This window comes from Carya illinoinensis, chromosome 1 (assembly GCF_018687715.1).
Source record: "Carya illinoinensis cultivar Pawnee chromosome 1, C.illinoinensisPawnee_v1, whole genome shotgun sequence".
Classification (NCBI taxonomy): Eukaryota; Viridiplantae; Streptophyta; class Magnoliopsida; order Fagales; family Juglandaceae; genus Carya; species Carya illinoinensis.
The window spans coordinates 27414894-27486982 of NC_056752.1; the positions used below are offsets into that span (position 1 = coordinate 27414894).

General features: G+C 36.3%; 2 protein-coding genes across 2 annotated transcripts in view; both read left to right on the plus strand.

The window, feature by feature from the left end:
• Nucleotides 1-13123: 13123 nt before the first annotated feature.
• LOC122279212 (zinc finger BED domain-containing protein RICESLEEPER 2-like) lies at nucleotides 13124-44145 on the plus strand. Its single transcript, XM_043089688.1, has 5 exons — nucleotides 13124-13268; nucleotides 41764-41857; nucleotides 41933-43361; nucleotides 43487-44018; nucleotides 44108-44145. Exons 1-5 carry the CDS (start codon nucleotides 13124-13126, stop codon nucleotides 44143-44145), a joined length of 2238 nt encoding a protein of 745 aa, XP_042945622.1.
• Nucleotides 44146-70888: 26743 nt separating this feature from the next.
• Nucleotides 70889-72089, plus strand: part of LOC122279266 — a 1640-nt gene continuing 439 nt past the window's right edge. The window contains exons 1-2 of the mRNA XM_043089819.1: nucleotides 70889-71387; nucleotides 71610-71735. Coding sequence (XP_042945753.1) covers nucleotides 70889-71387; nucleotides 71610-71735 — 625 coding nt within the window. The remainder of the gene's footprint in view (nucleotides 71388-71609; nucleotides 71736-72089) is intronic.

Below are 72089 nucleotides of genomic sequence, written 5' to 3' on the forward strand. Positions count from 1 at the left end.
ATCCAAGACACTCAAATAGTTGAAAGCCCGCACATCCCATCTAAAGTATGTGTTTAGCTTAAAAGTCCAATACAATCTCATCCAAATAGATAAATGCGCCTATAAATTTCATTCCAACAAGAAATACTAATCTACTCAAGACCCCAGTTCTAATTAGATTTTATCCTAACTGTATATAACTCAATATCATTCACCCCTAAAGTCACCCAATCCTATTCTCAAACAAACTTGATCACATTCTATACCGTCACATAAACTATCATTTCCAACACTCTGATGGACCTATATCTTTAGAATGAACAAAAATCATTTCCTAACTTTGCACAATCTATTATCCTTAAATTTGATAAGAATCGTTTCCTAAAATCTGTCAACTTTATAACCTCAAACCCAATGATAAGCATTTTCTGAACTACACACTTTCCATAACTTCATATAAGTACAATCATTTTCGAGAGTCTGCATAATCAAAACCTTCAAATCTCATAGAGAACTCCACTTCTTGTAAATCTACACTTCATTAACTTAAATTTAATCAAGACTCATGTTTTAATGGTTGTAGACAAATTAACTTCAAAATTGATCAAGCTTGCAAAGCAAGTCTGTAGAACTGAAAACTCAAATATAGGAACTTTAAATCATATAGGAATCATTTTCCAAAGTCTACAACATCAATGACCTTATATCTAATAACAAACATCTCCTAAAGCTTGTAGATTCTAAAACCCCAAATATTATCAAATTGTTTCTCAGAGTTGGCAAAATCTAAACCCTCCAAATTAATTAACTCCTCAAATGCTTGTTGAACCTACCACCTCAGATGCCAAAACTTATTTCATAAATTCTATATAATCTCAAACCTTAGATCTCTTGTGTGTTTAGAAGGACTCTCAACAGTTCATGACTTCAATCTTTGTTCTGATGAGTATGATTTGACCACATCGTTTCTCCTTCAAGCTTGATAATTCCAATACAAGCCTAAATTCTAAAAGTTCAAGCCTACTATATGAAAGGTTAATGCCTATCATGCTAAAAATTCCAGCCGACTTTGTTAAAAAATCCTAAGCTAACAACACAAATCTTCAAGCTTATCATAGTAAGATTTAAGCCTAAAATTTTGGTACTGTACCTAAGTGACTTGTGGATTTACCCAGAGCCGTAAAGGCTCTGATACCACTTGTGCCACCCTTCACCCCCACGTGTAATTTGACGACAGTCATGACGTCGGGGTGTTGGCAGCGCGAGTCAAACACCCCAAGCACATTGTGAAAGCTAGTGTGTGAAAGCATGCAATAAATAAGTGTGGAATTATAAACGCAATGAAAAAATAAAAAGGGTAGTCCGAAGTGCTAATAGCATTAGAAATCCAAATTACAATCCCAACTGAGAAAATAATCCATAAATCATTATAGTCATCCGACTAGATAAAAGAAAAGCTACATCACATTAACAACATTAAAGGGGGCATCCCCAGGTCTTCACACCTCAAGTGGGGACGATTTGTGATGCCCAAAGATTCCATTTGGGATCGGACGGACATCCAAAGTATTGGGACATGCAACACGAGGTTACCTGCCTCTGTTCATGACATATAAGATGCAATATTCCTAACATGCATCTAGCATTATGCAATATTCGTAGCGGATAATTTTTTTAAAGCAATACTATGCACCAAACTTATAATATCCCAAATAGTTAAATCGTAATCCAAACATACTTAACAAAATAAACATCCACGATTTTCGTACGAGTCTTAGAAGATTGTAATCTCAAAAACATGGAGGCCAGACTCCATATTTACATTACCAAAATACACTATTGAGTAAGTTCATCGAGTAACTCGTGTAACTCGACTAATGAAGTCAGGATACTGTCCAAAAACTAACTATGGAAGATGTAAACTCCACGTTGTGTCTGCGGTGTCTAGTCGACCTCCTCCAGTCTACACCTGTCCGCTCCCTGCTTTGATCCTGACACATCGCCTACCATTCGGGGGCAATGGTAGTTGGGACTACCACGGCGAGATTTGATTACAAATCTCAATAAGTTAACAGGAAATTCACACACATGTTAATGATGCATGCATGGCAGTAAAAGCATGAATGCAAAATTAAAGTCGTAAGTAAGCATAGCATAACTTGATATAGCATGACATAACTGACATAAACTGAACTGAAACATGAACTAAACTTAACTTGACATGACATGAACTTGATCTTCAAGCATAACATAGACTAGCAACATAACATGAACGTGAACTTGAAACATAACATGGACTTGAAATATAACATGAACATGAACATACATAACATAAACATAAACTTGAACTTAACATAAACCTGAGCATAACATGATATAAACATGAACTTGAGACATAATGTGAACGTGAACATAACATAACATGACCGTGAACTTGAACATAACATGTACGTGAACATAACATGACATGAGCATAAACTTGAACATAACATAAATATGAACATAACATGACATGAACATGAACGTGAAACCTAACGTGAAAATGAACATAATATAAAATGAACGTGAGCTTGAACATAACATAAACGTGAACATAACATGATATGAACATGAACTTAAAACTTAATGTAAATATGAACATAACAAGTACGTGAACTTGAAACATAACATGGACGTGAACTTGAAGCTTAACATGAACGTAAACTTGAACATAACGTAACTTGGAACATGACTTGAACATGAAATACATGAACTTGGAATCTTGTTCAATTGACTTAGTTAATAAAGTGACCATATGGATGCTACACGGGTCCCCTTGAGCCGTGTGTCCCTGCCGATTACCGCATCACAACACAGGTATCTACACCAGTTGTGAGTGCATTAATACGTACTCCACAGTTGTTGTGGCCTCACGTATTCTACCTGTCACAATTATTGTCTCTCACGTAGTGTATGCTCCACAGTTATTGTGGCCAATGAATTGTTTGTGCCACACTTGCTGTGAACACACGTAAAATAAAATATGGCTCCATCGACATTAGTGCCTGGCGCGCTCTGGTGACCAATTAGTTAGGCCTAATTTCCAAACTGTTGACTGTACTTCGTCAACCCAGGAAATTTCACACCTATTTAGACACTCCAGGGTGAACAAAAGAATTCCACTAGGATATTACTTCATTCTAGCACTTAGGGTCGTGATTGACATTAATAACTTAACATGAACGTGATCTAAAACTTGACTTAACATAAACTTGATCTGACTTCTTTACTTAACATGAACTTGAACTTGAATTCTGACAATCAAAATGATTCCGCCAATCATTTCGTTAGGAATAGTGAATAGTTAGAATGATTCTGCTCAACATATTCTGTTAGAGATACTCAGACAATCAGAATGATTCCATCATCAGTATATTAAATAAGATAACCTAACAATCAAAATGATTACGCCAGGAGTATCTGCATAACTGAACTTGAACTTAACTTGAAAGACATGACTTACTTGAGATGGAAACATTTCATAACATGACCTAACATGTAACAGATATCATACTTAATATGACATACTTGCAATAGTGAATATTACATGATATGACATACATGTAACATATGGCATACTTATAACATATAGCAATACGTAACAGAATAGATTGTATAACAGATAAATATTCGTGACAGAATAAATCATGCATAACATATAGACATGTAATGACGTGGCATGGCATGACATATATGATAATATACATACATAAATTGTAGTTCTTGTATTCATCATACATACATAGTAAACTAATAGTAAGTTAGAAGCTAACTTACCTCTATCATTGCGTTCTACAAGAATAAAGCACAAAACACGAGGAACTGTAAAAGGGTATTCTAAAAATTATAAATTTAATTACTAACAATTAGAAGCATGAAAACAAGCTAACTTAGAGTAAAATTACCATTTTATCCTCTACATGTGGGAAAATGATCATTTTACCTATAACTTAAGGATTTCACATCCTAACTCCAAAAATTTTCAAAATTTACATTCCTCATGTAAATTTTGTCCTAAACTCAAATATCAACTCAAAAAAATTTAAAATAAATCACAACTATGGAAAACACACTATGGCCAAAACATCCATAGGCCATGTATCTTGGTTTTTGTTGCAATTCCTTCCAATTTCAAAACTTATGTTTAAACCAAAATTTTGCAGCAAAGATCTTCCTATCATAAGTTTTAAACAATACTTAAAACATCCATTTGGAAAAAGCTAATAATCAACACTAAATTTTTGTAAAAAGATCCAAACTTGAATCACAAGCTTTGACCCTAAATCAAAACATTTCCAAGAATTTCAAAAAATCAAATCTTACTTCTAACATATTCATAACATCATCCTAAGGTCAACCATGCTTTAAATCATACCAAAATCACAAAATAACACTTCGAGTTTTTGGTTTTACACTTAGTCCAAAAACAGAAACTTTTTTCGTAACTAGCTTTGATCAATCTCTTGATTCATGGCTAAAAAAGACAAGATCTTCAAACTAAAACATCACATGGTTTAAAAATGTGTTCTAAAGAAGATCCAACCATCAAACTTAAAATCACATGGCTAAAACTCAATAAAACATGGATCTAACCCAAAAACATTAAATCTTATGCCTAACTGAAATCCTCTTGTATAGAAAAATAATATCTTTAAAACTAATACTAAATATCTTCAAAATAACATTATAACATGAAAATAAGAGACTTGGGATCATCATATAAAAATATAAAATCCTTTAGAGTAAGATCAACCCACGAAATATTCAAACTTTATCCAAACAAAACTGTTTTTCCACTTCCTGTTTTCAAGTTTCTAGATCTAACCAAAACATATCATCAAAAACTTTATTCATGCAACAAAACCTCAATTGAAACTCATAAAAATATCCTAACAACACTCCATAAAATATTTGGACCAAGATATGTCCATTAGCTTGGTCAAAACTCCGAAACATAACTTACTCTCCAGTTTTACGTCCAAAATGACCTTTCCATAGTTAAAAATATTTTTGACCAAACAAATGACCATGTAATGAGACGAATAAATACCTACGAAAACTAAACTCAAAGAAGAACAACTTGTATGAAGGAATCATTGTGTGAAAATATTTACAAAGGGTCTAAAATATCCACGCAATAAGACCCAGAAATCTGCACGACAGAGCTCTTTTGAATTTCTCTCTAAGAACGGGGCGAAGAAGTGATTAAAGGAAAAGAAGTGTGTCTTGCATGACTCTAGAATTCTGGAGGGGGAAGATATGGGCTTGAATGACCCTTGATTGGAGGTGGCTAAGTGACATAAAGTGGAGAATAGTGAGGGGCAAAGGACTGCCTACAGAATTTGTGAGGTATGGAGGTTGATGAGGTGGATTCTCCTTCACAATAAGGCACTATTGGGTGCAGCCAAGGGCAATGGATGGTCTGCAATGTGGGGGAGGAAACTTCTTCAAGAAGCTTTACCGAGGTGGCCAAATTCATGGGTCTTGTGGGCCTTAACCAAGTGGACTTCAATTCAGGGTTTAAAGGGAGTTTGGTTAGGTTTTAAGATACTATCAAGCCCAAATTCAATTTTTACTTGGCCCAATCAAATTTTCAAGGCTTAAAAGGTTGGATAATGATATCATAACAAGGATTTGATGAATTAATAGCATGTAAAAATGATTTAATCAAGTGATTAAACACAATGTTAGAAATAGGATAAAAAAGGGTTAGGAGGCCAACTTTAGGGTTTAGGGAAACCATTTAGGATTTTGGTTTCAACCAAGTTTTTGGGGTTTCAATTGGATTCCAACCATTTAGGTTTTCACTATGGTCAAAACTCTCTTTGATCTGGCTCAATTTGGTTGATTAGATGAAAAAAGTTTTGCTTAGGTGGTATGATCTCACGCTTTAATTTCCTTCACAAATCCATCTCATGGTTCCTCTTTGTGCCAAGTGTCTAATACTATTCACTATGTATGGCTAAGATCTTGCCAAGTGTTCAAATAAAACTTATCTAACCCAATTTGGACATTCCGCACTGTGATTTTGAAAACACTGCACTTAGTACACTTATCGAGGTTACTATTCACTCCAAAAAATACATAATAAACTTAGTATTAAAAAATCCTAAATATTCATATTAACCTACAGTGAAAATCATTTACCAAAACTCAATCTCGAAGTGCCCCTAAAATTAATTTCACAGTTTCGAACAGGGGTTTTGTCTAAAATTATGAAAATGAGCTATTGTGCCATAAAATCCTAAATAATCAACTGAGTCTAGTGGCACAGATCATAACGTATTTTGACACTTTTAACTACCTCAAACAATTAAAATCACATTTCTAGCACTATAGTGAGTGATAACGCTAACTATGTTGACAGACTAAAACCTTTGCGATTAATCGATTCGTGAAAACTTATGGAGTTTTCACGAGGTTCCTAAAGTCTATAGAAAATCCAACATTGAATTTCTAGCAGGCTATTACACGGTTGATGTTGGTCTAAATATATTCTTCTAAGTGTAGAAGTGCCAAGTTGTATCAAAGATAAATCCAGGATCGTATTCCATAGGGACAAAAGAGTGTTAACACAACCTTGAAAAATGCTATGTAAATTCTTCTTGAAATTTTTATGGTTTTATAAAAAGAGGGTGTATGAAAGGATTTATGCAATCTAATTACAAGAATAAGCCGTAAGCCTATCTAAATTTGAGTCCAAATCAAAATGGTGAAGTATTAAGTTCATTCCCACAATTTAACATGTAAAGAATCTTGAAAACATGAAAAATTGATTTGAAGCTTAACAAACTGGAATAGAAATAGAAAAACTATGAGACTCTCAAAGTAAATTTATGTTTAAGAAGCAAAATATGAAAAACCTAGGCTACGAGTGTCACTCTTCCTGGATTGTGTTCTAGTTTGATCTGCAAATCCTTTCCCCTTCAAATACTAAGTCTTTCAAGAAACTAGCATTTAGAAAATTCAACAAATAAATCCCAATTTCTAGTTAAAATGAAAAATACCTACTTAGTTGCAAAATAATTTCAGAATGAACATAACAACAATGGAATCAATTGATAACTCCAAGCTTCTATTGTGCCTCATTGTCAACAATAAATTAGGGATTCAAATGAGGAATCATTGTTGTTTCTAATGTAGACTGATTTGTAACTTCATAGGATGATGAAATAAAACCAAAGGAACATTAATCTAACCAACCACAATCCAATTCGAGATATTCCCGAGCTTAGTTACAGCACTACTCACTCATGGTGAATGTTCGATGCTTTTATAAAAATTAGCATGAAGAACAACAAAGGAGATAAAAAAGGAAGATGAGGAAAAAGTTTCCCTCGTTTAGCTGCAAGAATCCTTCTCAAAAACTCCTGCAAGTCATGTGGCTGCTTGTAAGTGTTAAAAATGTTTAGTTCCAATGTCAAGTTTCAAAAGCTCAACTTCAAAACACCACTTCTACAATTAATCAATGCATTGGATGTTGCAAGAAAAGGTCACCCAAGGATTACTGGTGCTTGAAAGGAAGGACTTGTCAAATGAACATCAAGCACCACAAAATCCACCGGATAAAAAATTTATCAATTTGAACTAAAACATCTTCAACAATACCTCTAGGCATCTTAATGGAAGGGTTAGCCAATTGCAAAATAATTGAGGTTGGTTTCAATTCTCCCAATCCTAGCTGTTCATATATGGTATAAGCCAACAAATTCACACTAGAACCTAATTCTAAAAGGGCTTGACCAATTTTTGAGCTACCTATTACACAAGCAATTGTGGGAGACCCCGGATCATTATACTTTGGTGGGGTATTGTTTTGTATAATGGCACTGACCCGCTCAATTAAGAAAGCCTTTTTTGGACATTTAGTTTCCTCTTAACAGTGCACAAGTCATTTAAAAACTTAGCATATGCAGGAATTTGTTAAATGGAATTTAGTAAAGGAATGTTTATCATAACTTGCTTAAAGATTTCCAAAATGTCAGAGTGATTTTTATCTTTATCCAAAGGAACAAGTCTTTGAGGGAAATGGGCTAGAACAGGGCAGGGATTCACCTCTACATCAATCTCATTTTCTCCATTAGCAACTTAAGTTGAGTTAAAAACCTTACCAACCTTATTTACCTTGTCTGCCCCTTGAGCAGAAATGTAACGCCCATCCTTATGGTGGGTCCTTTTCATATCGATTTTGATAAAATCGATGGGAATTACGATTCCTTTTAAATTTCTTTACCATTCATGCTAGGATACAAAATACTCCATGTCATAAATAAAAGTCATTTTTCTTAATTAAAGCTTTCAGCGGAAAACATTACATTTCATAATTAAAGTTTCGAATATAAAACATCTTGCCTAGGCCTTCGTGCTCTTCCCCTTGGGCTATGCCTGTCCTGACCTGTCATGCACATCTTGTGCCTAGGAAGGCACACATAAAAACTAAAATGAGTCGGTGACTCGTACGCATTACTTCATACCGTTAAAATATAATAACATAGATTTTCAGTCATGCAATTAACATTCCATACATACATATCGTACTTAGCATGCATACGTCTTTCTTTTCGTTTGAAAACGTTGCGAGGTGGGGTTTTTCTTTTAAAACATGCTTTCTTCTTTAAAATAGTTCCCCACGCATCGCTGCCTTTATTTCTTAAAGAATCTTTTCATGCATTTATCTTTTTACATACGTTTATGCATACATATATACATTCATGCATTCATTTGTTCTTACTTATGTACATCATGCATTCCGTTCATCCATACATACATGCATTCTTTCTTAACATGCATCCATTCATTCTTATCACTTTCATTGGCCATGTAGCACACTGTTACGCCCCGTGTGCTAGGGTTAGCGGTCTTTTGGACCTGATTCCGCCCGTGACCACGGGTTGGGAATCCATTCCGTCAGGGGGCAGCATTGGGTGCACTACCAATACTACTTACCCGACATTGCAATCTGCTCTGTCTAGTCCATTATATTGGTACCATTTCCATTCCAGTCCATGTGGCCCTTACGTATGTTCATACATAATGCATTCAGTCCGTTCATTCCTTTACAGTCCTTTTCTTTCCTTTAAAGTCCATTCTTTCATTTCAGTCGTTACAGTTCTTACGTTTCTTACAGTTCTTACAGTTCTTCATTTCTTTCAGTTCATAAAAGTTTTAATTTAGAAAATGGTTTTCCTTCCTTTGTTTTAAGAAAAGTTGTTCAGAAAGAGTCTGAAAAGTTATTTTAGAAAGAATCATTTTTAGGAAAGAGAGTTACTTTAAAAATTTGTTTTCTTTCTTTTTTTTTTCTTTCATTTCATTTCTGCTTCAGTTCTTACAGTCCTTAACAATTCTTACATTTCCTAAAGCTTCTTTTCGTCTCTTTTCATGAACATACATACAATACGTACTACTTATAGCATCCATTCACATGCATACACGTACATACTTTGGGTGCGTAAAAAGTGGCTGCCAAGGAAGGCAGCTACATAATTATACTTGAAAACTTACGTTTTGTTTTCCTTTTAGATAAAAGCTTTCGTCCTCTTCTTCTTCATTTGTATAAAGAAAACACTAGAAGAGTATGAACGTAATACTTACATGGACTCCATGCCATACTCAATCCATGCAGTCCATTCATGTGCGTGTCAGATGGCAACCTACATGCATACATATAACCTTACGTCATCATCTATCTAATACATACGGAACTATTCTAGAAAATAGAACTATGCCTCACTTGAAACACTCTCCATCCATCCCTGGGCTCTTACGTGCTATTTACTATGCTAAAACCTTCGGGGTCTTATTCCTTAAAGTGAACCTCTTTGATTCACCTTAGGGTTAAGACACTAAGACCTCCGCCTCGTTCTTCTATTTCCACAATCCGACGCATGATTCCTGTGACGCCCCCAAATCCCACGTACGAACATGGAGAAATCGAGACGTCGGGATGATGACAACACGGGTCACCACCCTATCGCCAAGTGCCAAGTGTGTGTATAAGCAACAAGTGTGCAAAAGAAAACACGCAGCGGATAAACAAAGTCATATAACTAAGTACCAGAATTTTTTCTATGTTTAATACAAACCCGTTCAAAACATACATAATAAAATATTACAAGCCACCAAATCGTTTTAAAATCAACTACAAGGCATAAACTCCAAATCAATACCCCGGCGGAGCCGCCTCCTCGGGCTCAGCCTCCTTCTCCTCCTCCTCAACCTCTGCATCAAAATCTACGGTACAAAAATGGTGCCGCAGGTAAGTAAAGATCCAAACGCCACAAGATAAAAATATATTAAATTCAAACAATATGCATGAAAGAATGCAAATGCACATATCCCATAAAACCACATTTTTCCACGCACGCCAAAATCCCATTTTGGCCCAAAACATATCCTTTAAACGTAACCTCGCCATTATCCCCGATAATGGCCCAAAAACCAGACCATCAGAGCACTGTAGGCGGGAATCACAGGCGGGACTCTACCACCATCCCTGCTCACCACCGTTCCTACGCGTGCACTGTAGGCTAGAATCACAGGTGGGATTCTACCACCGTCCCTACTTACCACCATCCCTACGCCGAGTGCACCGTAGGCGGGAACCTCAGGCGGGATTCTACCACCGTCCCTGCTTACCACCATCCCTACACGTGCCTCTGACTCCAACCAGTCAGTCCAACTGTTCACATATACTATAAATCATTTCTCGCTTACAAGCCCAGTTTTCATTTTACAAACACATGTACATGCATGCAACTACACGAAAATCCAGTTTTCCCTTTTTAAACATGAACATGCATGCACTATACAATGCAAACATCAAGGCACAAATATCTCCAACAAATATCAACATCAACCAACAACCCCGTCCTCAATCCATCCGACCCCTGACTCCTCGGACTCAATCCAGAATCAACCAACCAGTCAAATAATTTATTGTAAGAGAAAAAATATATTTAAATCTCAAATAGAGTTTGGAAAATACTTACAGTGCTATAAGGTATTTTTTGAAAGGTCACAACGTTGCAAACGGCAGAGAAAAAGTAACGTAACAGTGTATTTTACACTGTGGCCGTGGGTTGTAAATTACCCACTTTCGAACGGGGACAAACCAAGACTAGAAATTGATAGGGAATGGCCTAGAGATGTTTATGAAGCTAATGGAAGTGAGTTTTGGCCGTGGGTGGCGGTGGAAATGGTGGTGGAAGTGTAAAAAGGGGCAGATCGGAGTTGAGCTCGTGGGAGCTGCTCCGGCAATAGATCGGGGCTGGAAATGGATGGATTAGGATGGCAAGAGGTAGGGGATGAAGTGGTAAAAAGATGGTGGCCGGAGGTGGAGCGACGATGCCGGAAAAGGGCAAAAGCCGTGTGGCTTAAATGTGCTCTATGGGGTTAACAGCGGCACGAGCGGGGCTGGTTTTTGGTGGGGTGGTGAGCCGGCCGGAGGGGCGTTTATCGGTGGGGGTGGTGTCAGCCACGTCGGCCGGTCGGCGGTGGTCTAGGTGGGAGTGCTGGACGGCGACGGAAGAGGGAGGGAGAGAGAGATCGAGCACGCAGGAGGGGAAGAAAGAAGAAGAAAAAAGAAGAAAAAAAGAAAAAGAAAGAAAAAAGAAAGAAAAAGGAAAAAGGAAAAAAAGAAAAAGAGAAAAGAAAAGATGGAGAAAGAAAGTGAGGTCCAGTCCTCACCTCCGGAGTCTAAAAACTGGTCCGATGAAAACAATTTTAAAAACCATAAAACGACTAAAATAAATTAAACACCACATCAAACTAAAATAAAACCAATTAAAATACAATAATTTAAAATAAAAGAACCAATATATTAATTAAATTAAAAAACTCTTTTAGTGAAAATACACGTAAAAATGGGGTATCACAATTCCGACCGACAGAGTCATGCGTCCCAACCTTAGACCATGTACCCGTCACTACCTTCACGTATCCTAGCCCATATGAAATCTTCATTCCCAACCAGTCAGGCTGCATGAATTCAAGCCAACTCTAGGGCTAAAACACCATGTAACCATGATCAAGACAGATTACCCATTACATATGGTAAATTTGTTTGGTATACGTGTCTCTCCATAGACACCTGTATCTCATCCCCTTTTATCACCTAAGAGTAACTTATAGTTCCAATGAATGCCCACTTGTATAAACAAGCTTCATACTCTAATACCAACTTGCTCAGACCCGGTCGATAGAACTCTTCCTACTTCCTAGCCCTGTACAAGTTCATCCCAACACTTGATAGGAGAGGATTGCATCCACAAATGCACCTCTGTCACACTATGCAGCTCGAGAAATATTCCCTAATAACAGCATGAGGTCCATCGTGCTTTCGCTGCACTCTCTGATAGCTTTTCACTGCTTCACACTTACTTTCAGCCACAAGTCAGCCTCAAGATAACACCCGTTACCTTGGACTACAGCCACATCACCATTGCTTCGGGACACTGTTACACAGTTTCCCGATGCTACACCATATACTCCACGTTTCTCTGCTACACCATCCAACCCTTCATGACACACCATCCGGTGTATCACGACATAGTACAGAGTACACTCACGTAAATTCTCTTCCATCCACACTATGACAGACATCACTACGATACACGTCTCACGGTGCATCGCTACGCGACATGGAGTACGCGGCACGCGTACTCCTTTTGCTATCGCTACGACACTTATTATCACGACGCACATCACACGTTGCATCGCCATACAACATGAAGTACACTTCATGCGTACTCCCTTCATTCTATGCCACACATCACTACAACGCACGTCACACGGCGCGTCACTGCACTACACAGAGTACGTTCCACACGTACTCTCTTCACACTTCACGCCGTATCACAACTATGGCATCCATCTCAAGCCCACTTCATAGCACAGTCCACAATACTACAATTCAAGCCCAAAACTTCACAACTACACTTCACTTCACAACTACGCAGCGAATTCCACAAATACTAACTACACAGTCTATAGTCTACCCAATCAACTACTTTAAACGTAAATAATTAGAGATAGAGAGTTATACCATTGATGGGATAACCCGTGCGTCGCTCATTGCTCATCACGATTAAGCGTCGGAGGAGCGTACATGGCGATAACACTGCCTACGGTGGTTGTTCACCACATAAAGTGGCAGTTTGGGCTGAGAATAGCTAGGCATGGCCTTGGAAAGGCTCATGATGGCCTCGTGGTGGTCAAAGGTGGCAGAGCACGGCGACATCATGCCGTGAACAGTAAATCTGAAATGCTAGGAGTTTGCTTGAGGTGGTAGAAGACCATAGAACTTCATGGGAAGCTAGGGAAAGGTAGAGGAAGATGTGGTGGAGCTGTGGTGGTGAGGTGGTGGCCATACGGTGGCCCACGGTGGCAGATCGGCCACTTCAAGTGGATTTCAGCCTTGGAGAGTGAGGGAGAGTGAGAGCTGTACATAGCTCCTTTGGATAGGAAATTTGTTGGAGAAGATCATGGTGATGAGTGGAACAAAGTGGTTGTGGTGAAACACCGTGGGTAGCTGTGTATGGCAGCGCACGGTGGTGCAACCGAAACTATAGCTATGGAGACCCATCGGAGAAAAAGAGAGAGTTAGAGGGAAAGAAATACATGCGGAGGAAGCCCATGACGTGGTGAATCCATTGGTGGTGCTTGATCATTGTTTCAGCCGTGTATGGTGGCTCAAGGAGGAGAAAATGGGTGTAAAACCCATTTTGAGGGTGGTGCATGGAGGGAGAAGAAGGGCACGTGGGGGCTCGCCGATGGGAGGGAATGATGGCAGGAGGGTGGTGGTCATTTACTGACTGGAGGTGAGACCATAGCTGTCATGTACGGCGGCGTGGAGGTGGAGAATGTATTCTTACCCATTTTGGCTGGTGGAGCCGTGGGAAGAGAGAGAGAGAGAGAGTATGGCTTGGCCGACGGGAGGAAGTATTGGCCGGCATGTGGGAAGTAATCGGTGACTGAAGGTAAGACCATCGGTGGTCGAAGGTGGCTGGGCTGGAGGTGCAATCAGCACGGTGTAGAAGACGTAATGCACGTCGGGCATGGGGAAGAAAGAGAGGAGAGAGAAGAGGAAAAGGAAAAGAGAAAAAGTGAGGAGGAAAAGAAAGGGCCTGGGTATTTGATCTAAGTTCTTCACTTCGAGATCCTCAAAATGATCTAACGATGAGTTTAAACACTGATTTGAAAACGTGTAAGTGTTTTATTTGAAATAAAACACTTAGATAAAACACTGAGAGGAATTAAGATGGAATATTATTTTATAAAATAATATTTCTTCATCATTATTTAAAATGATAAAATATTGTAATTACTCAAAGAGGATAAAACCATTTAAATTAAATAAGAGTTTTCAACGTAAAGTTAAACCTCTTAATATTTTAGAACAACTAAAATATTAATATAAGTAATTATCCACAATTATAATATTTTTAGAGCTCATTAAAATATTATAATTGTGCTACATTAAAAACAAGCTTATCTAATAATATTGATTTTCATAATATTTAAAACATCCGTAAGCATTAAAATATCTATCTTACTTTGAAATCCGCTAGATAACTTTCGGAACACGCCATCGAGGTACAATGCTTAGGATAAAGTTCAGCACACAGATCAAAGCTCAGCACATAGGTCGAGGCTCAGCATGTAGATCGAAGTTCGGCACTTAGAAGGAGGCTTGACACATACACCGAAGTTTGACACGTAGATCGAGGCTCATAAAGAAGAAAGAAGGAGCGGATATCACAAGAAATGTCTACCATTCGGCCACTCCTTAAGGTTGTGATGGCTTTCACTGGTTTGATTTTGGAACACTTAGTTACCTCTTGAACTTGTTGAGGTTGAACTTGAGGGTTCAGTTATGTTAATGTAGAAAATTTTCCTTTCTCTTGAATGCTCAATATGGTAGTTAGCCTTGTGAGTGTGCTCCTCATGTCATTTATAGCTTGAGAATTCGAATTATTAATCGTTGCTTGTCTTTGCATGAATTGCTACACTATATTAGCCAGTTGCTGGATAGCTTTTTCAAGTCTTCTTTTTTGAACTCGGACAGGTTGGTCTGTGTATTGAGATGCCCCTTGAAATGTAGGGCCTTGAGGAGCATTTTCTTCACTCTTCCAACTGAAATTTGGATGGTTTCTCTAACCTGGATTATAAGTGTTAGAATAAAGTCCAACATATGGTTTAGAAATTAAATTTACAGCACTTGTTTGATCTAACAACACATCTTTAAAAGCAGGTATAGTAGGACATTCATTAGTGGAATGTCTTAACTATTCACAAATGCCACATTTTCAGACACTCTAGGAATAACTTGCACCTCATTAACCTTTTTCATTTCAATGGCCTTAATTTTTTTGGATAGTAAGGCTATTCCAGCACATATCATCATCCTTTTTAAAATTAAACTTGTCACCACTAGACTCAACACCCTTAGATCCGTCATAAGCATCGGCAGTATCCCAATATTGGGCATTCTCAGCCAAATAATCAAATTATTCAAATGCTTCTTGAAGGTGCAAAACTTACAGTATCGTAGTTTTATAGTAAAGTGATGAGAAGAGTATCGTTCTCAGGGATTGATAACTTACTATTGACAAATACCAAAATTAAACTACTCTTGACTTTATTTACAAAAGTCACTAAGATTTTTTGTAATTACAACTTGAAATAAAATCAATTCAAAGGAAATATTCAAATGAAAATAAAGCTATTGTTCGAAAATCTAATTAATGAGAAAAAGAACTTCTAAGAAATCGATTTCACCAAATCCTCACTCTGCTTTTCTTATCTAAGTACTTGAATTTAATTCTCTCTATTTGTTAGCAAAATCTCTAAACTCATCAAAAGGCCTATTTTGATAGTCAATTGGAAATATTCTTGTTCATTATTTTGCACAAGAGTATGAAAATTAATAAAACAAGAAAGCATTAAGACCAACGATTTTAAGACTACATTTTACCAATGCTGAAATATCTAAGTTCTATCCTACAATTCCCTCTTTTGATAGAAAATCACAAGATCAAAATCATCTAATTAATGGCTAGTTAATTATAAGCAATAAGTTTAGAATAAATCAGACAAAAATGAAAGAGAACTACTTCAAATTAGCATAGAAAAGTAAATATAGTTTGAAACTAGATTACATTGTTTTCCTATAATAAAGAAAATTTAGTTCATGCTAAAAATTAAATTCAACATCAACGAATTCACCATATTTTTTTTTTTAGAGGATTGGAAGAAAACGAACACTTAAAAAAAGTACTCCACATCCAAGTCACAATATCCTTCTTCCAAACCGTAAAGAAATGTGTTGCTCCATCTCGCGTTTGATGCCTTACTAAGTCAAAACCGAAAGAACTGCTAGTGTGTGTCTCGCACGTCCCTCAGGTTGTCGCATCATGCATCTTTATCCCAAATCAAAATAATGGCCTATATTACATGCTGATTCATAAAATCAAAAGAAGGGCCCCGCGTGAACTCCTTCTACCAAGTCAAACCACCAACCTGCTCCTCATTACATGCTGCTCCAATTGCAAATCGCAGCTTACGTCCACGTCCAAGAGCCATGCAAAAGACTCAATCTTTCGTCTTGGCTTGCGTCTCTTTTGGTGCAGCAACTCCTCTATTTAAATAAAATCTTCATTTAAATGAGGGAGAGTCTCTAGACGATAGGCTTCTAAAATTTGGATCTTCATTTTCTTCAAATCTAAAATAAAATTTAAATGACAACATTGAAGCCTAAAATCAATAAAAAAAATAAAATTAGACAAAAGTTTAAAGTTAAGAAGTGATTAAATATACTAAATCATGAAAGTCATCAAATACCCCTAAACTTAAAACTTTCTTTGTCCTAAAAAAACAAAATAAAATAATAGACCACTATAGACGATATCAACTAGACCCCATAGAAAAGTATCATCACTCACCAAGCCAAGATTTGAATTTAGATTTCAACACTAGTATCTTACTCTTCAACCTAAAGCTAAGACCTTGAGTGTGTGTGTGATATAGTCAATTTAACTCCAAAACACCTACAAACTCAAATAAAAGTAGAACAACCCCATAATTCTAATTTTCAGAAATCCTCTCCACTATTGTAGTCAAACACCAAAATCAGAAATCAAAAGGTCTTTAGTTAGGTTGTAATGACAGGCCACAAGGCGAGGGCTAAGAAAGAAATGGATAAGGAAAATTAAATTAAACTGGAAAAATACTTGGTGGAAAGAACAATAAAAGAGAATTCCTTAGGATTCAAACCATAACTATTTCTCCACTATATGCTCATACTGGTGACATTATTGTTGTTGTAATCAATGAAGTAATACCAAGTACACCTCTAGCAAAATCTGAAGTGATCTGCACTCCACTTGTTGGGTTTTCTCTATTTTATACTTCCTCCCATGATGGATAAATCACCTCTAGGCAAAAGACAAACCCAACAAAGATATATTTTTTTTGTCTTTTATGTTTTTAGCCTCTCACCTTTTTCATTTAGCCACTTCGGTTCTTGCAGTCTTTACAAATTTTCAACCACTTCAACCCTTTTCAATTTTTGCCATTCATTTTTTTTCACACACTTTGATCAACAGAGCATAATTTCTTTTAAACTAACTTTCTCTTTAAATGTAGATTTCCACCAAAGTATTAATTTTCTCAAATTATAGAAGGTAAATCATGGTTTTTCAAGCTTAGAACGAGAATGGTTAATTTAGTTAAAAGAATAAATAAAGGCTTATATAAAATAAGGCTCAAGGGGCTTGACTATGGGAAATAAACTATGCAATGATGGCATAATAACTAGGACGGCTGAGAAAGCTTTTTGGTTATGAAAAAAAAAAATACCCAGATCATTTCTCTTAATGGATTCTAGAGTAAAGCAAGATTAAACTTTCCTGACCTAGTTAATTCTACTCATTTTCTTCATAAGCAAAATGGAATAATAATTAAAAAAGAAACGACTATGTGCTCAATTATGTTCAAGGACAAAGATTTAAATCAAAGTACCATAAAAACTCAGCCTAACATAAAAGAAATTTTTAAAATTTTTCTCAGTCCCATCCTCAATCACAAATTTCATAGTCACAAAGAATTCAATCATACTCAAATACATGTTTGGTAAGAGAATCCAACAACTCAATATTTATAGAATCATAAGTAAAATAAAATAAAACAAAAAAAAATCAAATAGAGTAAATGATTATAGGAGTTTACACGCTCAAACTTAAATTAAACAATGTCCTCATTATAATTCAAAAGTGAGAAAGATTGAAGAAATGAAAGGAATTTCCCTGGTTTCATGGTGAATCAGCCATAGTTTACAATTTTTAGCTCTTTATTCTTGCTAAATAAAACTGAATCAAAATCCAAATTATTCAAAATATAAAAATAAAACAATAAAAGAAAGTTCTATGGAATGCCTCCCATAAGCGCTTGTTTTAAAGTCTACAGCCAGACTTTTTAATCTTTTCATCAATTGGGGTCTCCGAGAGGAATAAGTGTATAATTCCTCTCCACTTGTTCCCCATAATAATGTTTCAATCCCTGACCATTAACTCTGAATATATTCCCTATCTTGTCCATCAAGTCTATTGCTCCAAAAGAGGAAACATTGTCAATTGTATAAGGACCTATCCATCTTGATTTTAACTTGCTAAGGAAGAGTTTGAGTCGTGAATTGAATTGTAAAACTTGTTGCGCTGGTGCCAACTCACACCTAAGAATCTATTTGTCATGCCACTTCCTCGTTCGTTCTTTGTAGATCTTTGCATTTTCATAAGTATCGTTCCGGAACTCATCCATATCATTCAATTGTAAATGTTGCTTTTCTCATGTTGCCTTTTCTAGGTGATCGGCTGGTGCATCTTCTTGAAATGTTTCTTCTACACATTGTTTAATGACATCTACCCTAACACAAGTGCTTGGCTCTTCTAGAATTCTCATGGCTTGGTAAATGATGAACATAACCTCTTCCTTGTTTACTCTCAATATTAATTCACCATTTTGAATATCAATTAAGGCCCTTCCTGTAGCCAAGAATGGTCAACCAATAATCAATGAGATTTCTTCGTCTTCCTCCATATCTAACACCACAAAATCAGTAGGAAAAATAAATTTATCTATCTTTACCAATACATTTTCTATGATTCCATGTGGATACTTTATGGATCGGTCTGCTTGTTGCAAAGAAATGGTTGTTTGTTTTATCTCTTCAAGTACTAATTTCCAGCAAACAAAAAGTGGTATAAGATTAATGCTAACACCAAGATCACATAAAACTTTATCAAAAACTGAATTTCCAATAGTGTAAGGCAAAGTGAAACTGCCCAGATCTTTTAATTTTTGAGGTAATTTCTTTTAAAGAATGACATTGCATTCTTCAAAAAGGTTTACTATTTCGAACTCCTCCAACCTTCTCTTCTTGGAAATGATGTCCTTCAGGAATTTGGCATTTGTTCCAAAGCATCTACAAAATGAATATTTATGTGAGTTTTCTTAAAAATATCCAAGAACATAGAAAATTGCATAGCTAATTTTTGTTTTTGAAAATGTTGAGGATAAGGGAGTGGAGTAGGCAGAATAAAGATTGTCAGGAAATGAAATTGCTAGAAGCTTGTTAGTTTCTCTTAATGTATCATCAACAATCTCCTCTTCTTCTACTTTATTCATGCTTTGGCCATTGTTTGTAGTTGTATAGGTGGACTTGGTTTCCTTTGACGGTAACCTCTCAATTTCTCTTCCACTCCTAAGTGTGATGACTTTGCATTATTGCTTTGGATTCACTTATTTGTTGTTAGAAAAAGTTTCTCTTTGTTGAGCATTGATGGTCTTGGCCAGTTGCCCAATTTGCACCTCAAGATTCTTTATAGTGGCTCCTGTGTTGCTTCAATAACTCTCAATGTTGTCCAATCATGAATCAATCTTTTTAAACGTTGCATTTTGATGACTTGCAAAATTTCATATTGCAGATTTTACAAGTTCGCTCGAGCGGAGGCTTTTGGCCGCTCGAGCGAATTCAGGCAGATTCAAACGCTCGACTGCCGCTCGACAGGGAGCTCGAGCGGGTTGCTGAAAAACGAAGATCGCTCGAGCAGAGACATTGGCCGCTCGAGCGAAATCAGGCAGAGTCGAATGCTCGATGTGCACTCGATAGGATGCTCGAGCGAAATCAGGCAGAGTCAAACGCTCGACGCGCGCTCGACACCCCACTCGAGCGAACATCGTATTTTGACAGATTTTAGGTTTTCCGCCGTGGGACCATATAAAAGCCATTTTTCACTCTAGAGCCGGGAGTTTTTTTGACTGGAGAACACTCTTTGGGAGAGAAAAACATAGCTAGAGGGATTCAAATCATTTGTTTTGGAGACGGAATTCTAATTTATTGCACGTACGTTGGATTCATACACGAGCACGAACGGGAGAAAAGCGTTGAATCGTTCCCTTGAGCTTTTGACGACGAGTTGAGGCTGCAAGGAGGATTTTTCAGTGTTTATTTTCTTCTTCCCATCTTCTCAGAACAATTATGGTGAATTCGTTTATGTTGAATTCCATTTCTAGCATGAGCTAAATTTTCTTTATTCTAGGAAAACGATGTAACCTATTTCCGAACTATGCTTGTTTGTCCATGCTAATTTAATGCAATTCTCTCTTTGTTTATCTGATTTATTCTGAGTTTAATGCTTCTAATTAACTGGCCATTGATTAGATGATTATTAATCTTGTGATTTGCTATCGAAAGAGGGAATCATAGGGTAGATCTTGGATATTTTAGCATAGGTAAGTATAGAGATCGAAAGACTTGTATGAACCTGTGTAGTAATTAAATCATTGGTCTTATTGCGTTCTTGATTATTTAATTTGCATACTCTTGTGTGAATTGATAAACTAGAATCACTTCCAATTGACTATCGAAAGAGGCTTTTGGATGAATTAGAGATTTGCTAATAGACAAAAGAGGTTTAAGTTAAATTAGCTGGATGAGAAAAGCATAGTGAAGAATTATGGTGAAATCGATTTCCTAGAAGTTTTCTTCCCTATTGAATTTGATCTTTGAAAGTCAGTTTTATTTTCTTTGCTTATTTCTCTTTGAGTTGATCTAGTTTTATTTGCAACTACAAAAACGTTAGCGATTCCTCTAGATAAAATTGAGATTAGTATAATTTTGGTATTTGGCAAGAGTAAGGTACCAATCCCTGAGGACGATACTCTTCTTACCACTTAATTATAAAACTATGATACTGTGCACTTGCAGTTTTGCACCGATCACATTTGTCTCCTCAACAAAGGAAATCATGGCATCCTCAAGTGACATCTTCTTCTTGCTTGGTTGACTATCAAATCTTGGAGGTGGTTGCAGTACATTCTTTGTGTTTCTGTAAGACAAATTCTCGTGATTTTAAAGTGCTAGATAGTAGTAATTTGGCATAGGATTACCACAATAGTTGTCGTTTTGATTGTTGATGTATTAAACTTGTTCTTGACTTGCTTCATTACTCAGAATTGTCATACTCGTAGCTGCAACATATTTTTCACTTTGTGGTATCTTTTGGGTTATCAAATCTGAAATTTGATGAGATAAAGAAAAAACTTGAGCTGAAAGAGCTACTAATAGCTCCAATTCATGAATCCCAACAACTTTCTTAGCCATAGTTCTTTTGGTTGGCCATTGATAGTTGTTTGAGGCCATTTCTTTCAAAAGAGAGGTAACACCTTCAGCTATCTTTAACATCAAAGTTCTACCAGATGCAGCATCAACTATGGTCCGAGTTTGCCCATTTAACCCATTGTAGAACATCGGAACCTACAACTAGTCTGACAATTCGTGTTGAGGGCAGCATTGAATCAAATCTTTATACCTTTCTCATGTTTTTCATAAAGTGGTTTGAAATCATTTTGCTTAAATTGACCAATCTCACTCCTAAGTTGGGCTCTTTTTGTAAGTAGAAAGAATTTAGCAAGAAACTTTTTAGCCATGTTCTGCCAACTAGTGATACTTCTCGGTTGTAGAGATTGTAGCCAACCTCTTGTCTTGTCTCTCAAAGAAAAAGGAAATAATCTCAGTCTAATGGTGTCTTCATTAATACCATTAATCTTTAGAGTGTCACAAATCTCCAAAAATATCACCAAATGAATATTGGGATCATTAAATGGTGATCCACTGAATTAGGCTTGTTGCACCATGTTGATTAAGGCTGGTTTGAGCTCAAAATTGTTGGCATTAATAGTTTGAAGTCTTATACCTAAGTAGTTGTCATTCACAACTGGTCATACATAATCTTTCAAGGAGCATGGTTGTGCATCATTTTGTCCGTTAGCTAGGGGTGTACAGGAACCGACCAAATCGGTCGTGAACTGATCAGACCGATGGCCGAAGTGCGGAACCGGCCAGAACCAACAAAGAACCAGTCGGCGGGCGAGAGGAATTGAAGGAAAACCGACATCGACAGTTTAGCACCGGTTTGAACCCCTGGGAAATAGCTGAACCGACCGATCTGGTCTAATTTTTTTTTAAATATATGTATATAAAACGGCACCGTTTCACTTAAATAAGTGAAATGGCGTCACTTAGGACATGAATGTTAAAAAAAAAAAATATAATAGAACGGTGTCGTTTGGCTTAAAAGCCAAATGGCGCCATTTCAAAATGAGTTAATAACCCCCCCAACCCCTCTTCTTCTTCCTTGTGCCATCTTCTTCTGTTCTTCCTCTCTGCAACCTCTTTCTTCATCCATGGTAGACGACAGTACGAGTCTTCATCACTCTTCCTTAGTTCCTCCTCCTTCACAGAAGACGCCGACGGTAGACCGACCACCGCGCTGACACAAATCGAGACTGATATGATCGATTTTCTCTCCCCAAACCCTCAATTTCGGCTGGTTTAATAGAGACATGGAAGAGGTCGGTGGTGTCTCGGTTTGGCGCCGAAACTGACGCCGAACCCATCAGTGTACAGCCCTACCTTCAGCCATAACTAATACTTTTTTTTTCTTCGTGATTTAAGAGTTTTTTCAATCTTCAAATCAAAAGGAGTAATTTCAAGATATCTAGCACAGCGCATCCAAAGTAAAAAACACACCTATAAAATAATAAATAAATAAATAAATAAAAGTAACAATAAAATAAAATAAAATAAAATTATAAATTAAAACCAAGATTGCTTAGTATCAATATTGGCAAAAATAAGAAGAAATCAATCCCAGCAATGGTGCCAAAAACTTGATTGGTGCAAAACTGTAATTACATAGTGTTGTAGTTTTATAGTAAAGTGATGAAAAGAGTATCGTCCGCAGGGATTGATGACTTACTATTGAAAAATACCGAAATTAAACTACTCTCGACGTTATTTAGAAAAGTCATTAAGATTTTTGTAATTGTAACTTGAAAAAAAAAAATCAATTTAAAGTCAAAGGAAAAGAAAGCCGTTGTTCAATGATCTAATTGATGATAAAAAGAACTTCTAGGAAATCGATTTCACCTAATCCCTCACTATGCTTTTCTCATCTAACTAATTGAATTTAATTATCTCTATTTGTTAACATCTTCAAACTCATCCAAATGCCTCTTTTGATAGTCAATTAGAAATATTCTTATTCATCATTGTATACAAGAATATGCAAATTAATAAAGCTAGAAAGCATTAAGACCAACGACTTTTAGACATCGGTTCATATAAGTCTTTCTATCTCTATATTTACCTATGCTGAAATATCCAAGTTCTATCCTATAATTCCCTCTTTCGATAGAAAATTACTATATCAAAATCATATAATTAATGGCTAGTTAATTATTAACAATAAGCTTAGAATAAATTAGACAAACATAGAAGACAGTTACTTCAAATTAGCATAGAAAAGCAAACATTATTTGAAACTAGATTACATCGTTTTCCTAAAATAAAGAAAATTTAGTTCATGCTAAAAATTAAATTCAACATCAATGAATTGACCATATTTTTTTCTGAGAGGAATGGAAGAAATGAACACTGAAAAAATACTCCTCGTCCAAGTCGTAGCATCCCTCTTCCAAACCATAAAGAAAAATCTGAATGTGCCATTTTGTCTGTGCGTGCAAGAGCCAAAAAAACATAAATTAAAACTACCTTCCCCATGTTAAGAGAACCCAACATTCCTAGAAAGAAATTAAAATCTCGTCTGTTTCATGCATCCAAATCCTCTCTAGCCATTTCATTTGTAAAGAATCTGCTGCTGCTTCCCGCGTTTGATGCCTTGCCAAGTCAAAACCAAAATAACTCCCAGCTTCTCGCACATCCCTCAGCTTGCCACATCATGCATCTATATCCCAAATCAAAATAAGGGCTCATATTACATGCCGATTCAAAAAATCATAAGAAGAGCCCCACATGAACTTCTTTTATCAAGTCAAACCGCCAAGGTACTTCTCATTACATGCTGCTCCAACTACAAACCACAGCTTACATCCACGTCGAAGACCCATGCAAAGGACTCCATCTTGCGTCTCTTTTGGTGTAGTAGCTCATCTATTCAAATAAAATCTTCATTTAAATGAGAGAGTGTCCCTAGATGATATGCTTTTAAAATTTGGATCTTCATTTTTTTTCAAATTTAAAAATAAATTTAAATGATAAAAATCAATGAAAAAAATTAGACTAAAATTTAAAGTTAAGAAGTAATAAAATATACTAAATTATGCAAGTCATCACTTCTTCAAGTTCTTTATTGAAAAATTCCCCATTACACATGGTTTCAATAAATTGGTGTATTTTGGGTGTCAAATTCTCATTAAAATAAAATAAAAACTAATCACATGCCAATGTTCATAACCATGGTGTGGGCATGAATTTAATAGATCCTTGAACCTTTCCCAGCATTGATAAAAAGTTTCAAAATCTTTTTGAGAAAAATTCATGATCGATCAATCTTTTCAAAGCATTTGTCCTATGTATTGAAAAATTTTTTTTCAAAAATTCCATTTGCATCTCCTACCAAGTTCTTATGGACTGAGATCTAAGTGAGTTCAACCATGTTTTAACTTTATCTTTTAAAAAAAAGGGGAGCAACTTAAGCCTATTGACTTCTTTCGTGGATGTACGATCTAAAAATATAGAACATACTTCCTCAAATTCCTTGATATGTAAATAAGAGTGTGTGCTGTTAAAATTTCTAATAAGAGGACTAGAATGATTTCGAGCCCCACCAGACATATACAAGAGTAAAACAACTCTGTAAAATAAAGAGAATAACCAACTAAAAATAAAAATAAAAAGTTTAGGTATCACCAAAACTATGAAGAGGTTCACAACATTATGTTACCTCAACTCCATCAAACAAAAATGCTTTAATTAACACCAATTGTCCCCAGCAATTGAGCCAAAAACTTGACATTGGTCCAAATATGTTCTTCCAAGTATAGAAGTGCCAAGTTGTATCAAGGATAAATCTAGGATCGTATTCTGTAGGGACAAAAGAGTGTTAACACAACCTTGAAAAATGTCATGTAAATTATTTTTGAACTTTTTATGGTTGCATCCATCGTGCCCTAGCTTGCCATCACCACGTGTGGGGGAATTCGAGCGTCACACGTGGTGATGGCAAGGTGGCAACACTGGCAACAACACACGTGGGTTACACAGAGAGGAGAGAGAGAGAGAGAGAGAGAAACTTTCAAAGGGAGGGAAGGGGGTTGGTAGATGGCGGATGGCGGCCACAACTTGTTGGATTGATAAAGAACAGAGAGTGAAGGAGAGTGTGCGAGAGAGAATCAAACGGGGGGTGTACCATGCAAGGATGTCGGTGAGAGAGGGGGCTGGATGGAACGGAGTAGAAAAAGTGTGGTCGGCGAGCTCATGACGGGTGTGAGGGAAGAAGAAAATGGCAAAGAACGGATTGGGGGTGGTGCGACACAGGTGAAAAAGGGAGGAAGATGAAAGATTTTAGAGTTTTCTCACCCTTACACAAAAACAGCATAGTGCCCATGGTTGAGGGGGTAGGTTTCCTCTTCAGTTGGGCTTCCACATGGGTTGGACCCACTGCCTACACACATAATGAAAGAAAGAAGAAATCCACTTCTAAATTAGTCTTGGGCTTCACATGGGTTGGGCTTCACATGCTCTGCCTATCCATAGCCCTTCTGTGAGCTGACTCACTCCACATGGATGCCCAGCCCAGCCCAGCCACCCAAAAGTGAAGCAGCATTGTGCTCCCCCTCCCAGATTCGAAGTTGTTGACACCTTCTGCACACCTCAACCCTCTCCTCTCCCTCTGCATTGAGATCTAGCTTTCTCTCATTCTCAGATCCCTTCTTTCTTCCTTTTGCAAATTTTCTCCCTCTTAGGGTTTGCACCACCATTGTGATCCACCACTCAGAGGTGTACCTAAAGCTTTCTGACCACCCCCACACTCTCCCCCTCTCAGATTCCCCTTGAAACCCAGCATATATTTCCCTCTCTTAGGGTTGCGTTGACACCAACCACCACAAGTTTCCCTTCCCCATCTTCTATGTCCATTACATATGCCACCCCATTAACCTCCCTACACTGAGTCTCTCGTTTTTCCCAAACCTGCCATTGTCCACCATGCCCCACCACAACCACTACCATGCTCCACCCCTACAGATGCCACTACAGTAAGTCTGTTTGCCACTCACCTCATATCTTATTTTAGTCTGTGTTCAGATTTGGCTAACCACTTTTTCCATTTATGCAGTGACAAGTGCACATGCACACTCACAGTTTCCTCTTGATTCGAGAGGAACATTTTAAGTTAGCGTGCTTGATCATCCAAAATTGCCCTTCCACATTGTAAGGAAAACACTAGGTCATGTACATGCTTGGAATACTGACATTGGAAAACTATGTTTTTACTATAGTCTGGTTGTGATCAGTAAAGTGGCAGAGGTCCTATGGAGCATTAGGATAACATTTGTAGTTGGTGTTGGATTGTTGGCCAAGGGCCAGGTGGAGAGCTGCGAATCGAGTGTCGTTGTGAAAATGTGAAACTATGAAATCGTGTGCTACACTATGATTGTTGTATTATGCTGTACAATGTCATCTAATAATTGCCTGTTGCATAATTGCATTTTATTTATTATCTGCCATTAATTTGTTATTTTTGCTTTGTTTTGTGCTTGTGCTATAAACTTGGAAAGCTGTAGTTTTTGTGTCAAAAGATTAAAAACGTGTTTTGTGGGTTTGGGTGCATCCGGACCTTAAGCCAGGATAGGGCATTATCTGCGTGGAGCTCTTTCGGACACTCGAAAGCATGTAAAACTGAGTAGCGTCCCCTGCATTGTCACCTGGTGACAATGGGCTAGAATGAAATGGTAAAACTCTCATGCTGACTCCATACCCTCTCTGTTGGTAGAGGTAAAAGGATGTCTAGTCACATAGACGCTGAGCATGGAGCTGGACATCACTCATTACAAAGTCACATGCACAGTCATTACCCTTGGTGTGGTTAAGGGAGATAAGGTGTGAGGATGGTCCAAAGGGAAGACCATGATGCATACCTTATATGGATCACGACCCCAAGCCGAGATGGGGCATTATCTCGGTGGAGCTGCTCTAGTCACTCGGGAACGTATAAAACTGAGTGACATCCCTTGGGTTGTCACCGAGCGACAACGGGCTTGTACGATACACTAGCACCCTTGTCCAAACTCCATGGCCTCTCTGCTTGAGACTAGAGGATGTTTGGTCATGTACATGCTTGGCGTTGAGCTAGGCATCACTGATTACGAATTCACATGCATGGTCGTTACCCATGGTGTTGATGATGGGACCTAGAGTGTGCAAATGGTCCTTAGGGGAGACCAAGGTAAATATCTTAATTAAATAAATGGTGGTTTTTCAAAAAAAAAAAAAAAAGTGATTTTGAATGTGTGGCTTTTTCTGTGAATATTGAGAAGGAAATTGGTTTTGTACAATTCTGATAATGTTAAAGATCTCAATTTTTTCCTTTATTGTGAAATGTACATATTGTTTTGTGTTTGTATTTTTCAGTGTTAATCTATAGCTTTACTTTTTGAGATTGTGAAATCTAATTGTGGTGTTCCCACCTGCGATTCCACAGAGTGCAACCATAGACTTTGATACAAAGAATGGATTGGAGGATCAGCTCTGCCAGAGGAGTGAATACTTGGGTACCTTTCCCCTTATGGAGCATTGATTGGTGTTTTACTTTTATTTAGTTGGATGACTATATTAATTTTATGTTAGGGATTGGGAGATTAATGGCTTATGGAAATTTTGCGTGGTGAAGCAGTCTTATATTTTCTAGTATTGTTAGAATTAATTGACTAGCCCTTTTTGTTTTGTGCTGCAAATTAATTGTACACATTTATTGAGCATGTGAGCACACACTATGTTTTCATGTTATGCGAGGGGTGTTTGACACAAGCGGCCAACATCCTGGCATCGTGACTCCTGCCAGATCAAGTGGGGGTTGAGGATGCCACATATAATACTTAAAATTTATCTAAACTAAACCTTAATGTGATGATAATGCATTTATATGCCACTTAGTCAAAACATCATGATCCAACTTCAAAATCACTAGTAAACCGAAGCATGTTTGATGACCAACCCAAGATATTGATTGATTAAATACTTAGCATGGCATGCCATTAATTTCAAATGCCAACATTCATTCTATCTTTCAAGACTTTACTAGGCTTCCAACTTCATATCATAGTATATCAAGATCATATATTAAACATAATCACAAACTTATTCATGCTAACATCAAAGACCTAAACCGAGCATGCTTTTCTTTTACTTCATCATGTTCAAAATTGAATTTAAAATCCTCATGACAACAAGAATTCATGCTTAACATATAAATTGATCGGCCACCAAGAAAATAGTGTTACTTACCAACTTGATGCTTTTGGATACACTCAAGGCTCACTTCCTTCAAGGTGCTTGGATACACTCAAGGCTCACTTCCAACAACTCACCCATAGGTTTATCATATTGTAGTCTGTTAGGGGTTAAGATGATGCTTCCCTTTCTTTTTCTTATGGTCAGCATCTACCTAAGGATGATGATTTTTCTGAATATGTGGAATGTAGGGTGTATGATTTTTTCCTGAAGTTTGAACAAGTTTTATGAGCATAGCTAGGTTATGATTGGATTCCCTATACCTATCAAAACCATTGCCTAAAAATGCTTGTTTCATCTAGCTAGTTTTTCTCTAATGGCTTACTAGGTTTAGAGGTGATCCCTTTTTTGTATAAGGAACAAATGAAAGTGAGAGATACTTGGCTTCTTGATGAAAGAGGTGGAAGAGAGTTGAGAGTAGTGTTGGTGGCTGAGAAGAGTCATTTGGCTTCTTTCATGCTCTATTCAACTTTCCTTCAAAATTTTAGGGTTAAGCAAAGGGTTATGTGTCAATTGATGGCTGAATGCCTTGTAACTTCAATCTTTGCTTGGGAACAAAGGTGATGGAGTGTGAATAGAAGGTAGTTTGTAAGTATGTTCATGATAATACTCGGCTAGATGCTAGGTGCTCTTGTTTTTTCTTTGTAGCTTAGGTCTTCAAGCTATGTCTGATTTTTCCCTCCATGATATTCCATTTAGGCCTATTTTCACTTCAAAAGTTTCATTCAAACTTTACTCAAACCGATGCCTTCATTCAAAAGATGCTCAATGGCATTCAATGGTGCTTTGAGTGAGGTGCACGGGTTTGACATGTTGCTAGGTAATGTGCATGGGTTGGCGCTCCTTCCTTGCTTAAGGTAATGTGCATTGCATCTAATTTGAGAGAGTAAAGGCTTGGTGGCAAATGGGAGGAAGAGAAGTTAAGGGTGCTTTGGCTTCTTCTATCCATCTCTCAATTCTTGTGACCAAATAAAATATGTGGGGGGTCAAATGGAAGTTTAAATGTCTTGGAACACTACTCTCTTGCTTGGGGAAAAAGCCTATGGCCTAGAGATGGGCTGACTTTGCTTGGTTGAATGGTGTAAGGTGATGACGATACTCAGTTGATGTCTAGTATACTATTCCCCTTGTGAATGTGGAAGGGAGTGTCGCTATTGTCCTTATTCTGGGTCTGAGTTTCAATATTTTATTTTGGAGGTGGGGCTATGCTTATTTCATATATTTCATTCAAGTTGAGTTAAGCAACAAATGACGTGTTGAAGGGTATTCGATTGCACTTGATGAGTTGTTTGTTTAAAGTGCACGGCTTTGACATGTCCCCTATGGTTATGACATGTGCTGGTATTTAGTCTTAGCTTAGGTTAGCTAATGCTTAATCTAATTTAAATAGAAAGAGACTTAGTTTCAGAAAATTTTCTCAAAGGGAATTGGTTTGAGGTCAAGTAACCGATACATAGCTTTCATGCTATTTTGTCTTCGTTTTTATCCTATTTTGTCATACCAAATTAAAAGTTGTCTTCTTGAATCCATGGTGGAGGGTGAAACTTGGCAGCCAAGAAGTTTTGGGCACCTCATGGTTCGGTCAAGACATTCTTTAGATTCACTAGGTAGTAGAGATTTTGAGACAAGGGATGATGTGCAAGTTTCCTAAGCTTGATGTCGAAGTTGGACAATTTTGGCCCCAAGTTTGTAGGATGGGCTAGGCTTTGTTTAGGATTTGGGGTTAGTTGTTGGGCTTCACATCGGGCCTTACTTTTTGCCTTACTTTTAGGCCTTTCCTTGGGCCCATTCTAGGCTTTCTCCTTAAGAATTTGATCCTTTAACCTTTCATGCTTAAGCACACTTTCCATCTAGCTATGATCCTCAATATGTTAAGAGTAAATTCTTTCTTGGCCTTTTCCTATTGGTTTCTTCACAAAAGAATAATCACTTAAAGAAATCTTGACTAAAAGATGATGGAGGTCACTTAACCAACTCATGGCTCTAGATATACTTACCTACCAGTCCCTTAACATGGTCAAACTCCCAGTACCATTATGGTTTCTTGGCATGATTTGGCGGGGTGTTACAAATTGTCTGATGATATCTATTGAATATCAAAGCACATATTTAGTAATACTTACAATCTTTCTTCAAACGAAAACCAACTCCAAAAATTTGGACTTGATTCAAATCATAAGACAAGATTTAATAATAACTTCCAATGAACAAATCCCAAACTCTTGTTGAACCAAATTCAACCCCAAAGTTCCGGCTAATTCAATCCATTTGTCGAACTAGAATGCAATGGGAAAGAATAAATTAAAGAGACATGGGCATATTCCGCTTTGGTTGAGGACTGGGCAGATACCATTTTTCTTTAATTATTTAATTTGAAAATACCAATATAGTATAAAGTATAAATAAAAAATATATTATTTGTATGTGACATAGTACTCTTCCTGAATGCCCAAAAAAGAAAGTAGAAAAACGAAAAGAAAACAAAGAAAATAATTTTATTTTAGGATTTCAGGATTTCTTGGGAAACGCAAAGAGGTGACTACAGCATTTTCCAAGGTCGAAACAAAGAGATGGGAATTAAGTACACTGTATTACCTCATAAAATACAAATGGTTTCACCTCTGTATTTCACTCATTGTCCAAACTAAGCTTAAAACTCATCATCTTATAAGCTGGGACGCACGTACGTAAGTCCATTAGAAATGGTTCAAATCATGATGGACTGAGAATTACTAATCATATTATATATATATCTATGTATATATGTATCTATGTAAACATACAGGGTGGAAGACTATAATAGAATGCCGTCACCATTTATTCATTGAGAAATTAAAATAAATGCATTACAAATAGATTAACCTAAGATGCATTACCTCATAAAATTAAATAGTTAACATAATAAATTAAAGACTAATTATAAATTAATACTTAAATAAGAACCTAAAAATAAGAATGACATTTTGTAAAATGAAACTAACATTAGTCCAACAACTATTATTTATTTTTATGAATTATTATGCAAAATAACATGAAGCATTGAAGACATGTGCTATTGGTTTCAATTAATATTATATAGCAATACTAATAATATTTTTAAATCTTTAAAAAAAATATAAAAAACATCATAAGCTGTAATTTGTTCCACAATATTTTAATAAATTAAAATCCTCAATTTAAATTATTTTGAAATTTTCATTCTTATTATTATTTTATTGTAATTAATAATAGATTAATTGAGAAGTTAATTGTATTTTTTATAATGAACTAGAGGACAAAAACGTAAATGTGAAAATCAACCAAAATGTTCTTGTGGCTAAAGGCTATTTTATACCTATACAAATTATTTGAATTTTGAATAAAAACAACAAAAGACACCGTGGGGGGTGAACACCAACATGACAAGATTAACAATGCTCACGTTAGGTGAGCATCGTGAGAGGAAGCATGAAGAAGCATGAAGGTTGTTACCTAGGCGATTAGAATAAAAAAGGAAAGTGATCACCAAGGGAGAGAAAAGGTTGTTGCCCTCACAACAACAACTCACATCCAAGGCAAGCACCGCACCAGCAAAAGTGCACATCACCTTTATTGCTTAGATAACTAACACAAGAGGAGGGTGAATTGAGTTATATTTAAAAATTAATAATTATAAATCAAATGCACAATATAAAATATAAATAAAATATGAAACAACAATAAATATAAAGAGTAAAGGTAAGAGAGAAGCAAATTCAGTATGTTAACGAGATTCGGCCCCACTGCTTAAGTCCTCGCCTCAAGCTACCCCTTGAGGATTCCAGAATTCACTATTCAACCTCCTTCAAGTGAATATAGAAACCTGTTATACCATTGAACAACACCGCTACAAAGGATCTGTGTAGAACACCTTTTACACTTGCAATCACTTTATACGTGGTGATTCAACTATTCCCTATCTAGAACACTTTCTACACGCACAAGGGTTATATACACCCTTTTACTAATAAAAGAGCTAATAATGGATAGGTTATTAGAAAACACTCATCAATGAGTGAAATAAGAACAATGCAACGCAAATTATATTTTTCTCAAAATGAACAAGGGTTAAAGCTTAATGTTTAGAAAAGGGATATTGAAAGTTTTGAATGAATATTGCAAAACTTGCAATGATATGCGTATACTCTTGGTGTTGTAAATTTGAAGCTCTCAAATGATCTATTTATAGGCATATGAGACTTCATATTCAAATTTAAAAAGATTCACATGTCAAAGACAATATCATTTACTTTTTCAAAAAATTCAAATAAAGTTTCTTCTTTTTCAATTGTCAAAGACAACCTCTTTCATTTTTCGAAAAATTCAAATAAAAGTTTCTTCTTTTTCAATTATCAAAGACAACATCATTCACTTTTCAAAAATTTCAAACCTAATACTTTTACTTTTCGCATATGACAAAAGGAGTATTATTTACTTTTCAAATTTTTCAAAAAAAAATCATATACATTTTGCATAAGTCAAAAAGAGTACCAATCACTTTTGAAAATATTCAAATAAAGTATGCACATGTGAAGGATGACAATCAATCATCTTTAATATTTTCAAAATTCAAATTTTTAATCATGTCATACACATGTGAATGATAACAATCAATCATCTTTCAAAATTTTCAAATTTAATTTATAAAATATTCATGCACATGTGGATAATCTATTTTAATGCTTTATGATAAAATATTAATTTTGAGCCTTAATCCTAATTTCAAATTTTTTAAGAGATTTACAATATTACTCTATAAGTTTTAATGTGAATTTATTCCCTTCTTGCTCATGCTTGGTTCCTTGATGTGCTTGACTCTATTGTGTAGACAACTTGAGCTTAGGACTTCTTTATTCTTTGAATTTTTTTGTTATCATCAAAATCTATATGTACATATATAATTACACGAAACTTGAAACCTTGGGTTCAACAACCTTGTTGAAATTGATCGCGCCTCGGGCAAGTAAAGAGTATTGCCACCCAAGACAAGAACCATGAAAAGCAATAAGTACTCGACTGCACGTGAGCATTGCATTAGGAGTGTGAGGTTGGTCCCCTCGGCGGGCATATTGGAAAGGGAAATTGCATCCTTAGGAGAGCAAAAGTGCTCTCATCGAGTGCGTGACAACGATTCATACCTGAGATGAGCCAAAGTGCTTGCTATCTAGGCTAGCTTTGCAGGAGCAAAAGTGCTCTTCACCTCATTGAACTAGTCCCCCTCGAGGTGAGTAAAGAATGCTTATAGTCGGGACAAGTAAATGTGCTCGCACTTCAGGTGAGCACCATGGAAAGTAATCAGCTCTTACCCATAGGCGAGAACCTTTTTTGGACCATAAAGGTTGCCCTCTCAGAGAGTAGGAAGAAAAGGGGAAGTGCTCTCTCCTGGAAGAGGAAAAAAGTACTCGCCTTAGGCGAGCATAATGAAAAGCAAAAATGCTCGCACATTGTTGGGCGAACACAAATTACTAGCCCAAATGAGCACTGTGGAGATCAAAAGTGGTTGCTCCTTAGTGGTAAGCACCCTGAGAGATCCATAGCATGAATCTCTTTCACTGTATGTCTATGTGTGACTGAAAGAAAGATAGATGAAAGTATCAAAGAGAAAGGCCAGTGAAAGTGAAAGAGTGTAGAGAGAGTGAGAAACCAGGGGGGAGAGGGGATTCACATCATTGGATTTGAAGATGATAAGAACATGGGGTGATTCTTACACCAAGTTTTGTGCTCCTCGGCAAGGTGATCTGTAACATCCAAGTCCAATGCCAAGCTATTTTAAATTTCTTTTTTATTTATACATGTAGAAAGTCCGTTTGAGTTTTCAAATATCTTTTTCTTTTAAAAAAAATACAGACTACGGGCCTAAAATCTCTATTTTGGTGGATTATAATTTTCCTTAGATTTGAAATTTAGTTTAAAAATATTTTTATGTGCGGAGATAATTTTTATTTTGAACAAGTTTAATTTATTTTTAAAGTTTTAAATCGAGGCTTAATTTATTTACGTGTCTAACCCATGATTTATTTTTGAAAGATTTTTTTTAACATTTTCAAAAGATTAGATTTACAGAGTCCTATTTCTCTTTAAAAACTCTTAAACACACCCTTACACGTCTCCATGAGTCAGTTTCCTCTTCGTCTTTTAGATCACGTCTTGCACGTCTCTCATACGTGTCTATCCTCCTTTTTTTTCTCATCTAAAGTTTTTCCAATGAACTCTATAAATACACATATTTCTCTCAAAGATGTTGCCGCAGCCTAAGTTTTCATTGAATCAAACCACGTCCTAGCCGTTTGGCAAACCATGATAGCCCACTGCCAGCCCTTTGGCAAACCGTGTACCCCAGTCCAGGCATTGCCTCCACGTTGTTGCCACTACAACTGCTTCAACACAACCACCGTAGCTCCTCCCCAAAACCACCATGCCCAGGCACCGAAAGCCCACGCAAAACGTAGCCACTCTCCCATTCGAAGCAACTCTGTTTTTGGCTTCTCAAAACAGAGCACATACTCGCCCACCGTAAGTAATGCAAACCCACCACCTAGTTAGTCACGGCCCCAACCTACTCAGCCGTTTGGTACCACCTCTGTTTCTGCATTACCGAGCAGCAGTAGTTTCAGAACAGCCCAAGCCACCGTAATCTCATCCACCACGACAACAATTTGCAGCCCTACCCTCCACGACACCTCCAGTTGCACAGAAAATTCTAGCCCAACCGCTACGACTCAGTTACTCACCTCCCCTTGATGCCGCAGCCCAGCCTCCAGCCACTGTACCTCTTACTCTCGGCTCCAACTTCTTCCTTTCAAGGTTATCAGCTTCAAACAACTCACTCTCTCAGCTCGTTTCTCTCTCTCGGCTTATCTCTCTCTTTTTCATCTCTCTCTTTTTCATCTCTCTCTCTCTCTCTCACTGTGCCCCAACTCCGCCGAGCCTCTGCCGCGTTCTCTTCCCTCTAGGTAAGCCTCTGCTGCTACCTCTTCTCTCTACTTTTAAACTCATGGTGATTGGTTAGCTTTTCCTAATTGTTCTACGTAAAGTATGGTAAAATTTTTCTTTGAAATTTATAGTTATGCCCTTGTCGTCACAAATCAGTACAAATGTTTTTTTGTTTTGTTTATACGGGTGTTTTCGTGGGGCATATTTTTTTAAGATGAGCCTTAGTTAGACTACAGAAAATTTTTTATATTATTTTATGTAGTTTTCGACTCACTTTTTATTTATACAAAATGTTTGCTTGACAGAAAATGGTTAAGGTTTTCAAATTGTAGTTGGTATTAAGATCTAAAGAATTTAGAGTTGACAACATAGTCTAAGATATTAAGGATATTTTTTTGAATATAAGATATTATAAGGTTACGAGAGTTTTAGATTTTTTTTTTTTTAAGGAGAAAAAGGTTACTTAGTAGCAAAGTTTTGAAATTCGTTCCGGAGACCATTCCGGTCGAGACACTGGAACGGAATATTTCGGTACCTGTACGTTTCGGTGTACCGTTTCGGGATTAATTATATATTATATATAAATATTTATATGTATATATAAACTAACAATTAATAAAATAAATACATATATATGTAAGTGTGTGATATGTATATGTGTATATATATAGAAGAATTAAAGATTTATAAAATGAATATATATTGAAAAAAATCATAAACTTGAGTTAAGATACAAAAATAAAGGAAAAAAATTAAAGAATAGACAGATTATTAAAAGTAACAATACTTCTAGTGCACGGAAAGAGGTATTTGAATTCTAAAAGTACAATTTTATTATTATTTTTCAACTTATTTACAAGAGAGTTTTTTTTTGGACCGGAATTACTATTCCGGCCAGAATACCGGAATTCCGGCCGGAATTGACCGGAACGGCCGGAATTTGACCGGAACGGCTGGAATTTGACCCGGAATGGAATAGACACCTATCCGGTTCCGGTCACTGTTCCGGCACGAAAAATTTCGGCCAAAACGGAACGGTTTTTAAAACCTTGCTTAGTAGTCCAGGGGTGTAAAAAAAAAGGGTGAATCGATAAATTAAACCGGACCGGACCAATTCATAAATATATTTTAATTTTTTATATTTCATATAATTTATATATATAGTATATAATTATATATAAAATAGTTTTGTACTATATGACAAATTAATAATTGATATAATATTAAATTTTTGAATTTTATATCACTATAGTTTATTATATCAATAGTTATACTAATACTATATGACTATATATTATAAAATACTATATTATATATATATTATAATATACTATATTATATATTATATATATAATATACTAAGGCGATTCTGAGGCAACTTTTGGCCCTTATTTTGTTTATTCCATTTTTTTTTTAACTTACCTTTTTTGGTAGGTTTCACGTATGTTTGCGAGGTTTGGATGCGCGGTGGCCATGGATGTGCCGTTGGATCCACCCTCGGTGGGGTTGTCTTTGGAGGATTAATTACGCTCAAAGAATAACGCGGTAATTGTAGCACAACTTTGAATTATCGATTCCACATGAAGAAAAATTAAAAGAATAGCAGAATGAACAAAGAAACTAAAGAAAAATATTAAATAATTAATGGAGAACAAAAATTAATTTTAAATGCAAATTGAAGTGAAGCAACATTACTAACGGAAGAAATACTCAAATTTGAAAAACATTAGAGCGTTGGGAATCCTTTGCACAAATCCGGTATTTTAAATATTCTTAATTCATTGGATAACTCAATTAGGAACTCAATTTCTAAAATTTCCAATTGGAAGGTATAGATTTATAAACCAAAATTAAATCAAATATAACATTTTGAAAAATCATTTACTACTTTTAAAATACGTAAATTACTATCCCTATTAAGAAAATCCAACGACGACAATATACTCAAGAAGCGATATTGCAGCAAAGAACTAAATCAATATAGATAAATAATTAATCCAAACATAATCAAAGAATTAATCAATTCAATAGAAAAAGCATGACTGAATCTATAAACAGAATAAATTGTATGATTATTCGGGGAAGAAAACATCAACGATGAATTGAGAAGGATAAAACAAAAGAGTTTTAGTAATTGAAAATCAAATACATAAATTAAAAATATCATCTAATGTGTAAGATCATCCCTAGCCCTACTTGAGAATTTATTTACCGATAAATATAATAGAAAACAAAAATCTCCAGAGAAAACTGAAGTGAACGGCAGCCATGGAAGTGATTTTCTCCTCTCTTCAAATCTATCTCTTGTGCCTCTCCTCCTTCTCTATTTTGTGCTAATGATATGCTTATATTGGGTAGGAAAAAAACCTAATCTCTTCATAATTTCCGCATAAAAAAATCACCTAAAGTTTAGGCTCATCTTGACAGCCACGTATGTGCTTCAAGAATTCGAATTTAGAAATCCTTATTAGAGACAAATTTATAGCCCTTTAAGATAGCGTTCTAATGAATCAAGAATAGGATCAATCCAATATGTGATTAAAAAATTTATAACCCTTTAAGATAGAGTACTAAAAGATGTCTAGACTGTCTCTTAGTAAGTTTCAGATTTGGACTTCTTGGAGTTTTCTTTTGTGATTTTTTTTTCTTGAACCAAATTGCTTTCAAATCCCATGAAACTCCTCCTTTGAATTTGACTAGGCTTTGACTTGCTCTTTTATAAACTCTGAAATTAAACATAAAAACTGCTTAGGAGTATCCTAACGTGAATAGAAACTCAATTTAAGAATATACATTAATTCTGATGATTTATATTCATATTTTAGCATTTTAATCCAATAATAAGGTATTTAGAGTGCACTTTCACGCACTCATCACACTCCCCAACTTACTCATTGCTAGTCCCTAGCAATTTTCATGTCCAAAACAATGAAAGAGACCAAAGAAAATTACACATAAAGGTCATCAAGTCACACTTTTCAGATTCACATATCAAAACAATCTAAAGAATCCAATAACCCATCAAGATCAATCCACCTATAGCAATCCATAGAGTGTGTATGTGTTCTCCAAGCCATAACCATCTTACCGCTAACCTTGACACATGCAACATCAACAATGTCTCAAGCAAAAGGTTCAACTCCTCACGAGTATAATAGTGTTTCGTGTAAGCACTCTCTCTGTGGAGTTGACAATGGGTGTACACACTCTCATGAAAAATTAGGCAATTATGTATAAGCAACAAGCAAACATTGATCTTATGATAGGAACACTAACAAATGAGACTTCTACCAGTCTTTCCAACAACTTACTTAGGATCAGAACGGTTAACACAAAAGGTTGTAACATGGTTTGGATTAGGGACTATATAAAAAAAAAAAAAAAAGATGAAAAGGATTCAAAAACTTCCAAATACATACAAAGGGAATTTTATTAAATATCTCAATAGACTACACTTCTTACTTGATGTACTCTCCAACTTTTCAGATCATTCAATAATAATGCTTTTCCTTTTTCTTCCTCTTCTCTCTCTCTCTCTCTCTCTCTCTCTCTCTCTCTCTCTCTCTCTCTCTCTTCAACAATTTGATGGACAAGCACATGCCACTTTGGTATTCTTGCCATTTCTACCAACCTTTTCTTTTTTTTTTTTTCTTTTTTTTCAAAGCTCACTCAGTTGAACACTTTGCAACTTGTAATCTTCTTTTTTTTTTAATTGAAAATGATAAATTAAAAGAAAGAAAATGCAAATTCCACACCTAGTATACACTTGGAAGTAAAAATAGTAGAAAAATTTGTGTATAGGTTATACTCCAATGTGGAGAGGTATGGATGCTATGGGCATATGAAAAGAAAAAGCTACATGTGTTTATTGGTTCAAAGTTGGTTACTAGTGGTCTATGATGGAAAGTAGGGGTGGGCAGATTTTTGAGATTTCCGACTCTGGCCGACCTATGCTCCGACTCCGACTATATCGGAGTCGGAGTTTCGAAAATCCGAGTCAGAAATCGGAGTGGATTTTGCAAGTCGAGCGGAACTCAGAGTCGGAGTCAGAGTCAAACATGGCTCCGAACTTCGATTATTTTTTAATAATTTACACATATGCAAAATGACGTCGTTTTGCATCTGTGTTTAATGTTTATTTTACTTCTTTACTATCTTAAATGACGCTGTTCCAATTAAATAGGAATGACGTCCACATCACTCTCTTCGTCTCTTGCACACACCATCGCTGACTCGCACGCCTAACGGCCCAACCAGCCACCAGGTTTTCATCGTCACACTGCCGTATTCACAGTTCACGCCGCCATCAAGTGGTAAGTTTTGGGATTTAAATTCATGCCTTTTAGTAGAGAATCAAAGATTGTGGATTTATATTCTGTGAATCTGTATAACTATATGGCTATTGATTTTTGATTGTGTAGATTGTATCATGGTGTGAATATGTGTTAAATTTTATCATGGTGTTTGTGGTTGGACAGTGAACGGAATGTGTTTGTGAAAATGTCCCTGAGAAAAACCCAATGATTTTCCGTTCAGAATCACTTCGAACAAGGCTTAAATCACTTCTAAATTCAATCCAGGGTCATTTAGCTTTTGTTTCAGAACTAGTTTCTTAAACAAAAACCAATTTTGACTTGTTTATATTATTCCTCTTAAAATCTGTCTCTCTGTCAACATTACCAAACAAAATATTTATATATGATATACACACACACACACATATTGACACTGAGTGGGTATATACACACACATACCAACTGATATATATACACATAAACCATAATTATGTCCAAAGGAGGCCCAGCATGCAGGTCACGAATCCTATATTGTCTGCCAATAATTTGTTCAATCCTATTGTCTTGTTCACAAAGTCATACATATAATCTATATAATGATCTCCATCATTGGAACAGAAAAGAATAAAAAATAAAAAATAAAAAGGAAGGAAACTGATCATCAGAAATAAATAAATCCTAGTTGTTAGTTTTCTATAGATATGCCTAGCTACATGCATGCATATACAATGAATAATGCAACGTTTGTTTGTTGGGTGAGTTTACAAGCCATTTGCAAAATCAATTGACTTGTATTCAGAGCCTAAAAGTAACCCAGTCCAAATTCAAATATTTGGGGAAGCAACTCAAATATTGGGCTCGCCTCCAAGGCTTATTTTCTGTATGCTCCTGCATGTGAATACATGTACTTTCCCCAATGGGTGCCAAAGAATCAGCTTCTGATGAAAATTATTAACAGAAAAATGTAAAGAAAATTGAAGTCATATTATTTATGAAATGCTTTTGGTTCCCTATTGATTTTGGTCAGGGGCTGGAGCTGTCCAATACTGCTTTACTACCACCAAAATCTTCTCTCTTTTCAGAGGTCCATTTTCATGGTCTACAATTTTGCTATCCCATTGCATTGCATATTTATATATTTATATATCATATAAATAAACTTATATATTTATACATCATATAAATAAACTTTATATAGTTATATATCATATAAATAAACTTATATATTTATACATCATATAAATAAACTTTATATATTTATATATCATATATAACATATATGTATGTGTTAATTAATAGGCCAAACTTTATGTACAATTTATATATTTATATATCATATATAACATATATGTATGTGTTAATTAATAGGCCAAACTTTATATATTGTACATATGCAATCTATACATACACACAAACTCTATGGAAATGACCGTGGCATTTATATATATATATATATATATATATAGTTAATTACTTATTCACAACTATTCAATATTAGTTATTTGCTTAAAGAAACCAACAACTTGGATTTAATTAAGAGCATATACTTACTTGCTCTAATTTTATTTTATTTACAGTATTTACATTTTTTATTTTAGCAACTAACTTCCTGCTTTTAATTTAATTTTTCAGGTTCTTTGATTTCAAATAGTATGGATTCTACTGCTAGTGGAAGTAGAGATTGTGGAGACAAGGCCAGTGCTCCTACACCGACGGAGGACGGCGTGTACTTCCACCCCTAAAGCCCCATCTAGGGCCGCATCTAGACCAGCATCTAGAGCACTACTTCCTATGCATCCAGTCGACTCCCAGTAGATATAGAAGGAGAAGATGAAGATATGTTCAATGAAGAGAATGAGATGGCAGATGTGCCCATTAAGCAAGATCGACCACCACGGCCTTCTAAAAAACGGTCGTGGACATGGGAACACTTCACTAAAATTCTTGGTGATCATGTGAACCCTCAAGCAAGATGTAACCATTGTGGGAAACTTTGTGGTTGCCATTCGAAGAAGCAAGGCACCAGTGTATTGATAGCACATCTTACTGGTTCCCAGCGGTATAAGATTGCAAAGGGATTGGCAGCCACTGGCACTGATCAAACCAAGCTGAGTTACGAAACTCAAATGGCAACTGATGCTGGCGGATCACATGTTAAGAAGCTTATAATCCCTCAATATAGTGAGAAGATGTTGCGAGAATTACTTGCAGAGATGATCATTACTGATGAGATGCCTTTTACCACAGTTGACAAGAAAGGCTTCAACAAATTTGTGTGCTATCTTGAGCCACGTTTTCCCATGCCTTCACGGTATACGGTTATGTATGATTGTTTAAAGAGGCATTTGAAGGAGAAGACGAAAATGAAGGAGATGTTTTCTCGGACTGGCCAGAGAGTGTCATTCACCACTGATACATGGACGTCCATACAAAATGTGGGCTACATGTGTATCACAGCCCACTTTATTGACAGTGAGTGGACACTGCATAAACGCATAATTGGATTTAAAGAGATTATTGATCACAAGGGTGCATCCATTGGTGCAATGATGGATGATTGCATTCAAGACTGGGGAATTAAAAAAGTTCTTTGTATCACAGTTGACAATGCCAATGCCAATGATACTGCAACTGAGTGGTTCAAGAGGAATACAACGGTAAAAGAAGATATCATTCGTGGACACGAGTTTATACATATCCGATGTTGTGCTCATATCATCAACCTCATTGTTTCAGAGGTGTTGAAGGAGGTTGATGATTCAATTACCAAAGTCCGCAACATTGTAAGATATGTGAGGGCCTCCCCCCAAAGGCTTGGCAAGTTTAAGGCGATAGTAGAACAGCTTCAGATTCCATGTTCTGCCATGTTGTGCTTGGACGTTCCGACTCGATGGAACTCCACATATATGATGTTGGTAGTGGCGCAGAAGTATGAAAGAGCGTTCCAGCGAATGGAGGTCGAGGATGGGGATCTAAGGTATGCTTTGATGGAGTCTACTGGGGGGAGAAGGGGACTCGGTGCGCCGGATGCAGTTGATTGGGATCGTGTGAAGTCTTTTGTTGATTTTTTGAAGTTATTTTATGATACAATTATGCGGATATCTGGATCCAAATATTGTACTGCGAACTTGTACTTCGACGAGCTTTTGAGGATTCATGAACACTTGCAACAGAGTTATGCTAATAGTGAGGGATTGTTATTTGCTACGGCTATGAGGATGAATCAAAATGTGAAAAATATTGGGGGGATATTGTGAAGATAAATAGATTATTACTTGTGACTGCAATCCTTGACCCTCGATATAAGTTGAAAATTATACAATTTTTCTTTATTGGCATCCTTGGGGAAGAGAAGGCTGAAGAGTTTATTAGAGAGCTGAGAAAGGATATTGATGACTTATATGGCCAGTACAACAATAATAGTCATCCTACTCCAGCAAGTGGTAGTCGTAGCTCCTCACACTCGACTAGTTCGACATCTTCTGGTGATTACACTGCTTCTGTTGCAGCTATTTCATCACCATTGGTGCAGCGATATCATCAAAGGCGTGCATCGAGGAATATTATGCAGTGTAGATCTAAGGTTGAACGTTATTTGATGGAAGATGTCGAGGCACCTAGTGATGCATTTCAGTTATTAACTTGGTGGAAGGTTCATTCTACCAAGTTTCTTATTCTTTCCCGAATAGCCCGAGATGTGTTGGCTATTCCTATCACTACAGTTGCCTCTGAGTCGGCGTTTAGCACTGGAGGTCGTGTATTGGATGCTTATCGGAGTTCACTATCAGCTTCAACTATGGAGGCCCTCATTTGTACACAGAACTGGCTATGTGAAATGCCCATTGGAGTACATATCATTGATCCCGAGAGCTATAGGCTTGAATCAGGTAAATTTATAGTTTATATGCTTTTAAATGATAATTTAAATATTTGTAATGTTTTAATTATTCAACTTCTAACTTTTATGATTTTGTAGACCTACTCGTGAACCCTAGCATAGTTGCATATGAGTGATAATTGCGGATGAGTTACAAGTTACATGGATGAGTGTTGCTATTCAGGTACTAGATTAGTATTTTTAAATCATTTAAAAAATTATTGACCATTTCATAATTCATACTATATTTTTTTAAAATATTTTCATATGTATTATTTTGCAGATAAAACATTATGAGAACAAATGCCAAATGGTAGTGGCTACTGGCTTCAACTTAAAGAATCAAGACATTTTTCCTTTCTCGATGTTCAAGAATCAAGACTTTGTTATTGTTTAATTACTAATTTACTACTCTTTGGTTGTGTAATGTATGACTATTTAATCAATGTCATTTGTATTTATGTTATTTAGGTAGTTGGGCCTAGTATTGTGTGACGCCCCCAAATTTTGTTTGGGATCGGACGGACATTTGAAGCGTCGAGACATGCAACACAAGGTTACCTGCCCCCGTTCATGACATATAAGATGCAATATTCCTAACATGCATCTAACATTATGCAATATTTGCAGCAGATAATTTTTTTCTTTAGCAATACTATGCACCAAACTGAAAATATCCCAAATACCTAAAACATACTTCATATATATAGATCCATTGAATAACTAAGATCACAGCACTAGTCCAAAATAGTTAGGATCCAAAAGTACTGGAGATGCAACTCCATCGTGCAAGTGATAATTTAACTACTATATTAACATTAATGACGCACCGTCGTTCAGTCGACTGTGTCTAGCTGGTCAGCTCCTGATTCTCCTTCAGGTCTTGTAACAAGATCTACCATTCGGGGGGAATGGTAGTTGGGACTACCACAGTGAGATTTGATTACAAATCTCAGCAAGTTAACAAAAAACATCCACACAGACTAATGATGCATGGATGACAGTAAAAGCATAAATGCATAATCAAATTCATAAGTAATTAAAGCATAACTTAGCGTACAACATAGCATAATTGACATAACTTAAATTGAAACATGAACTGAACTTGACTTGACATGAACTTGATCTGAAACTTGACTTAGCATGAAAAATACATACTCCACAGTTGTTGTGGCCCCATGTATTCTACATAAACTTGACTAACATAAAAATACATACTCCACAATTGTTGTGGCCCCATGTATTCTATGTGTAAATACATACTCCACAGTTGTTGTGGCCTCATGTATTCTACACATCACAATGCAGTTAAATACATACTCTACAGTTGTTGTGGCCCTATGTATCCTACATAAACTTGACTTAACATGAAAAATACATACTCCACAGTTGTTGTGGCCCCATGTATTCTACACAAACTCAATGCAATTAAATACATACTCCACCGTTGTTGTGGCCCCATGTATTCTACATAAAGTTGACTTAACATGAAAAATACATACTCCACAGTTGTTGTGGCCCCATGTATTCTACGTGTAAATACATACTCCACAGTTGTTGTGGCCCCATGTATTCTACACAAACTCAATATGAAACGTGACTGGAATACGAAAGGACTGAAACCCTGACGTAACATAACGTGACTTGAACATAACTTGAAAGACATGACCAATTTGAGATATAAACATTTCGCAACATGACATAACATATAATAAAAAACATATTTAACATGACATACTTGCACCAGTGAATATTACATGACTTGACATACATGTAATAGATGGCATACTTAGCATGACGTACTTGTAACGTATAGTAATACATAACAGAATATATTATGTAACAGATAAAAATTGATGACAGAATAAATTCTGTATAATAGACAATTACGTGATAACTTGGCATGGCATGACATATATGATAACACACATACATACACTGTAGTTCTTTTACTTAGCACACATACACAGTAGACTGCTAGTAAGTTAAAAGCTAACTTACCTCGATCTCCGCATTTCTTATAAAACTTCAAGTGCGATCACGAGGAACTGTATTTAGTGATTCTAAAAAAGTTAGAACTAAATCACTAATAATTTGAAATATGGAAAATACTAACTTAAAGAGTAAAATTTGCATTTTACTCTCTACATGTGGGAAAATGACCGTTTTACCCATAACTTAAGGATTTTGCATACTAACTCCAAAAGTTTCCAAAATTTACATTCCTCATGTAAATTTTGTCCTAAACTTAAATATCAACTCAGAAAAATTTAAAACAAAACACAACTATGGAAAACACACTATGGCCGAAACATCCATAGGCCATTTCTCATGATTTTTGCTGCAATTCTTTCCAACTTCAAAACTCATGCTTAAACCAAAATTTTGCAACAAACATCTTTCAATCCTAAGTTCAAAACCATACTTAAAACATCCATTTAGAAAAAGCTAATAATCAATACCAAACTTTTTGTAAAAAGATCCAAGCATTTGAATCACAAGTTTTGACCTTAAATCAAAACATCTCCAAGAATTTCAAAAATCAAATCTTACTTCTAACATATTCATAACCTCATCCTAACATCAACCATGCTTTAAATCATCAAACTAAAGTCACCAAAATCACAAAATAACATTTGGAGTTTTTGGTTTTACACTTAGTCCAAAAACAGAAACTTTTTCCTCAACTAGTTTTGATAAATCTCTTGATCAATGGCTTAAGAAGGTGAGATCTTCGAAATAAAGCATCACATGGTTTAATGATGTGTCTTAAATAGGATCCAACCATCAAACTTAAAATCACATAGCTAGAAAAAAAATAAACATGGATCTAATTCAAAAACATCAAATCTTAGGCCTAACCGAAATCCACTTGCATAGAAAAATCATATATTTGAAACTAATACTAAATATCTCCAAAATAACATTCTATCATGAAAATAAGAGACTTAGGATCATCATATCAAAATATCAAAGCCTTTAGAGTAAGATCAAATCTCGAAATATTCAAACTTTCTCCTAATAAAAACTGTTTTGCCACTTCCAGTTTTCAAGTTTCTAGATCTAAGAAAATATATCATCAAAAGCTTTAGTCATGCAACAAAACCTCAATGAAAACTCTTAAACACATGCTAAGAACACTCCAGAAAATTTTCGGACCAAGATATGTCCATTAGATTGGTCAAAAACTCCAAAACATAACATACTCTCCAGATTCACGCCCAGAATGACCTTTCCATGGTTAAAAATACTTTTGGCTGACCAAATGACCATGGAATGATACGAAAAATACATCTACGGAAACTAGACTCAAATTGGAACAACTTTTATGAAGGAGTCATCGTGTGAACATACTTACAAAGGGTTGAAAATCTCCATGCAAAAAGACCCATAAATCTGTCTGAGAGAGCTCTTTTGGGTTTCTCTCTAAGAACGGGGTGAAGAGATGATTAAAGTGAAGTAAACGTGTCTTGCACGACTCCAGACTTCTGTAGGAGGATTATTTGGACCTTAATGATCATTGAGTGGAGGTATACATGTGATATGAAGTGAAGGATAGTGGGCGGCAAGGACAAAAGCTATGGGGCATGTTGCTTGATGGGGTGGGTTCCTCCATACTATTGAGTGCAGTTTGAGGCAATGAATGATCTGCCAAGTGGGGGAGGAAATTTCTCCAAGAAGCCTTGCCAAGGTGGCCAAATTCATGGCCTTAGTGAGCCTCAATTTGGTTGATCAGATGAAAAAGATTTTGCTTAGATGTCATGATCTCACACCTTGATTTCCTTCACAATTCCATCTAATGATTTCTCTTTGTACCAAGTATCTAATACATTCATTATGTGTGGTTAAGATCTTGCCAAGTGTCCAAATAAAATTTCGTTAACCTAATTTGGACATTACACACTGTGATTTTGAAAATACTGCGCTTAGTACGTTTACCGAGGTTACTATTCACTCCAAAAATAAACGTAATAAACTTAGTACTGAAAAATCTTAAATATTCAATTAAGCCTAGTGGTGTAGACTATAATATATTCTGACACTTCTAACTATCTCAAATAATTAAAATCGCATTTCTGGCACCATAGTGAGTGATAACTCTAACTATGTTGACAGGCTAAAACCTATGCGATTAGTCGATTCGTGAAAACTTATGGGGTCTTCACGAGGTTCCTAAAACTAATAGAAATTTCACAATTGAATTTCTAGCGGGCTGTTACAATCTCCCCTCCTAAAAAAAAGATTTCGTCCTCGAAATCGAAGTAAGTAAGAAATAACAAGTTAAGGAATAGGTGTTGCTTACCAACTTGGTGTCTATCCCGTATATATTTGCCTTTGAGATTATGTCATTCCTTAACTCTCTTACTTAATCAACAATTATATTATACTTATTTCCACAAGGTTGGCCAAGTTGTATCCACACACTCTCCAAACATAAAACTTCAAGTAATTAATCTTCCGAAACTTTTCTTTAGAAAAAACATAGGCGATATACTTTAAGTGTTCTTGTAAATACCATAGTTAGTAGAGAATTCATCAAAATTAAGCCATTAACCTCTCTCTCTCTCTCTCTCTTTTTTTTTTTTTTTATAACAAAATCGGTGGCCCTCTGTTTTAGACCAGACAACTCTGATCCGCATGATTTTTATAGGTCTTCTGTAGCTGTCAGGCGCCGCATAGCTATAACACTACTTTGCTCTTCTGCAGTTGTCAGGCGCCGCATAGCTATGACACTACTTTGTTCTTCTGTAGATGTCAAGCACCGCAGCTATGATACTACATTGCTCTTGTCTCTTATAGAGAAATGCTTCACGAGAGATGATTCGTCATAATTTTCTCTATAAAAGAATTATTCAGTTCATCTTTTTTCGCATCTCATCTTCTTCATTTTTCTGAATTTAGTCTGCATTCTTACTCTACAATCTCTTTCTGCTTTCTCACTTTGCAATGGCTCATCAATCTTCTCATTACCACTACATGAGGTATTCTGCACCTCGTTCACCAGTTGTTTCTGCTTCTTCCGTAGGTGCTATTATGCAATCTAATAATGATCTGAATAATAAGTCAGATAATGAACTTATCTACGAGCTTGTGAGTCTCGATACCCGATACTCATCAGCCATTGTCGCATATTCTCAGCGACTACAATCCAGGACTGGTGGGGTTGACAAACTCCACGAGAATATTGCTATCCTTCAACGGCTTCTTATGGAGTCCAACATGAAGATAGAAGCACTAAAGCGAGATAACAGAGATTTAAAATCCTTGCTTAAATCTTCTTTTCGAGTGGCTACTCCTTTAGATAGGAAAGACATACAGATTTTTAAAGAGCAAGAGCGTTTAAGGATTGAGGCAAAGAGCCTCAAATTTCTATAATTTTGCTTTATGATAATAAAATAATACTTCACAAATATTCATATTTGTGTCTCTATCTTCTGGTAGATGTTTTATGTGCTCCATTTTATTTCTTTCAGGGATTTTCATATATATGACATGATTCAATAACTCATATAAATATGCATTTAATCATGCATATCCAAACTCTCAGTAATCTTCAAGTTAATAAAAACCTCAAAGAGTTCTACTGGTCTAGGACTAACCTACTTCTTTATAATCGCAACAATCAGTCCTCTTTTTAGGTAGTACTTCGATAACTGACCAGTTAATAACTTAAACTTGAGAGTTTCTCTCTTATGATTGTCATAACTCTTCTATCCATCATGAGCTATCACTTATTCTAACTCTAAATGATTGTTTCTAATGTTCACATAAATCCTCAAGACTAAGATTTTACTCCCCATATAATAGTCTCCAAAAGAAGATCGATCTATGTATCCATAAAGATAGTGCTTTGCCAGAAATCATTTACTGGCGACGTGGTAATACTATTATCATAAATGAATCCTACTAAGGCTAATGCTTCTCCTAATCAAATTACTCTTCCAAACACAATTTATATCGTATTCTCAGAATCAAAACAATTCTCCAAATATGTAGAATACCATTCATCAATCCTAAATATCCTTTCTCATATTACTAAAAGGTATTCTATATCTACATTGGTATGAACAATAATACTTCTAATGAAAATTGTTACTCTTACCACTAGTGTAACAATTCAGCTTCCAAACTGAATTCTCAAGTACTACCACAATTAATAGAAACAATGACTCGTTTGAATCAAACAATGTACAATTTACCAACCCCAATGACTTGACCTACTCCAAAATAACCATAATGCAATACTACCATCAATTGCAATCAAATCAACTTTAACTACGTTTAACTACACATAGGTCCTAGTAAAATACCAATGACGATACCAGCTCCTGCAGTTCCTGGAGCACCAGCATCTACGTCTCTTTAAGTGACAGCATATACTCTAATGGGTATGTGCACTTGCCGTAGTTGTGGATGTCTAAACACGTTGGTCAGCAAACTTACCACCTCAACTAATCCTTCATCCATCAGGGAATTTTGATCCTCTTGATTGTTATCTCCCTTAGGATTCTGAGGTATTCTACCACGAGTCATGTGTCCCTTCTTGAAACACACGAGTATATGTATTAAAACCACATACTACTTTTCATACCTTAAGAAATTCAAGCCTACTGACGACTAAAATTTCAAGCCTAATGTTTGGTGCATTACCTAAGGACATGTGGATTTACTACCCAGAGACGTATTGCTCTGATACCACCCTGTGACGCCCCCAAATTCCGTTTGGGATCGGACGGACATTTGAAACGTCGAGACATGCAACACAAGGTTACCTGCCCCCGTTCATGACATATAAGATGCAATATTCCTAACATGCATCTAACATTATGCAATATTCGCAGCGGATAATTTTTTTCTTTAGCAATACTATGCACCAAACTGAAAATATCTCAAATACTTAAAACATACTTCATATATATAGATCCATTGAATAACTAAGATCACAGCACTAGTCCAAAATAGTTATGATCCAAAAGTACTGGAGATGCAAGTCCATCGTACAACTGATAATTTAACTACTATATTAACATTAACGACGCACCGTCGTTCAGTCGATTGAGTCTAGTTGGTCAGCTCATGATCCTCCTTTAGGTCCTGTAACAAGATCTACCATTCGGGGGGAATGGTAGTTGGGACTACCACAGTGAGATTTGATTACAAATCTCAGCAAGTTAACAAAAAACTTCCACACAGACTAATGATGCATGGATGACAGTAAAAGCATAAATGCATAATCAAATTCATAAGTAATTAAAGCATAACTTAGCGTACAACATAGCATAATTGACATAACTTAAATTGAAACATGAACTGAACTTGACTTGACATGAACTTGATCTGAAACTTGACTTAGCATGAAAAATACATACTCCACAGTTGTTGTGGCCCCATGTATTCTGCGTGTAAATACATACTCCACAGTTGTTGTGGCCCCATGTATTCTACATAAACTTGACTAACATGAAAAATACATACTCCACAATTATTGTGGCCCAATGTATTCTATGTGTAAATACATACTCCACAATTATTGTGGCCCAATGTATTCTATGTGTAAATACATACTCCACAATTGTTGTGGCCCCATGTATTCTACACATCACAATGCAGTTAAATACATACTCCACAGTTATTGTGGCCCAATGTATCCTACATAAACTTGACTTAACATGAAAAATACATACTCCACAGTTGTTGTGGCCCCATGTATTCTACGTGTAAATACATACTCCACAGTTGTTGTGGCCCCATAGATTCTACACAAACTCAATATGAAACGTGACTGGAATACGAAAGGACTGAAACCCTGACGTAACATAACGTGACTTGAACATAACTTGAAAGACATGACCAATTTGAGATATAAACATTTCGTAACATGACATAACATATAATAAACAACATATTTAACATGACATACTTGCACCAGTGAATATTACATGACTTGACATACATGTAATAGATGGCATACTTAGCATGACGTACTTGTAACGTACAGTAATACATAACAGAATATATTATGTAACAGATAAAAATTAATGACAGAATAAATTCTGTATAATAGACAATTACGTGATAACTTGGCATGGCATGACATATATGATAACACACATACATACACTGTAGTTCTTTTACTTAGCACACATACACAGTAGACTGCTAGTAAGTTAAAAGCTAACTTACCTCGATCTCCGCGTTTCTTATAAAACTTCAAGTGCGATCACGAGGAACTGTATTTAGTGATTCTAAAAAAATTAGAACTAAATCACTAATAATTTGAAATATGGAAAATACTAACTTAAAGAGTAAAATTTCCATTTTACTCTCTACATGTGGGAAAATGACCGTTTTACCCATAACTTAAGGATTTTGCATACTAACTCCAAAAGTTTCCAAAATTTACATTCCTCATGTAAATTTTGTCCTAAACTTAAATATCAACTCAGAAAAATTTAAAACAAAATACAATTATGGAAAACATACTATGGCCGAAACATCCATAGGCCATTTCTCATGATTTTTGTTGCAATTCTTTCCAACTTCAAAACTCATGCTTAAACCAAAATTTTGCAACAAACATCTTCCAATCCTAAGGTCAAAACCATACTTAAAACATCCATTTAGAAAAAGCTAATAATCAATACCAAACTTTTTGTAAAAAGATCCAAGCATTTGAATCACAAGTTTTGACCTTAAATCAAAACATCTCCAAGAATTTCAAAAATCAAATCTTACTTCTAACATATTCATAACGTCATCCTAATATCAACCATGCTTTAAATCATGAAACTAAAGTCACCAAAATCACAAAATAACATTTGGAGTTTTTGGTTTTACACTTAGTCCAAAAACATAAACTTTTTCCTCAACTAGTTTTGATAAATCTCTTGATCAATGGCTTAAGAAGGTGAGATCTTCGAAATAAAGCATCACATGGTTTAATGATGTGTCTTAAATAGGATCCAACCATCAAACTTAAAATCACATAGCTAGAAAAAAAATAAACATGGATCTAATCCAAAAACATCAAATCTTAGGCCTAACCGAAATCCTCTTGCATAGAAAAATCATATATTTGAAACTAATACTAAATATCTCCAAAATAACATTCTAACATGAAAATAAGAGACTTAGGATCATCATATAAAAATATCAAAGCCTTTAGAGTAAGATCAAATCTCGAAATATTCAAACTTTCTCCTAATAAAAACTGTTTTACCACTTCCAGTTTTCAAGTTTCTAGATCTAAGAAAATCTATCATCAAAAGCTTTAGTCATGCAACAAAACCTCAATGAAAACTCTTAAACACATGCTAAGAACACTCCATAAAATTTTCGGACCAAGATATGTCGATTAGATTGGTCAAAAACTCCAAAACATAACATACTCTCCAGATTCACGCCCAGAATGACCTTTCCATGGTTAAAAATACTTTTGACTGACCAAATTACCATAGAATGATACGAAAAATACATCTACGGAAACTAGACGCAAAGAGGAACAACTTTTATGAAGGAGGCATCGTGTGAAAATACTTACAAAGGGTTGAAAATCTCCACGCCAAAAGACCCATAAATCTGTCCGAGAGAGCTCTTTTGGGTTTCTCTATAAGAACGGGGTGAAGAGATGATTAAAGTGAAGTAAATGTGTCTTGCACAACTCCAGACTTCTGTAGGAGTATTATTTGGACCTTAATGATCATTGATTGGAGGTATACATGTGATATGAAGTGAAGGATAGTGGGCGGTAAGGACAAAAGCTATGGGGCATGTTGCTTGATGGGGTGGGTTCCTCCATACTATTGAGTGCAGTTTGAGGCAATGAATGATCTGCCAAGTGGGGGAGGAAACTTCTCCAAGAAGCCTTGCCAAGGTGGCCAAATTCGTGACCTTAGTGAGCCTCAATTTGGTTGATCAGATGAAAAAGATTTTGCTTAGATGTCATGATCTCACACCTTGATTTCCTTCACAATTCCATCTAATGGTTTCTCTTTGTGCCAAGTATCTAATACATTCATTATGTGTGGTTAAGATCTTGCCAAGTGTCTAAATAAAATTTCGTTAACCTAATTTGGACATTACACACTGTGATTTTGAAAACACTGCGCTTAGTACGTTTACCGAGGTTACTATTCACTCCAAAAATAAACGTAATAAACTTAGTACTGAAAAATCTTAAATATTCAATTAAGCCTAGTGGTGTAGACTATAATGTATTCTGACACTTCTAACTATCTCAAATAATTAAAATCGCATTTCTGGCACCATAGTGAGTGATAACTCTAACTATGTTGACAGGCTAAAATCTATGCGATTAGTCGATTCGTGAAAACTTATGGGGTCTTCTTGAGGTTCCTAAAACTAATAGAAATTTCACAATTAAATTTCTAGCGGGCTGTTACATATTGCGTATGGACCTTCGGAACTGGGCCTTCGGAGTCGGAGGTGGGCCAAAGCCCAAATATATTCCGATCGGAATTCCGAACTCTAATCGGAGTCGGAGTTTGACTCCGTTCAGAGTCAGAGTCGGAAATTTTTTTTCCTCCGACTCCTATCGGAGTCAGAGCCCACCCCTAATAGAAAGGGTTAGCTTGAAAGGATCAAACGTTGATCCTAAGTTTACCTTTGTCATATCCCAAGTATATCCACCGTACCACAAACCATGTAATGATATGCTCAAAAGTAGTGCCCAATTCAATAGATCAATAAACGCTTATCACAATTTACTATATTTGTAGGCTCTCAATTTTCTCCAAACTCACATGAATACTTAAGCAAAAGAGTTCTCTAGCTACATGTGTCAAACCACCATCTTACCACAAAGCTTGGATGGGTGCATTAAGGATTCTGTTCAGCAAAAATGATTATGGTGGGTTTGGTGAATTCACAAAGATGGCTATGAATAAGAATGAGTACACATGTGAAAAAGATGCACGTGTGATGCAAATTAAAAAAAATTGACACATGAAAATATGACATAGAGTTCCAACAAGCATTTTAAATTCTGAATTTGCACCACCACCCCCCAACTTAAATCAAACATTGTTCTCAATGTTTAAGAATCAAAATTGAATGGGGAGTAATTAAAAAGGATAGAATACACCTGATGAGTGACAAGGGTAACTCGCTAAGCACCAAAGATGGTAACCTAAAATGATGAAATGAAACTATCCTGCAAACAAAAACAAAGAAAACAACAGCAAACAAAAAAGAAAAGAAATAAAATAAGAGAAAACGAAAATAAAACAAAACAAACAAAACAAATAAAGAAAAAATACCTGCATGGTGTGGTCAAGGTTGATAGACCAGATCCACAAGTGGAATGTCTTCCACTTCCAGAACTTGCCTATCAATTAATACTTTAAGGCGTTGACCATTTACTTTAAAGATCCGACTATCCTTAGGATCCTCTATTTCTACCGCCCTTTTCAAAAATATTTTTCACTATAAAGGGGCCAGTCCAGCTAAACCGAAGTTTTCCTTGGTACTTGTGAAATCCAAAATCATATAAGTATACTCGGTCATTAGGCTCAAACCTCTTTCTAAGAATATTTTTACCATGAAATGTTTTCATTTTAACCTTATAGATTTTTGACTTAGGCAAAAGTTTTAATTTAACTCTTTGTGCTCTTATATTTATAGGAATCTGTCTTTCACCTTTCTTAGGCAACTCCTCAAATTTCGGTTACTATGCCCGTGTTTCATAATCGAGAGTTTTATAAAAAACAGCAGAAATATCAACAATATTAGATGAATTACTAATAGTATCAAACTCAGAATTAACAAGGAAATATTCAAGGGGATCAAAATCATAAATTGTGTGAACTCCCTTGTCTATGAGTGTGTCAATCATGTAAGTTTGGTGGCACTCGTCATCCTGTGTTAGTTGTTTTTCAATATGGAAAATATTCAACTCGAGAGTGATATTCCCAAAAGAGAGTTTCATTAGACCATTCCTGCAATTAATAAGAGCGTTAGCAGTAGTGAGAAAAGGCCTACCTAAAATTAAGGGATTTTAGAAATAGAGTCAACAAGAGAACTAGTGTCGAGGATTAAGAAATCAATAGGATAATAAAATTTGTCAATTTGGACCAAACCATCCTCAACTATCCCTCTTGGTTTCTTAACTGAACGATTAGCCAATTGAAGCACAACAGAAGTTGGCTTGATTTCACCCAAACCAAGCTGCAAATAAATGGAATAAGGCATCAAATTAACACTAGCTCCTAAATCTAGCAAGGTTTGCCCAAACTCATGATTCCCAATATTACATGCAATGGTTGGACAACCAGGATCCTTATATTTAGGAGGAATTCGTTGTTCAATTAAAGCACTAACTTGCTCTGTCAGAAATGCTATCTTCTTAACATGGTGCTTCCTCTTAACTGTACACAAATCTTTGAGAACTTTTGCATAAGTAGAAACTTTTTTAATAACATGCAAAGGAGGAAGGTTAATCTTTACCTGCTGAAGGTTCTCCAAGATTTTATTGTTAGGATCCAAAGTTCGCTTTTTCAGTTTTAAAGCTTGAGGAAATGGTACCTTAACTAGGCTCTTGATTACCTCGGCTTCCTTGGAGAACTCGGTACTATCATTGTTTTGTTCCTCTTCAACATCCTCTGCCTTATCAGTTGTTGGGAAGTGTAAGGACTTACCACTTCTTGTCACAATGGCATTGACCTCTTTCAAATTTCCTTGCGCCATATGCTGACCTTGGGGTGCAGATTGAGCTTGAGAAGGAAACTTGCCACGCTCATTCACACTCAAGGTGCGCATTATCTTGAATATATGATTCTTTATCTCTTTGTTTTCTTCAACAACCTGCATAATCAAAGATTCAAACTTTTGATTAGTTTTACCCTGTGATTCAATAAAAGCATGTTCCTAGAAGATGAAGGTGTATGATATGGTGTAGGATATGAACTAGGGGGTTGTACAAGTGGCTGGTTTTCAAACTTCCAGCTAAAATTGGGGTGATTACACCACAGGATTATAGTTATCAGAGAAAGGTGCAACAGGCTTCATGTACATACCTAAGGCATTACATTGTTCCTCATACATCCATCTCATCTCAGCAAATGTGGGACACTCTTGGGCGAGGTGATCTACCCTACTACACACAAAACAAGGTCCAAAAGACTATGCATGATTAGCCACGCGTGTTGGCTTTAAGTCCTTAGTCTTTAAAACCTCTAGCTCTCTAGTGAGCATCTCAACCTTAGCCTTCAAGTTATCCTCTTCCTTGAGATGGTAAATTCCACCACCATTTATATTATTGCAGGTCGTGACCTATTTGTGATCTTAGTAGCACTAGGCCCAGTCCAAGTATGAGCTTTTTCAACAAGTTCATTGAGGTATTCTATGGCCTCATCAGGATCTTTTTGTAAGAACTCACCATTACACATCATTTCCACAAATTGGCGCTCTCTAGGTGTAAGTCCCTCATAAAAATAGCTCACTAAGCGCCAATTCTCATAACCATGGTGAGGAAACATACTCAATAGCTCCTTAAATCTCTCCCAAGACTGATACAAAGTCTCACTATCTTTTTGTGCAAAGGTGTAGATTTGCCTTTTTAAAGCGTTGGTCTTATGTTGGGGAAAATATTTATTAAAGAAGATCTAAGTCATCTCATTCCATGATCCAATAGATCGTGGTCTCAGTGAGTATAGCCAACTTTTAGCTCTATCCTTCAAAGAGAAAAGAAAGAACTTAAGTCTCGCAATGTCATCAGTTGCATTTTGACTATGAAAAGTCGCAACTACTTCCTCAAACTCCCTAATGTGCACATATGGATTTTCATTTTCTAAGCCATGAAAAGTAGGGAGTAACTATATCATCCCTGTTTTAAAATCTAGTTGGCGAGTATTAGCTGGAAACATGATGCATGATGGTGTGGTTGTACGCTGTAGGGTGGAGGTAATCCTGAAGGGTCCTAGTGAGTTGATCTCAGTGTTCACTCATTTTCTCAGATTATCAAACAAATGATTAGAAAAATTAGACTCTGACTCTGACTCTAACAAAGGTCTACAAGCAAACTGACCCAAGGCGTCTCTATACCTGTGCATGCAAGGTAGAGAAAAACACAACACTAAAAAAATAGAACTACAAAAAGATAACGAAAATAAAATAAAGATGGAGCAAACTAAAAGAGGGAACGAAGTTATCACCTTTACAAAATGCTGAACAGAAAACTATCATAACAATTCTTCTACTGTCTCCCCGGCAATGGTGCCAAAATTTGGTTACGCCTAAAGAATAACGCGGTAGTTGTAGCACAGCTATGGGGTGTTGATTCCACAGGGAGACAAATTAAAAAAATAGTAGAATGAACAAAAAAAATAAAGAAAAATATTAAATAATTAATAGAGAACAAAGATTAATTTTAAATACAAATTGAAGTGAAGCAACGTTACTAGCTGAAGAAAAACTCAAATTTGACGAACAGTCTAGCGTCGGGAATCCCTTCCACAAATTCGGTATTTTAATTATTCTGAATTTATTGGATAACTTAATTAGGAACTCAATTTCCAAAATTCCTAATCGGAAGGTATAGATTTATAAACCAAAATTAAATCAAATGTAACCCTTTGAAAAATCATTCACGAATTTTAAAATACGTAAATTACTATCCCTATTAAGAAAATCTAACAACGACAATATACTCAAGGAGCGATATTATACCAAAGAACTAAATCAATATAGATAAATAATTGATCCAAACATAATCAAAGAACTAATCCATTCAATAGAAAATGTATGACTGAATCTATAAACAGAATAAATTCTATGATTATTCGGGGAAGAAAACATCAAAGATGAATTAAGAATGATAAAACAAAAGAGTTTTAGTAATTGAAAATCAAATACATAAATTAAAAATAATATCTAATGTGCAAGTTCATTCCTAGCCCTACTTGAGAATTTAATTATCGATAAATATAATGGACAACAAAAATCTCCAGAGATAACTGAAGTGAGCGGCAGCCATAGAAGTGATTTTCTCCTCTCTTCAAATCTATCTCTTGTGCCTCTCCTCCTCCTCTATTTCATGATAATGATATGCTTATATAGGGTTGGAAAGAAACCCTAATGTCTTCATAAATTCCTTATAAAAAAATTGCCTAAATCTTAGGCTCATCTTGGCAGCCACGAATGTGCTTCAAGAATTCAAATTTAGAAATCCTTATTAGAGACAAATTTATAACCCTTTAAGATAGCGTTCTAATGAATCAAGCATAACATTAATCCAATATGTGAGTAAAATGTTACGATCAAAATACTAAAAGATGTCCAGACTGTCTCCTAGCAAATTTTGGATTTGGACTTCTTGCAGTTTCGTTTTGTGATTTTTTTTCTGTTTTTTTCTTGAACCAAATTGCTCTCAAATCCCATAAAGCTCCTCCTTTGAATTTGACTGGGCTTTGACTTGCTCTTTTAAAAACTTTGAAATTAAGCATAAAAACTGTTTAGGAGTATCCCAACGTAAATAGAAACTCAATTTAAGAATACATATTAATTCCTATGATTTCTATTCTCATTTTAGCATTTTAATCGAATAATAAGGTATTTAAATTGCACTTTCATGCACTCATCAAGGATGCTGGCAAGAAATTGTATGCTCATGTAATGGCGAATTCTTCGAAACTGTCTACTTTTCGTTTGCCTATGCTATACTCGATTGACATTGATGGTGAACCAGGATTCGTGTTTACAAAGGTGGAAATGGCTAAGGCAGCTGATGACTTCAAGTTTGCTCTTGTCCTAAAATTTATGCGTACAAGGCCTTCCATTGATGTGATAAGGAATGCTGTTAAAAAAACATGGGGCCTTATGGAAGTTCTTGTCATTAGTTTCATGGATGATCACCATGTCCTACTTCAGATGTGCAATGACCTTGATTTTGTGCATGGATGGGCACGTGAAGGGTGTATGATTGGTGGGTAGTCTTTCCATTTGTTCAGATGGACGAAGGAATTTGATTTGACGAAAGAATCACCTATAGGACCACAATGGATATTCTTGCCAAGTCTGCCGATGCACTTGTATCAGAAGGACTGTTTACAAATTCTGGCAATGCAATTTGGATGGTATTTAGGCACTGACAACACTACTTTGAATAAAACTTGGGCGTTTGGGGCCAGCATATCCGTAGAAGTGGATTTATCAGAAGACCCTGTCCAAAGATTTCCTATTATTGTTTTGGCTACTAGAAAGATTTGGCAAGTGGCGAAGTATGGGAAACATGAATTTTATTGTTTGAAATATCATTGACAAAGGCATACATCAGTAGTGTGTCATGTAGGTTCGAAGAGACAGGAGGAGGAATAGGATGTGGGCAATCATAAGCTAAAACGTATTTGGCAGGATAAAAAGAAAAATATTTCCCTAGACTCGGTGAAGGTGACAGACAGTAGGGTGGAGAAGGGGGACATGGTGACGGTGTCCGATAGTAGGGGAGATAAGGGGAAGAATATTGTAGGTGAAGATAGAGAACAGGACCCTATAGTTAGTCAGATTCAAAATGATGCCCGAGTTGAGGTGGCTGAGGTTGGGACACTTAATTCTTTGTTGGTGGATGTAAATGTGGCAGAGGATGAGGAATGTGAAGAGGTTGAGTGTGAAACAAATATTATAACAGAGAATTGGAATCATGTTCCAATGAATATGGTAAGGGAGGTGATTCAGGGGAGACCATTTGTTAGTGATGAGGTTCTAGTGGTTGAAGATGTGTTTGTTCTTAACAAATTCGAAGGTGGCCAGAGTGGTGCAGTTACAGAATTATTAGAGTGGGAATGTGGACGTGGGAAAGAGAAGGCCATCACATATGTTTCGGATGAGGAGGAGGGATAGATTCCAAACCCTGCTAGAGAAAAGGCCTATGATTCAGAGCCTGAGCATTCTGGTAAGGAATGTCAGTGGTAGGCTAAATTGTAGAATAGTGTGAGGAAATCCCACCGAGTGTCAACTCCCTCATCAAAATTGGACCTATGATTGAAACCTTTTTGGTTTGGAATGTTAGAGGTTTGAGACATTCTAGAAGGAGGATAAAAAGCTTAGTGCGGTTGAAAAAATTTGTTGTTGTAGTGGTTCTAGAACCTTTTCAGGAGGCAGTGAATATGTCTACATTGGCCCTTTTTTTGGTTCTACCAAACTCTTGTAGTAATGCAGTCATTGGTGCCAAAGTATGGGTGCTATGGAGGGACGGTTATGATTTTGTGTGTTCAAGCTTCATGGACCAATCACTTTCTGGTTGGTTAAGTGTGGCTAATACTAAAATGTTGGTAATGTTTGTTTATGCAAAGTGTAATCAGGCAGAGCGGAGAGGATTATGGCAAGAATTGTATAATATATGAACGGAGGAACACCCTTGGGTGGTGATTGGCTATTTCAATGTTATTCGGTCTGATGATGAAAGAATTGGAGGCAACCCGAGGCCTTTATCATCTATGATGGACGTCATAATTGTTTAGATTTGTGCGGCCTTATTGTGATGCACTTTCAAGGTCGTTTAATGAGATGGAGCAATGGGCAGGAGGGTCGGTCTCAGAAGTGGGCTCGGTTGGATAGGGCGGTGATGAACATTGCTTTTGCTAATATATTCAATTCTTCTTATTTGGAATACTTGCCTCGAAAATCTTCTGATCATAGTCCTATGGTGCTGTTCTTTGATGTGCCGAGAGTCTCCTATGGTCCCTTGCCATTTAAGTTTCAAAACATGTGGTGTTCTCATTCGAGTTTCCTACCATGTGTGGAAGCCATATGGAAACAATCGAAACTTTGTATTGGTTTAGTTCGACTTGCTACTAAGCTCAAAAAACAAAGGTGGCTTGAAGAGAAGCTGGAAGTCCTGGAACATCAGCTGCAAGTTGAGTATACCTCTGAAGTAGAAGAGCAATTTCCGATCACTCAAATGGAGCTTACTGAATGGGAGAATAAGGAAGAGACTAGGTTAGCTCAAAAAGCAAAGAAAAAATGGCTTCAAGAAAGGGATCAAAACACCAAATTTTTTCATGCAACTGTCAGCCAAAGACGTAAAGTTTTGTCCATTTCTAAGATGAAGCTTGTAGATGGTACTATGCTAGATGTAACAGCCCGCTAGAAATTCAATAGTGAAATTTTTATAGATTTTAGGAACCTCGTGAAAACTCCGTAAGTTTTTACGAATCGACTAATCGCAAACATTTTAGTCTATCAATATAGTCAATGTTATCACTCACTATGGTGCCAGAAATACGATTTTAATTGTTTGAGGTAGTTAAAAGTGCCAGAATACATTATGGTATACGTCACTAGACTCAGTTGATTACCTAGGATTTCATTGCACAATAATCCATTTTCATAATTTCAGACGAAATGCCTGTTCAAGACTGTGAAATTAATTTTAGGGGCACTTCGGGGTTAAGTTTTGGTAAACGATTTTCACTGTAGGTTAATATGAATATTTAGGATTTTTCAGTACTAAGTTTATTATGTATTTTCTGGAGTGAATAGTAACTTCGATAAGCATACTAAATGCAGTGTTTTCAAAATCATAGTGTAGAATGTCCAAATTAGGTTAGAGAAGTTTTATTTGGACACTTGGTAAGATCTTAGCCACACATAGTGAATAGTATTAGACACTTGGCACAAAGAGGAACCATTAGATGGATTTATGAAGGAAATCAAGGTGTGAGATCATGCTACCTAAGCAAAACTTTTTTCCATCTGATCAACCAAATTGAGTTAGATCAAAGAGGGTTTCAACCCTAGTGAAACCCTAAATGGTTGGAATTCAATTGAAAACTGCAAAAGCTTGGCCTTCATTGAAACCCTAAACGATTTGTCCAATCCCTAAAGTTGGCCTTCAAACCCTTTTTGATCCAATTTCTAGTATTGTGTTTAATCACTTGATTAAATCACTTCCACATGCTATTAATTTCTCAAATTCTTGTTATGATATCATTATCCAATCTTTTAAACTTTGGAAATTTGATTGGGCCAAGAAAAATTGGATTTGGGCTTGATAGCATCTCAAACCCTATCCAAACCCCTTTTAAACCCCAAGTTGAAGCCCGCTTGGTTGAGGCCCACCAAGGCCCAAGAATTTGGCCACCTTGGCAAAGCCTCTTGAAGAAGTTTCCTCCCCCACATCGCAAACCATCCACTGCCCTTGCCTGCACCCAACAATGCCTTGATGAGATGGAGAAACCCACCTCATCAACCTCCATACCTCACAACTTTTGCAGGCAGTCCTTTCCCCTCACTATTCTCCACTTTATATCACATAGCCACCTCTAATTAAGGGTCATTCAAGCCCATATCTTCCCCCTCCAAAATTCTAGAGTCGTTCAAGACACACTTCTTTCCCTTTAATTACTCCTTCACCCTGTTCTTGGAAAGAAATCCAAAAGAGCTCTCTCGGGCAAATTTCTGGGTCTTTTTGCATGGAGATTTTTGACCCTTTGTATGTATTTTCACACGATGAATCCTTCATAAAAGTTGTTTCTCTTTGAGTACAGTTTCTTATTCGTATCATTCCATGATAATTTGATTAGCAAAAGTATTTTTAACCATGGAAAGGTCATTTTGGGCGTGAAACTGGAGAGTATGTTATGTTTTGAAATTTTTGACCAAGCTAATGGACATAGCTTGGTACGAAACTTTTATGGAGTGTTTTTAGCATGTGTTTAAGAGGTTTCATTAAGGTTTTGTTGCATGACTAAAGCTTTTGATTATATATTTTCTTAAATCTAGAAACTTGAAAACTGGAAGTGGAAAAACAATTTTTATTTGGAGAAAGTTTGAATATTTCGTGGTTTGATCTTACTCTAAAGGTTTTGATATTTTTATATGATGATCCTAAATCTCTTATTTTCATGTTAGGATGTTATTTTGAAGATATTTAGCATTAGTTTCAAAGATATGATTTTTCTATGCAAGAGGATTTCGGTTAGGCCTAAGATTTGATGTTTTTGGATTAGATCCATGTTTTATTGATTTTTAGCCATGTGATTTTAAGTTTAATGATTGGATATTCTTTATGACACATTTTTAAACCATTTGATTCTTTAGTTTGAAGATCTCACCTTCTTAAGCCATTAATCAAGAGATTTATCAAAAACTCCAAGTGTTATTTTGTATTTTGGTGACTTTAGTTTGATGATTTAAAGCATGGTTGATCTTAGGGTGATGTTATGAATATGTTAGAAGTAAGATTTGATTTTTTTGGAATTCTTGGAGATGTTTTGATTTAGGGTCAAATCTTGTGATTCAAGGGTTTGGATCTTTTTTACAAAAAGTTTGGTGTTGATTATTAGCTTTTTCTAAATGGATGTTTTAAGTATGGTTTAAAACTTAGGATAAGAAGATCTTTGTTACAAATTTTTGGTTTAAGCATGAGTTTTGAAGTTGGAAGGAATTGCAACAAAAACCAAGAGAAATGGCTTATAGATGATTCGGCCATAATGTGTTTTCCATAGTTGTGATTTGTTTTAAATTTTTCTGAGTTGATATTTGATAAAATTTACATGAGGAATGTAAATTTTCAAAATTTTTGGAGTTAGGAAGTGAAATCTTAAGGTTAGGGGTAAAATTGTCATTTTTTCACATGTAGAGGGTAAAATGGTAATTTTACTCTAAGTTAGCTTGTCTTCATGTTTCTAATTGTTAGTAATTAAATTTCTAACTTTGCATTTTTATAGTTCCTCGTGTTTTGCGCTTTATTTGCGATGATCGAGGTAATTTAGCTTCTAACTTACTATCAGTTTACTGTGTATATATAATGGGTAAGGGAACTACAATTTATATATGTATGTTATCATATATGTCGTGACATGCCACGTCATTACATGTTTATCTGTTATGCATAACTTATTCTGTCATGAATATTTATCTGTTACACAATCTATTCTATCACGTATTGCTATATGTTATAAGTATGTCATGTTAAGTATGCTATATGTTACATGTATGTCATATCATGTAATATTCACCATTGCAAGTATGTCATGTTAAGTAAAGAAGTCAGATCAAGTTTATGTTAAGTCAAGTTTCAGATCACATTTATGCTAAGTTATTCATGTCAATCACGACCCTAGGTGTTAGGATGGGGTAATATCCTAGTGGAACTCCTTTTTTCATGCTAGAGTGTCTAAATAGGTGTGAAATTCACTGGGTTGATGAAGTATAGTCAATAGGTTGCGAATGGGGCCTAATTAGATGGTCACCAGAGCGTGCCAAGCATTAACGTCGATGGATCCATATTTCATTTTATGTGTGTTCACAGCAAGTGTGGCACAAATAATTCATGGGGTGATTGAGCTGAAATATTGCATATTTTAGCTATTTAAAACCAATGTATTTTAAATTCATCATGACATTATTATTGGTTTTAAATGGAAAAATAGTTAAAGTGAATAAATCAAAGTTGTGATTTTAATTGATTAAAAGCATGAATTTCTGCTTGAATTCTACCAACTATTGATTACTGTGCATTTTAGTCCATAATTTTTCTTGCTTTCTATTATCATTTGTGTTTGTACCATTATTCTCCTTGTTGCTCTGTCTCTCTCTCTCTCCCCCAACTGCAAATACTTCTTTGGAAGCTGCAAAGTGAGGGAGACGTGCATAGAGAGAGACATGGGTTTGTTAGATGATGTATGAAAAATCTCTCTATTTGTTTTTTCTTCAGTGGAAGTACAAGGAAATATCTGACTTAACCAGGTAATTTCTAGGTGGATTTTTGCTTTGTTTTCTTGGGGGTCATTTTCTGTGCCAGTTAACTGAGGTTTGAAGATTGGCCACTGGTTAGTGGAAGTGGTGGGAATTGCGTACTATGAATATGATTTGAAGTTGGTTTTGCCTCTTGTGGCCCGAGGAGTCATTGCTTTTTTGCTTACCACACGGACACCATGCATGGGACCAACTTACACATGCAGCTCACATGCAATAAACGTGACAGCAGCCTCTCACACGATGCAACCATGCAGCTCACATGCAATAAACGTGACAGCAGCCTCTCACACGATGCAACCATGCAGCAGAACAAACACATGTGTTCACTCGGACAGCAGCAAAGCAAAGCACTCACTCGGACATGCTTTGACAGCCAATCACACATGCAGCATCATTCGGACAGCACTCAAACAAACCATGCACATGCAGACAGCAAGCAGCAGGAGAAGAAATGGATGATGCACATGTAGAACAGAAAAGTACTCGGACAGCAGCTACTACAGCAAAAGAAAGAAGACCACATGGACAACACACATGCAGACATGCAACTCATTCGGACCATGCATGGGACCAACTTACACATGGACAGCAACCTGAACGTGCAGCAACCTGGACAGAAAGCATACAACACATTGCAGACAAACACAGCAGCAAAGACACTCACACACCCTTCGGACAGCACTCACACATGCATGCACACATGTACACAACAGAAAGCAGACCAGCCTCATTCGGACAGCACACAGCTGGACCCACAGTAGCTCACACATGCAGATCACTCGGATGTGCAGCAGCTGATGCAGCAAGGAAAAGCACACAGCCAGTTCACACATGCATGACAACAGGAACACTCAGACAGCAGACCATTCGGACATATGCAGAACACAATGCACATGCAGCAGACCATTCACTCGGATGTGCAGCAGCTACTACAGCAATGAACCTGCAGCAAGGACAAGCACACATGCACATGCAGAACAGAAAGCATCATTCGGACACATGCAGGAACACATGCAGACCAACATGCAATGCACACATGCAGACAACATGCAACACACATGCAGAAAAGTGACACCAACTCACTCAAAAGCACACAGCCGAACAACAGCCACTCACACACGCTGGATGTTGTTGGAAAGCAAGAGCATTTCAGACCTGAAGCACAGGAAGACAGCAGGTCTTATTCCCTTTGTCGGATCTACAACAGTACATGGATGTATACACTTGGACGGGCAGCAGGAGTGAGTATTTAATCAGCTGGAGGCAGCAACACATGGGAGTTTTTTTTTACTTACTTCTTTCCGTTTAGAAGCTAGAGAGAGTTATTGTTTTTTTGGTTTTTCATTCGGCTACAGTTGAGCAACTAAGTTCTTAAAGTTGCACTTGTTTTCCCGTTTGAGTTTTCTTTCCATATATAGCCGTAGGGCAACCTTGAGTTTATTTTCCTTCTCTTCCGTTTAAGTAGCAGAATTTTCATTTCATTTTCTTTGACTTTTCTTTCTTAATATAGATTGGGCAGTTTTTGTTTTTGCCTACAATGCTTTGTTGTTTTAAGAATTTTTATTAAGTATTAAGAATTGTTTTAGAATTTTATCTCATTAATTGTAATACCTTAATTTCTTTCAAGTGTGCTAGTTGGTTTCATGCAACAAGAGAATTGTTTTAGAAGTTTTTAATCAAGTATGCTAGTTTGTTTCATGAAATAAAGGAATTGTTTTAGAAGTTTTTAATTAAGTGTACTAGTTTAATTTATTGCAAGAAGGGTTTGGTAGAGAGCTTTTGTTTTTGTTTTAGTTGGGTAATTTACTTGTTGTTTACTTATTTCATGTTATTTATTTTTGTTGTTTCATTAAGCTTTCATTTTAATAGTGATTACAATTGTTATGGTTTAATTTGAGAATTTGTGATTTAGATACAATGATAAACCCTAGAATATTGGTTTTATGCATTTTCAATTTTCAATGCATGTTTTGTCAATTACTTTCTAATCTAGTTTAATTCTTAATTTAGTTTTATTAATCTCTAAATTTAATCTGTTAGTCATTTACATTCCAATCCGACAATCAAAAATCTAAAAATATGAATCTAGTCCATGACTAGTAACCTCTTCCATCCATTGTACATATCATCCTCTTGTTTTCTCTTTGTGAAGTTTTTCGCATTTTTCAACAAGTTTAATTTTAAGTAACTTTCCCTGAGGAGACGATCTAGGAATTTATTCCTAATTATTACACGACATCCTCCTGCACTTGGGATAGCATTAGTGCTACTCATTTTTGAGTGAGTCATGGGGCCACAACAACTGTGGAGCATGATGTATGGGGCCATACCAACATTGGAGCATACACTATGTGAGACACAGCAATTGTGACACATAGAATACATGGGACCACAATAACTGTGGAGTATGTATTAACGCACTCACAGCTCGTGTAGATACCTATGTTGTGATGTGGCAATCGGTAGGGACACACGGCTCAAGGGGACCCATGTAGCACCCATATGGTTACATTATTAATTAAGTCTATTGAACAAGATTTCAAGTTCATGTCAAGAAGCTAAGAATAAGCAAGCATTGTAACCCCATGAGATAAGAATACACCATCTTGGTAACCCCATAAGATAAGAATAAGCAATCATGGTGATCCCATGAGATAAGAATAAGTTTCAGATCATGCTCATGTTATGTTATGTTCACGTACATGTTATGTTTATATTCACGTTAAGTTTCAAGTTTATGTTCATATCATGTTTATGTTATTGTCAAGCTCACGTTCATGTTATGTTATGTTCATGTTCACCCTATGTTTCAAGTTCACGTTCATGTCATATTGTATTCACATACATGTTATGTTCAAGTTCACGTTTATGTTATTTTATGTTCATGTTTACATTATGTCTTAAGTTCACGTTTATGTCATATTATACTCAGGTTTATGTTAAATTCAAGTTCATGTTTATGTTATGTAAGTTCACGTTCATGCTATGATTCAAGTCCATGTTATGTTTCAAGTTCAAGTTGATGTTATGTTGCTAGCCCCATGTTATATTATAAGTTCAAGTTCATGTCATGTCAAGTCAAGTTCAGTTCACATTTCAGTTCAGGTTATGTCAGTTATGCCATGCTATATGTCAAGTTATGCTATACTTACTTACGACTTTAATTATGCATTTATTCTTTTACTGTCATGCATGCATCATTAACCTATGTGGGAGTTTCCTGTTAACTTACTGAGATTTGTAATCAAATCTCACCATGATAGTCCCAACTACCATTCCCCCCCGAATGGTAGGCGATGTGTCAGGATCAGAGCAGGGAGTGGACATTGGTAGACTGAAGGAGGTTGACTAGACACCACAGACAAGATGCGGAGCTTGCAACTTTTATAGTTAGTTTTTGGACAGTATTCTAGCCTCGTTAGCCGAGTTACAAGAGTTACTCGACGAACTTCCTCAATTGTGTATTTTGGTAATGTAAATATAGAGTCTAGCCTCCTATGTTTTTGAGATTACAGTCTTCTGAGACTCGTACTGAAATCGTGGATGTTTCTTTTTGTTAAATATGCTTGGATTACGATTTAACTATTTGGGGTATTATATGTTTGGTGCATAGTATTGCTCAAAAAAATTATCCGCTGCAAATATTGCATAATGTTAGATGCATATTAGGAACATTGCATCTCATATGTCATGAACGAGGGCAGGTAACCATGTGTTGCATGTCCCGACACTTCAGATGTCCGTCCGATCCCAAACGGAATCTGGGGGCGTCACACTAGACACTCTTGAGAAAGTTCATCTAGGGGCTATGAATTATTTCCATGACTTTCTGTCCACGGTGCCGACGATCCATGCTGTTGATTTTTCTGGTTCGTTAGAATTTGATATTGTGCAGGAAGAGAATGAGATGCTTTGTGCGCCTTCTACAGAAGATGAAGTTAAGGCTACCTTTTTTCCATTCCACGACAAAGCTCGCCTAGACTGGATCGTTTTGGTTCAGAATTTTTTATTTTGTGCTTGGATATTGTGAAGGAGGATATGGTAGAGGTGGCACGAGAATTTTTAATGGGGCTGAATTGATAAGGTATTATTCCTCTTCATATATTATGCTTATTCCTAAAGTTCCAGATCCTAAAAGTTATGACAAATGTACACTGATAAGTCCTTTTTCGGTGGCTTATAAAATTTTTACTAAGATTTTAGTGAGAAGATTGACAAAGTTGCTGCCAAGATTATTTTCTCAGAAACAGGGGGCTTTTATCCCTGGGCTAAGTATTTTTGAAAATATAACTCTGGCCCTGGAGATGGTTCATTTGCTTCATAGGAAAAATCACGGAGGGAATATTGTTATGAAGATCGATATGGCTAAAACTTATGATCGGGTACATTGGGATTTCCTTTTAGATGTTTTGCAAGGTTTTGGCTTTAACAAAAAATTTTGCCAGTTAATTGCGGAATGTGTGAAGTCTCTTTGGTTTTCTGTGATGATGAATGGGACATACAAAGGTTTTTTCAAACCCTCGAGGTGTTGGGCCAAGGTGATCCTCCCTCTACATACTTGTTTATTCTTATGGACAAAGTTCTATCAAGGTACTCAAGCGAAATTTTGAAGATGGGCACATTGGAAAATTTTATCATCCGGTGGGTGTGCCTTTGGTTTCTCACCTATTTTATGTGGATGATCTTCTTGTTTTTGCTAACGGGGATTCTCGGTCTATTAAAAGGTTGATTAAGACCTTTGAACTATATGAGAGCTAGTCTGGCCAAAAAATTTATAAAGGGAAATCGGCCTTTTTTCTTTCTAAGCAAATTAGACTAGCACGACGTCGTAGGCTTCTGAGAGTATCGGGGTTTTACGGAAAGAACTTTTCCGACTTATTATTTGGGGGTACCTTTGATTTCTAGTCATCTCACGGCGAGTTCTTTGGAGCCTTTTGTGCATAAAATTCATGACAAGGTGGCTGGGTGGAAATTTAAATTACTATCATAGGGTAGGTAATTTATTTTGCTAAAGCACATGCTTTCATGCATGGCTACTCATCTCCTATCCATGCTTAATGTGCCTAAGGTGACCTTGAAGAGGTTAAACTCCATATTATCCTCTTTCTTTTGGGGAGATGTTAATGGAAATGTTAAGAGGAATTGGGTTTCTTGGTCCAAGTTATGCGGACTAACATTGGAAGGGGTTTAGGGCTTCGAGATTTCAACGATGTCCAATGTTCTCTCCACACGAAATTTACATGGCGCCTCCTGGCTATTGATAATCTGTGGACCCGTTTTTTCAACGCTATGTATGCTAAAAGTGGGCACTTATTGCTTGCTAAAAATACAGCATCTTGTTCACGGTTTTGGAAATCTATTATGTCTGTTTTGCCCGATGTATGTGACATTATACTATGGAAAGTTGGAACTGGTAGGATCTCTTTCTGGTTTGATCAGTGGATGGAGAATGGTCCCCTTTGTTTGAGAGTTTCAGAAGTACCCAATCCTTTGATTCAAATTAGAGAGTGCTGGGCTGACAATGCTTGGGATTTTGAGCTTCTTGAAAACTTGGTGGGTGCAGGTATTATGGGAGAAATTGTGTCCTCAATAACTGCTGGGAAAGAGGGGGAGGATATTATTGTGTGGAAGCCTTCCACAGATGGTTGCTTTTCGTTGGCTGGTCCGTGGGAGTTGATCTGAGTAAAGTCGGATCCTATCTCATCTCTAAAATGGATTTAGAATAGAGTGTTACCGAAGAAGATTTCGTTGTGTATGTGGAAGGCCAGATTTCAGTGCTTACTAGTGGATACATGGGTCCAGTCTTGTGAGATTTCCTTGGCATCTCGATGTGATTGTTGTGTTGCTAGGAAGGTTGAATCTCTTGACCATGTCTTATTTTTAGGGGAGTTTGCGTCTCAGCTGTGGCAACGAGTAGCAAGGGAAGTGGGTATTTCGGTTTTGGCACCGACAACATGGTGGGGATGTGTATCCCAGTGCTTTGCGCTAGCAAAGAGGAACTCACAGTGTGGTATGATCATTGGCATTATTCCTTGCCTTATCACCTGGAAGTTGTGGCAGTGATGATGCAGAGCATGAATGGAGGGCTATGTAGAGGCTATTGATGATGTTTGGTGGTCTCTAAAAGCTAGCTTGAAAATCATGTCCGGTACATATATGAAAGTGGGCTTTCTTTCAGCTTTGGATGAAAGGACTTTACAACGTTTAGGGAAAACCAGAAAGCAGAGAACTAAGAAGGAGATCAACAAAAAATGAAAGTTGCTGTTAGTTCAAAACCAGAGAGGGAGAAGCTGGATACGTCTCTCGTCGCCGTCGTGCGTTGGAGGGAAATCAAATCAAAAGAGCTACTTTTGGTTGGATGCTG

Excerpts from the sequence above, each read along its gene's own strand:
- LOC122279212 (XM_043089688.1), top strand. The coding sequence starts at position 13,124 with ATGGCGATAACACTGCCTACGGTGGTTGTTCACCACATAAAGTGGCAG. Across the intron at positions 13,269-41,763 it reads GCGACATCATGCCGTGAACA|GTTCTTTGATTTCAAATAGT; the intron begins GTAAATCTGAAA and ends TTAATTTTTCAG. Across the intron at positions 41,858-41,932 it reads ACACCGACGGAGGACGGCGT|TCGACTCCCAGTAGATATAG; the intron begins GTACTTCCACCC and ends CTATGCATCCAG.